This window comes from Lineus longissimus, chromosome 6, assembly GCF_910592395.1.
Source record: "Lineus longissimus chromosome 6, tnLinLong1.2, whole genome shotgun sequence".
In the NCBI taxonomy this organism is placed as follows: domain Eukaryota; kingdom Metazoa; phylum Nemertea; class Pilidiophora; order Heteronemertea; family Lineidae; genus Lineus; species Lineus longissimus.
Window position 1 is genome coordinate 1,428,932 of NC_088313.1, and position 69,351 is coordinate 1,498,282.

At 42.1% G+C, this 69,351-nt stretch overlaps 2 protein-coding genes and 8 non-coding genes across 10 annotated transcripts; 7 read left to right on the plus strand and 3 right to left on the minus strand.

Moving 5' to 3' along the window:
* Positions 1-14,774: 14,774 nt before the first annotated feature.
* On the minus strand, positions 14,775-19,990 carry LOC135489399 (homeobox protein slou-like). Its single transcript, XM_064774742.1, has 2 exons — positions 19,681-19,990; positions 14,775-15,307 (listed from the first exon to the last, which is right to left on the minus strand). Exons 1-2 carry the CDS (start codon positions 19,988-19,990, stop codon positions 14,775-14,777), a joined length of 843 nt encoding a protein of 280 aa, XP_064630812.1.
* Positions 19,991-20,940: 950 nt separating this feature from the next.
* Trnah-gug (transfer RNA histidin (anticodon GUG)) lies at positions 20,941-21,012 on the plus strand. The gene has a single exon. It is a non-coding gene; the product is annotated as a tRNA-His (tRNA).
* An 882-nt stretch (positions 21,013-21,894) lies between these two features.
* On the minus strand, positions 21,895-21,966 carry Trnah-gug (transfer RNA histidin (anticodon GUG)). The gene has a single exon. It is a non-coding gene; the product is annotated as a tRNA-His (tRNA).
* Positions 21,967-24,261: 2,295 nt separating this feature from the next.
* Trnah-gug (transfer RNA histidin (anticodon GUG)) lies at positions 24,262-24,333 on the plus strand. Its single transcript has one exon. It is a non-coding gene; the product is annotated as a tRNA-His (tRNA).
* Positions 24,334-24,977: 644 nt separating this feature from the next.
* Trnah-gug (transfer RNA histidin (anticodon GUG)) lies at positions 24,978-25,049 on the plus strand. The gene has a single exon. It is a non-coding gene; the product is annotated as a tRNA-His (tRNA).
* A 535-nt stretch (positions 25,050-25,584) lies between these two features.
* Positions 25,585-25,656, plus strand: Trnah-gug (transfer RNA histidin (anticodon GUG)). Its single transcript has one exon. It is a non-coding gene; the product is annotated as a tRNA-His (tRNA).
* Positions 25,657-26,189: 533 nt separating this feature from the next.
* Positions 26,190-26,261, plus strand: Trnah-gug (transfer RNA histidin (anticodon GUG)). The gene has a single exon. It is a non-coding gene; the product is annotated as a tRNA-His (tRNA).
* A 746-nt stretch (positions 26,262-27,007) lies between these two features.
* On the plus strand, positions 27,008-27,079 carry Trnah-gug (transfer RNA histidin (anticodon GUG)). Its single transcript has one exon. It is a non-coding gene; the product is annotated as a tRNA-His (tRNA).
* Positions 27,080-27,163: 84 nt separating this feature from the next.
* On the plus strand, positions 27,164-27,235 carry Trnah-gug (transfer RNA histidin (anticodon GUG)). Its single transcript has one exon. It is a non-coding gene; the product is annotated as a tRNA-His (tRNA).
* A 17,763-nt stretch (positions 27,236-44,998) lies between these two features.
* LOC135489215 (homeobox protein slou-like) lies at positions 44,999-53,797 on the minus strand. Its single transcript, XM_064774460.1, has 2 exons — positions 53,008-53,797; positions 44,999-46,567 (listed from the first exon to the last, which is right to left on the minus strand). Exons 1-2 carry the CDS (start codon positions 53,477-53,479, stop codon positions 46,008-46,010), a joined length of 1,032 nt encoding a protein of 343 aa, XP_064630530.1. The 5' UTR covers positions 53,480-53,797; the 3' UTR covers positions 44,999-46,007.
* Between the last annotated feature and the right edge of the window lie 15,554 nt (positions 53,798-69,351).

Sequence of the window (69,351 nt, forward strand, 5' to 3'; positions counted from 1 at the left end):
TTCCCAGTTTGGTATTTTGGGGCTGATATATCATAAACGAGTGATAAGGTTTGGCGGATTGATGACTATCATCGGACGATTCCCATCTTCGGAAATAATGATTGAGTGCGCTCAAGTCAAGAGCGCTGGCAATATGTGATGAATATTGTTTTGGGGGATTAGGGTCTGAAATGTTTATGGTGGTACGGGGGAGATGAGGTGATGAATCTGGTTTGATTTCACCCACGGGTACGGAAAATCTGGAGAATTATTAGCGCGGCAGTTACAGTGTAATAGTGGGTTATTAACAGGAGCTGTATGGTTATTGACACATTTTTACTTAATTAGTGGCACAGACATGACAGAGTCAGGGTCGTCATACCGAGAGCTGATAACAAAAACTTTCTGATGAACAAATAAAAGTTCCAATCGTAGAATCGTTCTTTTTCTGCGCTTCTCGTCCGATAAGGACCAGTGCTGCCCCCTAGAATTATATCAAGGAACCTTTATTTCAGACACGTGGTCTGCGAGCAAACATGACTGTTGAGGGAAAGATCACAGAGTTCGACTTCATAAGGCTGCTGACCTGTTTCTCCTTGACCACTGTGATACATGACCAATTAGCATTATTTGATTTGCTGACTGAATCAGCCTAATCATACCTCTCCTTCCAGTAACAGAACACCCCTCCAATCTCATAATTACACCTCCCATTCTGCCGACAATCCAGCGGCCATTCAGGACTAATTGCGCACGTTTGTTTCTCATGTTCGCGCCCGCGTTCTGGGCATGTCCGACAAGCTCGCAGTTTGTCACAAACGCCATTCGACTGGTTGCTACAGATATGCGCGGCCCAACATCGCCTGGCGACAAAACAAAACCCTTTCTCTCCCTGCAAAAACTATAATCAAATCTCATTAGTTCCCAACTGTGTCATTTTACTAATTACTCTTCCTGCCGACTGGTCGCCAGGAGCAACAGGACACCGGGCTCGCGATAATCGCTTGATTTGATTGGTCCATTCACCGCCGCCATCTTGAATTAAACTGATCAAAGCGCGGCGTAACTAATCGAGCGCAGGATCACCGTGTAATGGAAAAGATTTGTTTCCGGAACCTTTCGGCAAACGATGTAGTTTGTCTTCCGAGTTATTACCCTACTGTAGACAGGCGTCCCGCACGAGACCTCCACTCCCTTTGGCCACAAATCCCTCTCACATCCATCAACATTGGACTCCCTAACATCCCCGGAGGCCAAACACATCTTGCCCTTGTTCTTTGACCCCCGTCCCCTCTCCCGAACAAAAGATTTAATTACTAAGACTTTGAAACTCGATTCTTGATAGGATCGCTGCGATTTATTTTGGTCGGGTGAGTTTAGACGGCGCGCACGCGTGCTGTTTATGACGTGTCACGTTATGAGACTAAACCCGGATAAGAATCTAAAGATTAATTTTAATTACCGTCATAATCCGCGCATTGACAGAAGACATGTTTCCTTTTGGGATGAAAACTGATTACGGCGGATAAACGCGTATCTTGAGATGAAAGCGCCATTCCTCATGTCATCAGACGACAGCAGCTATTAGCCAAATATGGAGAATATCAATTAACGTAATGCATGTCAGTAATTATGTAACATATCAGAAACAGGGAGCCCCTTCAACCCAGAATGTGATAGAATATGAAGCGCCACCTCAATGAATCTTGTCAGAACTCGAGTTACAACCTTGATTAATATGCACTCTTAATGGTTTTTCGGCCAACACAAGTATGCAAGCCTTCTGTCAACTTTGTAGCGCAACGATTCTTCTGGTGAAGAGTCTATAAGGAATCCATGTTTGCAGTGCCAGTGTGTTCACTTGAAGCACATGGTGGGAAATATTAGGGATTTGGGAATTGGGCAATCCGCCCAGGCGGCGGTGATCCATGAGTCACAATCCAGTCAATACCGCAGTCCAGTGATCCAGCTTTTTCGATTACTCGATGGTGGCTGGGCTGGCCATCCTGAAAATATACATAACGTAATTTAGATTACAGTACAAAATATTTCTTGTGCAAAGAAAAGAAATTGACATAATCTCTTCACCCTCGTTTGATAAAAAAGAACTTTCAATCTTGTTCGAATTCGTTCCATAAACTTTTATTTGAAAATAGTCCACTGTAACGTAACGCCATAATGCCAAACTTAAAACAAGATCATTTAAAAACTCACTTATTTATTCTTTGAAACTGTATCCATAGGAAGTTACAGTGAACATTAGGTCACCATTATCCATAGCTTTTATTCACTTAGGCTTAGCCTGGACGCCGTTTTAAAGTACTGTTAGTGGCTCCTCCATATCAAAGCTTTCTTGAAATGCCGCCTAACCGAGTGCTCGGGTGTTACTTCAATAACACCTATTGAAGCTTTCAATAAAATTTGTCAATTTAGCGCAAGATATTGGTCGATTTTTTTTCAAGAGGTTATAAGTTATTCGCCACAGGCTTTGAAGTGAATGTTTTCTTAGCGAGAACAATTGTCAACTGCGCGGTTTTCATTTTAGGCGAGTACGTTCAAAGTGCGTTTTAAAACCTCATATGATACTTTACTCGCTTCTCAAGTAAACCAATCCTGTTTTAAAGGAAGTGAGTTCGCAGCCGAGATCAAAGCACGAGGCGCCTTTGTTTGTAAAATTTCCGCACTGAGTGTCAACGCAGAGGTAGGAGAACTTTAAAGGGCGTATCATGACTTTGAAAAATTGTTTCAAAATACGTCATAATACAATAAGAAAAACGATAGTCGAAGTTTAGGTGTTGGCGATGTGCGCGATCTTCATATAAGGCTTCCGGTCGTTTTGAAAGGATTACTTCGACTCCGTGCTAAGATTAATAAAAACGTTTTAGGCTATCAATTTTCAAAAGGTAACCGAAGAATGCCGATATTGAAAAGGAGAGTAGAGTAACTCCTGCCTAGATCGACCGAGCCAAGCCCTCTACAAGAGAGATGGGATTTGCCCTCGAAATGTGGCGTTTCATTCGCAAGGCCGAAGTAAAAACTCATCGCAATAATTGTTTCCACGTGACCTCTGACGTCACAAATCACCATACGCACGTCGATTCAAAAGTAACATAGGGCATGCACTTGGTCATCGTCAGTCTAAAAATAGCGCCAAGATAGCCTGGCCAGGGACCTGTGGACCAACAAACCTCGTCCGCAGACTATATTGCGATGGACTGCCAACACAGAGAAGACTCCGGTGCATGAAGATACCGAAATCTTAGCGACCAATAGCCCAGAAGTAACTGATACACAAAACTTTGAGTCCACTCACGCTGGAGCAGGTTTCATGTCTTTTTTCTGTAGGAATCCTGGTACATGTATCTGAATCAATCGCTTAATTAATCTGTTGATTCTGATATCATCACGCGCCTGTGTTAATATGGTACCCTATGGCGTAATTAATCTGTTGAGTCTGATATCATCACGCGCCTGTGTTAATATGGTACCGTATGGCGTAATGGAAATCACTACGCAGGCAGAGCGAAATGTTCTTTAAAAAGAATGAGAGAGGGAAAAGCGCTGCCAAATTTAGATGAGATTTTATGCCATTGATAGCTGTAGAGGAACTGATGTAGTTTCAATGACGATGTTGTCTGACCCTTCAGTAGTTCCTTATTCTACCGCTAGGTTCGTAAGCCTAATATGTGCTGCCTGGCGGTCGGTATGGGTACCACTACGCTATGACTCACAAAAATGCTCGTTAGGGCATATGTGCAATTGAAACCTCTTCGGGGATCTTGTACGGAATAATCATTTGAGACAGCTCCACCTTCCCCCGACTCTGAAATCCCGCCCCTAGCAAGACGCAAAACTAGCCGCTAGTTGTCATCTAAACGTAATAAGCGTCTAATTGTCGCCAACCCATTAACGTGCACTTAAGAGGCACGATTTAGTCGATTTGTAAAATTCAGTAAATTAGCTAACGAGCAGACGACACTTTGTGAGCTCGGCAAGCTAATGTGAAGTATTAAATAACACAAGAGCGTCTTTTTCCACTTGCTAAGATCGTCGCCACCAAAGGATGACGTGCATCTCCGGACTAATGCACCCTGACAGAAGAGTGAGACAACTTACACTGATTTGGCAGACCGGTTAATGGAAAGAGGTTCAGTTTTGAAAATCAACGCAATTTAATTTGCAGTTGATGGGGAGGAATTAGGAAAAGAACCGGGGGGTATTGGTAGCGGATGCGGTTCGCTTTGTGGAGGAGGCCAAGTAAATTCGTTTAGGGAGTAAGGGCAAGGGAACCACTGGATACTAATTGTCCATGATAGGCCAGGAGGTTGGGGTAGGTCGCCAATGAACGGGTTCTACATGATCTCATGACTTCGCGGCTTTTAATGTTAGGCTGTAGCAATTAGGTTCCAATGGGAGAAAAAGCGAGCACTCACCGCGTTTCTGTGTGTTACAGGGGCTCTGGGCGGTGGGTAAACTTTGTTATCCTGCTTGTCAGAAGGATGCTCAGCAATCTCTCTATGATATTTGGTTCACTTTGCGAGAGAGTCGCCAAAGGCTGATATTAACGTCTCGCGGTTTGTACAGCAATGTGATACAGTTTTTGTACTTGCATCATTTATTCGAAGTACAATGAATCGATCATTCTCTTCGGTATTGGTCATGTTACTAGTAGTGTACTGGACTCGTCCATATAGTCGTGCATGCCACATTTCTGTGGTAATGTTTACTACATTACTTGATTAAAGGTAAAAAGGGAAGTTGTCGGCTATAAGAAAGTGCAAAAAGCCACTTCGCAGGAATGGGGAAGAAGGTGGGCCAAATACCACTTTGCAGTAATCTGATTGAAAAGTTGATGTCGAGGATTGTCGGCAGGGGGCTTGCTCCAAAACCACATATTGACTGCAGCGCCCCTTTGGCAGAAATTTGCACCAAAAAATCCTCCGTCCGACCATCGGCGTCCAGCGGTCCCTGGACATTTGCTTTCGTAACACTCGGCATTAAGCGACTAAGTCAGCGATATAATGAACACTATTAGAGCGACTGGCATGAGCTATCGTGCCACTGGATAGCATCATATTCTTACACGGTTAATTATCTGAAGACGATTCCAGCAGATGTGGCGCTATTAAGTCCTCATTAGGAGGAATATTCGAAGCATCAAAGATCGGGCTGCCGCAGCACCAGCCTACACTCAAGAGGGCCGAAGCTTTCATCTCATGGACGCCAAACACGCCACCAGATGGGGGCCGTGTGCTTGCAAACACAAACCGGATGAGATAAGCGCAAAAACTTTATAATCGCTTACAGGAGGCGTCAGTAGCTGAGAAAAAATAAGCCGCGATGCCTTTAGGATGCCTCAGGTTAAAAGACCAAGGCAATTTGCAACTTCTAAAGGAATATCGTCACCTGCTAACTAAGGTTTGATGACAAGCCCTAGCTAGTTACCTAGCTTTCTTAATTGCACTATCTAAAACCTCCAACACAGTTTATTGATCAGCCGATATACCCATCTGCAGTGTTTGACATTGGCCAATTAGTGCCCCAAACATGTAGAGTTTCGCCTCTCATTTCGCTGATCGATTACCCTCGCTGAAGGTGATGTTTGCATTTTGTGACGATTGAGTTGGACACTAATTTGAAATATGACACCAGTCTCATCTGCAAAGACTTCTGATAATTGGTTATTAGAATCGAAAATAATTGACAGTTTCTTTGAATTAACTCTTGACGATCGCGAGTCATATACCAGTATGTCAAGCCACATACTACGACTCTTGGACAGAGATTTACCGGACACAGCAAAGACTGAACACATTTCTTGACCGCCAAGGTTTTGCATCAAATGCTGCCTTTCTTCTCTGCCTCTTCTCTCTCTTCCGTACGGAATTCTATAGGTATCATGAAAAACATTACATTGACCTGTGTCACTTTTTCGAACCCTTTTCAAGTGTAAGTTCTTAAATCGGAACAATAAGGTCACGAGTTTTATTGATTGACCGACCTTTAGAGTTGACCTTGCGTAAGCACGTGTTCTATTTCTGTTCCACTTTTCTATTTTGAGGTGTCATAATGCGCTTTGAGTAAATCCGCATTATTCGACCATACCTTGCCATTGTCAACAAACAAAACCTGGTCTTCAGGTAGAAGTGTAATAACATGTACATTGCTTGGTATGTTTAAATGTCACTTCCTACCTGGACACAAGGCTTTTTGAAATTGAGCTGGGCCTATAATAGTATCCAGGCCATGTGGGACATTGAGTCCATATCAAGCACTGTACATAAGATTGAATGTTTGCCTGGAGACAAGATTTTGTTCGTCAACAAGAGTATGGCAAACTTGAGGACTGCTCGTTGCCAGATTGGGAATATTCTACTGCAAACTCGGCTCTCTCCCAATCCTTCGGCGTCCATTCGTCCTGATGCAGTTGTCAGCGATCTGCCGGACTAATTTTCTTCGCCATCGGTTTGCCTGTAGAAAATGTTCTTCGCCGACAACTCACGTTTCTCTAACTTCAGACGTGACGGACGGGGCAGAGTCGATTTCACAGTAATAACATACAGGGTGTCTCATAATATTATAATTCCCAGGATATAATGAACTTGTATACATTCACTTGTATAAATTCACTTGTATACATTCACTTGTATAAATTCACTTGTATACATTCACTTGTATACATTCACTTGTATACATTCACTTGTGTACATTCACTTGTATACATTCACTTGTATACATTTACTTGTTCGACAGCTGTAAAATGTATTCTGTTGTCGTTATGGCAATTTAAACCGTTTCTTTTTAGCGTATAGTACCTGACAATGGCGTCCATATCCAAGAATCAGTCCTGCAGTCTTCGGCAGCTCTTCCTGATCCATTTCAATCTTTTGTCTGTAACTTCATTTCAACTGTATGATTTTTGAAATGTTTAGTAAAAATTTATGTTTGATGTACTAGCGTAGTGTCGACATCTTTGAACATTTGCTCCAACTGAAACCTACAGCACACTCTCAAAGGCGGAGCACAAAGACCCTATAATTCGGATTTTCATCACTCAGGAGTTGAAACCATTCGAGGCCTGATCTGTTGTCCACCGAAACACACCGAAACATTCACAGACACTACACCAGGTGGAAGACTAAGTCACATGATGATAGTTGGTTATTTCTTTGGGTGACTCTTCCAGTTTGAGAACGTTGATTTGACTCACTTCAAAACATAGATTCAGAATGTGACTTTGTCCTTCTCAGACCAAGTCGCTTGTCGACAAGAGTGAGACAAATAGTTTATCAGACAGTTCATAGATGGCGAGTGTGGTGTCAACATGTCCTCCTGTCCTCCTGCTGATTGTCCCTGGACAGACTGGAGACGACAGTGGTGACATTGTCTGCTCCAGTCATTCACTAGTTAATCAGACAGTTCATAGATGGCGACTGTGCTGAGTGCGGGCGAACACCACCTTTCATCCAAAATCTGCATAAAGACCACATGTTTTTTTTAGATGTCTGGGGACATTAACCCCTGACCCCCCTCCCCCATTGACATTTTCCCGCTATTTAAGTGTCGAGTTCTGATAAAATAGTTGCTACGGGTCGAATTTAAGTCGCTTCGAGGTGCCTCTTTCCGTGGTGCCATTTGATGTGACTCTTCCAGCTGGTTATCTTTCCACACCATGGATCCAGTCTATGATCCTGTTTCTTTTTGACCAAGTCGCATCATGATAGTTCGTTGTTGTTTGGGGTGTCTTTTAAAACATTGACGTGACTCTTCCAGCTGCTTATCCCTCCGAAACATAGATTCAGAATGTGACTTTGTCTTTCTGAGACCAAGGCGTTATTGGCTACGCATGTTGACGTATACATAGATTTCTCCAGAGCTTTCTCCACTTTGTCGACACGAGCTGGAAAAATTAGTGCTTTGAAAATTTCATAGATGGCTCTCTCCGCGTTGACAACATACTTTGACTCTTCCAGCTGGTTATAATTAGAATATGACTTTGTCTTTCTCAGACAAGGTCTGATGACGGTAATGTCAACCGCAAAGTTTTCGCGCCTCAATTAGTATTTTTGTGTTTGGGATAATTTCACGTCCTAGGGGAACTAGTGCACTCTTAAAATTCATTAGTATGACAATGTCAGTTGCACCATTTTGGACACAGTCAGGGGATGGATTGCCATCAAATGCATAGAACTTATCTGGTAGTGCCCACTGCACCGACTGTTAAATAGCATTCCGCGTAGATGGGGTCACTGCAGCTGCTGCCCTCTATTTCCCCATCGCTGAATTACAGGCAATGTCGGACAAACATGCGGTTTCGTAATGGATTCAGGCTTTCTAACTGGGGCAGTTAGATTCAATCTGGCACATGTCCGAGTGTTGGAAATACTACATAATTGTTCTAAATATTTCTCTCTCTGACTCTATGGTATCATTCATGCTAAAAACAATGCAGGGTCAAAGATAATTGACTTTGAAATAAGCTCAAATGCGTAGAAATAAGTGTCGATGTCCGACTGTCACGTGACTAAAACGTCATCAATATCTTATGCAAATGACCTTGTGAGCTATAAATAGTAACTTCGCGGAATGCTATAAGTAAAAACAAGGAGTGAATCTAACCATTCTAGTAAAAAATAACTATGAAAGTAGTGGAAAATTTCGATACTTAAAACGACTAATTAACAAACTATAAGTGAGAGAAGTAAAAAATTGCTATAAACATTGTATTTTTATTGATTAATTTTAAGAGTGTGTCGAGTCCTGACCCTTCGGCTATTAAAGTGTCGGTCGCCGGAGCGTGGTTGGGGATGGGATACACGGTCAGTTTAAGACATCTTTCATTTTCACCACACCACCACCACCACACTGCTGAACATAATCCCGGACCGCAGCACGATGCGGCGAGCTGTTAGTCAAATGTCCCCCTCATCAGCCATCACGGCTATCTCGTAACATTAATGTAGAACAAATTATGTTCTGATAATATCAAGTCTTCATGTCCTCTCGTGTCAAATGTGGCGTGAGATGTTCTGGCGTCTTGGGAGCGTTTGACGTTATGGCTCCGTCATTGATAACGGGCTGCTCCGCCCGGCCAAGCCACCGCATCACAAGCGCTCCTGACATAACATCATTAGGCCGGGCATAGAGAAGGCCGTGTTTCTCGGTGTAACAGTTTTAAATGTTCTAGGATAGAGTGTCCCGGGAACAAAGGATTCTTAGCATGCACGTTGTTACACCACCTTGTTCTTTTGTCTTCTAACTTAAGGAGGAATAAACAGATATACATGTATACATACTCCACAGTAACAGGAGAAAGTACCACTAAAATGTTATGACACAAACTTCTTTAAGTATCAATGCAATGTAAACGTCATGACTTGGCCGTTCCCGAGAGCGAATATGTCACAATATCTTTGCGTCTTTGCTTTTCTAAGAACCGGGCACGGCCTATGATGAGATCCAAGTTTGTCTGGCCTAACATCATTACAAGCCCATGATCCAGAGCCACTGCATTCTAATGTCTCCGATTGTCTATAACAAATGACGATGGCCGAGAGAAGTGACCGTAATTGCAACCTATTATGTCTTCGCTTTTGTCTCTCTGGTTCTCTTATCTCCTGATACGTTTCGCCTCCCTGAATCCTATTAAACCATTACGGAAAACAAAATTTAAAACCCATAATTCCTCGGATGTTTCCAGTTCATTTCACCGGAAGAAGCGACACTGAAAACCCGGATGGGCGGAGGAGGATCAGTATGAAGTTATATATTGGGTGCAATGGGGCGGAAGGAAGTGTAATAGAGTCGCAAGCGAGGGTGCCCGGGAACTGATTCGAATCGCGGAATAAACGTCCAATAAAGACACCGAAGATTGATACGTTGCCCCAGTAGATGCTCCGACGAGTAAGAATCATTCGATCGTGATGAGAAACGAGTTGTTCAAAAGCCAAGCTCCGCACATACCCTGGTATGGCACTATGGGGACCCTCCTAGAATCGCGTTGCGTAAATTCACACCGGGAGACGAGATCGACGCTTTGTGAAAGGGTGGTCATGACAAAAATATCAGGGGAAATATCTCGGGATCTCCTTGCTCTGAAGTATGGGGAAAGTTGTACACAATAGATTGGAGTATACGGCTCATTTAGTAAGGATATCATTACACTCAGTTTAACGGGTGGCCTCACTCAATTGTATCCGGACGATCCAAGTGGAAAGCGGCTCCTCCGGGGCCATCTGCCCGAGGTATGTCGAGGAGACCCTCTAACCATCTCTACGACTCTGGCGGAGTTAACTGGACGAGTTAACCGGTCCGGTAACGCCGCAGTGGCGGATTTAGGGGGAAAAGCGTCGGAGAACGGCCTCGTCTCAAATACTGAAGAAGCCAATGACTAGTTCAAGTTTAAGCCCTCAGATGCCCGGGAAACTCCTACTGGGTACCAAATTTAACACAGGAAACAGGGGAGGACCCCAAACTTGCTCATTTCCAAGATCACACCATCGGGGCTTGACAGCGCCCCCAACTTTTTCTCCAAAATTTCTTGACCCGCCACTGCTACGCCGAAGGGTGCGGAGGCTAGGGTGTACTGGCTGCCGGCCAGGTCATGCAAGAACAAGAGGGGGAAACAGAACAGGGCAGGGTTCGAGAGGTGTGTACGAGACCATATGCGTGGAGCTTAAGCATGCCGCGGAACAGCCAGGGCAGAGCTGATGAGCAGGCAAGGCCCGAGAGTGGTATGGCGGGAAATTGGGGGATTCACTCCATGTAGCACCGCAGTAAAGGGCGAGAACCAAGAGCAGTGCGCGAAGCCTATAGGGGCGACACTGGACTTGTTTTGCGGGACAGTTAGTGCTCTAAACTGAAGCTAGGGGGCCAAAATGGCGAAAACAATTGAATAACTTCGAGTTGGGAGTGATGAGCGACTCAAAAACATTATGTTATACGTGATAGACGTCTCTAGAGAAAGAAACGTACCGAAAGGAAACCAAGATTTCCTGTCAATTGCCTCATGATGTATTGAATACCCTCTAATGTAATTAGAAATCACAATTTATTAATTAATAAAGAATAAACAAACTCATCAACTTTCCATGTCAACACCATGGTTTCTCCCATGTCAATACTGATTCAGTCTGATTACAATAACCAGGACATTATAGTCAAGAGTCCTGCGAACCAGCCGTGCGATATCAAACAACACGCATGCGCATACAGCGAAAACAAGACGACGAATTGTTCGGCGGAGCGAGGAGTGTTTGTACAAACCCTCTCCATGATGGCTGCGCAAACAAAAATTGATATTTTCGTTTGAGTAGTTAATATGATACTGATGGTAATGGGAATTAAGGTCCATTTTCATGATTTAACAACCATTACCTCTGTGGGTTGAAGCAATCTCGAGTACCCTTCAATCTCATTTGGACACAATACCTCTGCAAATACCCCGTTATTGTCCCAGCGCTTGAGAGCCCCCTTGGAACCACTCAACATATTTATTCAAAAACACAGTGATTTGAAATCGTTTTGCTGAGCGCGCCCGCCATTAGATTTTCCGCCTCACTAGGGAAAACTGGCAATTACGGGAGATATGGTGAATAAGCGAAGTTAATGGAAAAGATACATTGGTATCTCTCCCCAACTATCACAGGGGATGCTGTGATTGCTGTCTACACGAGATAGTGCCAAAATAACAGCAAGGAGGACAATTTGTTTTCGTGGTTTATCAACAAGGACCCATTCGCTTCTGTCGTTACATGATTGGAGCAGAGTCGCAGACGACACTTTCGCTGATGATTCAAGATGGCCGCTAAATATCAAGATGGCGGATCGGTATCGTATAGTTATTTGTTATCTTCATCTTTCATCAGAAGGATTTGCTTCGTTCCTGCATCCGACAATGAGACCGGAGTCGACCGCAGGCGGCAGCACACTACCGGATGATTTATGGTGGCCGTGAAACAAGATGGTGGAGGTCTAAAATGGTCGCTGCAAAACTTGTTTGTCGTGCGCAGATTTTTGCCAAAATGCAGAAAGTTTATGATGTCTCGATTGATAGGGCATTTAGCCTATCACTAACTTCAGATCTGGGCTTTGAAACAAGACGGCGGATGAGTGAACTGGTGTTGAATGATGGTTGTTCTGAGAGAAAATATCAGGTTTGGTCCCGATGTAGGAGTTTGAAATGTCATAGGAAAGAATGTCCGGGATCTGTGATGCTCTTATCTAGTATAACTTAGCTTTTGATGGCGAGCAAACAGAGACCAAACGGGTAATAATCTCAATCGCACTAAAGTACGGTATGAAATGATCGCCTTGGCTCTAATCGCGACGCAAATCACGCCTCGGGTGTCACCTCTGCCGGCTCTACAGTCGCCATTACCATGCCTAATCACCAGGGGCCAACGCGGATCATATTAATTACATATCTAGCATATAAACGAGATTGCGCCTAATCTATCATGCTATAATGGATAATTATGGGAGTCAATTCTATCGCGACATGGAAATTGTGGATATCCCGATTCAATTAGATGGTACGAGTGTGGTACACAACTTATCACTTGGCATTGCTTCTTAGACTCGTCCGATTGAATCTTTAGTTAGTAATCCTGCAAAATTGCTTTCTCGGGGTTGGGGGGTTGGCGCGGGATGATGTTCACCGCCTAATAGGATCGTAATGATGTATTGAATGATTTGTCGGCCAGGCTGAGGATCTGAGTTAAGCCATTTGATTATGCAGATACTTAGTATAAAGGGTTCGATATTAGCCATTGACGTCACTGATGGAGTTGCGGCTGTTGGTAAAATGCGGAATGGAACGAAACGCAGTTATTTTGGTCCCATTGTTTGAGCTTTGCTTGTGGTACCCGGTAGTGATATTTTGGAGGAGATACATCAGGGGTCGGATCTAGGAATTTGTTAAGGAGGAGTTTACCATGCGATGACCGAAGGTCAACACTACATGTATGCGCGACGATAGGCGGTTTTTCGGGGTGCAAAACTTACATTTTCTACCAGATCAACCGTCATTCGACACGAAATCATTAATCCGCACAAGAAAAAACAAACTTTTGTAACTATCTAATGCGATTAATGAATTGGAAGACTAATCAACAGAAATAATTTCTTTTTCTAGAACAGCAATTAACTGTTTACTTTGGTGATTAAATTGGAAGATTTTGAATGGATATTGTTTTCTTTAAATTTGCGAAAAATTAGAGAGTAGAAAGACAAGTGCTCCATAACCATCTGTTTCGCTTTGTGCGACCTAACCAGACCAGATGGGCTGTATTTGTGTTGTGATCGAGTTCCCTTTCATTGCCCAACAAATAACATAGCCTCACCAGTAGTCGCTCAATGCAGCTCGTCTCATTCGCGGTAATTTCGTGTGCGAATCTCATTTTTTTACATGTCGTAGCTTGATTCATTTGACCCCAAATTTGTTGACAGAATCATGACCTTATCTACCCAGGTGTCGTCGAAATTAAGGAGAGAGAAAGTCGGACTTTGGTAATTCCCTTTGGGGGCAAGGCAGGGCTGCGGCCAGATTACTGGCAATCCCAACCACATGATGTCCAGGAAAGGAAAGCGAAAGCATCTGAATTATATGGAAGCTGGCCCTTCCCAGGGATGGACAGTGTCCACCCCTTGGTCAAAACGTGTCCGACCGTATCGGCTAATGTGGCGTAAACCATTCCAGTTTAACCGATCGTTCAATGCGGCCTTGGATTCGCAATTTATGATTAATAGCCTTCTCCGTATCAATACATATCGTAAATACTCTCTCAAAGTAATGGACTTATTATAGTCTTGTTACTGTGATAGTCTTCATTAGGTATGCTTATTCTTCAGCATCTGGCGGTAAGAAATAAATCCAGAGGGTTAGCCAGGCCCCAAGAGAGGGTCGTATTCAGAATGGGAGATCGCCGTGAAATGGGTTTGCACTTTCGAACAGTCGCAGGACAGGCACAACGAAGATTAAAACATGATGCATTGATTAATGGGGCCTCGGTGGATCTCATTAACTTATGCTAATTAGTGGCATTGCTGCTAATTAGGCGATTATTCTGACGTCTTGTGATTTCAATTTAATGCTTTCTAAGCGTTGGACAAGATAGTCCCAGTGCGACGACTTAAACAACTGGACAGGTCGGACAATGAAAAGTGTTCGGATGAGAATGGACCCGAGCTGTCTCGAAATAGTTGAGGTGGAATCTTTGATGTTTATGGATTAAGAATTTATTTTTTCATTTCAATTGTTAAATGCATTGTGATGCATTAAACACTTTTAACTTATCGAATACATGTAATTGTTGGAATGATTTTTTTCTTTTGCTGCGATGGAGGTGTATAGAATACGAGTAATTTAATGTGTGATTCTGTGTAATTTCCTTAGGCTTTGGGGTGTGTTAAGACTCTCAATATAAGCACAACGTGAGTGAGGAAATTATCTTCGCGGTGGTCAGATCACGATATGCAAAAAAGAAGAAAACAAAACGAAGTGTTACAAATACAGAATTATTTACATATGTTTACACTTCCTGTACAAGAAACAAAAGTTCATTCAGTAAGTAATCGCTTCTTAATTTCAGGAAAGAATCAAATATTTGTGTTTGAATCCAAAACTAGTGCGCGATCGTTTCAACCATTTTGAGAAAAAAAAGTGTGTTGAAATAACCTGGTGAAGCTTACAATCTAAGTTCTTTGGTCAATTCTAAGGATGTAAAAGCACTTTTTAGAATGATGCTGACCTAAAAAAGCACGTTTCGATATTAAACCCAATTCGTTGTGGCCAATCAGTGCAAGAAGGAATGCAACTTGAAATGCGCCGGCAGTGCCTGAGACTGTCCGAAGAAGTTTGCCGCGCTGATAGGTGAACTCGTCGCCGAGAGGTACGGCGACATCGTGTGTCCGTACATAAAGTCCGCAGGGGAAGGATAACTGGATCTGTGAGAGTTCGAAGTTGGAATCTGCGGCGTGTTAATGTCCAAGCCTGGGTTCTGCTTCTTCCATTTCGTTCTGCGATTCTGAAACCAGATTTTGACCTGTGTTTCCGTTAAACTCAGCGATAATGCTAAATTGAGTCGTTCACAAACTGAGAGGTATCGCGTCGTTTTGAATTTGTTCTCCAAAGCGACCAATTGTTCATACGTAAATGCTGTCCGTGCTCTTCTTGACTTTGCTCCCTTTTCGTTGTCGGTTGTTGCGTCGATATGTTCGTCTGCTGTGACGGATTCCCTCATGCCCGTGGTGATGCCTACTTCAATATCCTCTTCTGAGATACTCAGCGGTGACCTGCTCCTCTCCGGAATCATTCTAGCGTGAAAATCTGCAAATGGAGAATAGTAATCGGAATAATTACATGAATTACAATCACTTGGATCTCTCTTTACGCTGCTCTCAGATAATCAACTCAATTAACCGTCTAATCAGATTTCACAAACTCCAGATGAACACAAAAAGATGAAAATCAGTCTGCAAACGACTCAGTTAATTGGCTTAAACTGAGCAGCTCTTAAGACGCATTGTCAAGTAATAGGGTAATTGTGGCGGCGGCCATTGCGACCATGTATCTCGAAATAACAAGATTCAACGACGAGACCAGCAGTGGAATCAAGTTAATGAATTTTTAATGTGGCCACGAGCAGGCTGCGTCTTGTGACTTTCATGTCTCCAGCAATCCCGTTAAAGGAACGCTGAGAACATAAAACCCTTATCACGATACCGGATCGAAACGAGCAAGTTTAAGACGCCAAGCGAATGTCATTACGTGGTATTTTGTTCTTAATTGAGGCAGTTGCGACTCCGTAAGATCTAAACCATAAGGAGCTTACGCCTAACAAGACTGATGCGCTTTCCCTGAGTCAATCTCTCTCAGAGATATCGACTGCCCCGTACCCTGTGATAATCCCCTCCTTTTCAATTTATTCTCGATTTATACGCATCTTTACGGGGATATTACAGGAGCCGCGCGGTGCGGTTCGCTCCCCGGGAACGAGCGGCCTGGCATTGTCGTGATACGGGATAACTGTTACATTAAGAGGTTTAGTTGCGAACAAGTACATTAAGTAGCTCCTCTATTGCCTTGGGGACAATAAGACTTGATCGGGGACATTACAAGACTGAAGCTTAGGCTAGAAACAGATAGAACGAGTTGGTAGTTATAGCGAATAATGATCCATGATCACTCGATAGGGAAAATAATTCTGCTCATTGCTTCCAAAGAGAACTAATCAAAGTAATCAGCACCCAGGTTTGTTGACACCACGTGGGTGATCACGTGATTGCAATTCGACCAATCGAAGTCTTGGTTTCAACCAAATTGGCTACCCCCTTTTGTTTAGCGAAGAGGCAATTATACCGGGCTATCATCGTGCCACTTCACCTTACATCAACTTCCAAATGAAATCATCATATTTAAAAGAACTTGTACGGTTTTCAAACGCGTTAGGCGTTCACCAGTTTTAGACTGGTTTACGAAAGCTCGGTCATCATGTGCTAACCTGATGCCAGATCCCGATTCCGCTTTTTCTATAAACCCAAGGAACGGCAGCTAAAACAAACATGGCGTCCAGTACTTTTGCTGGACGCATACTAAGATCGTTTTCTGGTGATGATTATTCAAAAACTAGGTTTGCAAACTCCACCAAACTTCTAAATCTTGTTTATTGAAAGTGTTTTAGGAGCTTGAAAACATTTTTAACCATATACACCCTATTATTTCGCGTTGGCCGCCACTGGTCGCCACTGGTCGCCACTGGACGCAAAATAGGATGTGCCGTTTACGAAAGCTCGGTCATCCAGACATTACACCAGGGATTTTATTTTATGGAGAGAAAAGGACCAGAATCCAGTTATAAGCAGATTGTTTGATCTATCAGAAATATTGCCTCTCATTATATGAAAAGAATATTACCATTTCTATCTCCAGAAGTGATATCTAAGCCAAATTGAAATGTTTAACCGCTTGAATGGTTCTAACCGTTTTCTGTATTTTTGATTGAATGCAATGAGAAACTCTTTTAAAAAGTATTAAATGTTCAAAAATATTTCCGCCTTGGTTGACACTAATGAAATTTATCTTAGCAAAGGAGCGGCCGGGCGCAATTTTCAGATTTCACTGACATTAGCTTCTGCACTCTTAAAGAGAAATCAGGTTTTAAAGCTTATGAAACACGTTTAAAGGTTTTTCGGTAAGGGATAGAACTTCCTTGCATCGGGCAATTTTAATTGGCCACCGATGACGCAGGTGCCTGGTCACGTGTCCTTTCGCCGAGATTTCACGCCTTTTAAGATTATCACTCAAAGGTACGATTAAAGTCGATTATGACAAAATTGGTGCATCTGCCGCTGCGAGGTTGCCGAGAGGAGTCAATTAAAATAAGAAAGGTTAAGCTATAATTTTTTGTGAGCGTCAATCCCAAGTGTTCAAATCATTTCCGATTTCATGGTGAGTAGGCCAAACTCACGCCTTTCAAACTTGTGCATCGAATATGGAAGATGTACATGTATATACACACACAGTAAACGAGTGTTAGTTCTCGATGTGACTCACTAGATAGCACCGCATCCAAGGTTCGTCAGTTTGGTATGAAATAAACTGGAATGGGCTGATAGAGAAAATATATCTGCTGAAACTAAGTGTTCGTTCACACGCTGTACGCTTAGTTTGATTTTTTATATACGCTTAGTTTGTTCAATGCCCGTCAGAGGTCGCATGCAGATACCGTCAGCTCGCCATGTTCGTATAATCCACAGAATGATGGAACAGATTAGATTCCAAATCTATACTTGGTAAAGTAACATAAATGGATTGCTTGTATATATTTTTGGTACCATCACATGCACTTTTGCTGCAGTTAATGCACACTTTATATAGGTCAAGTCAAGATGCCGCGGAATACTGCGAGAAAGACCCCCACATCAATATCACCGGCTCAGTGTGGACAGATTTGTTAATTGAAATGTTGTGTCGATTCATCCCGAGGAATCCCCAACATTCCCCACTTAGACCCAGATTAAAGAATCATTTACAAGTTAATTGAATTCTCGATTTGATATGATGCTAGAATCCCCGACTATTAATTATCGGGCATCTGGGTAAAGCGGATATGACAGGTTGTAAGTTAGCGCTAAATACATCTTAATGACAATAGGTATCATCGAACATGATCGATGAAGTTGTTTATTTTTATCGACGCCAATGTTGGCTTTCTGTTAAGAAGAACTTTTTGCGAGAAATATGTTTGGCACATGACAGCATCATCACATTTTGATGATGCTGCAAAGAGCAGAGAGCCCATGTCGTGTACATCAAATCCATGATACAACCGAAATTACAATTTTTATTCATATCATTACATCCAAATGGGACTTCTCAATAAATTATCTTCAATTATGCTCGAAATTAGATATCTGATTAACAGTGTCAGTGTTAGCTGATTACTTCGTACATTGTATTAACACTAATTTATTTGTTGCAAGATAAGGTGATAAGCTGAAATATTTAAGTTTATACAGAGGTCTAATTCGTCCTTGAGGACATTTCTCGAGACATTGTATTAACACCAAAACTCGATGTATGAGATTGCAGATTTTAGGATGTATCATTCCTGACATCATCGTCATTGGTCTATGACGCTATGTCACGGTGGCTGGTAAGATGATTCAGTGGTCATCGTCCATTACGGCCCAAATGAGAAAGCAATCAACAGTTATTGAGACGGAAATCAGAAACCTGCAAGTTTATGAGTCAATTCTGTATGCGCACAGCGACGCCCTCCCCGCTTCTGGCAATTTTGTCAAATTATGATTGGTACGTATTCTCCGTATTTCTGACCACCTTCTTTTATTCGTTTAGTGAAAGTTCACTTCGTATCCACTCAGTTTGTATCAAATTTCATTGCAAATAAACTATCGGCAAACCAACGAAAACATTTTTCGGACTTAAGTGAAGAGAGATCCACTCAGTTTGTATCAAATTTCATTGCAAATAAACTATCGGCAAACCAACGAAAACATTTTTCGGTAAGTGAAGAGAGATCCACTCAGTTTGTATCAAATTTCATTGCAAATAAACTATCGGCAAACCAACGAAAACATTTTTCGGTAAGTGAAGAGAGATCCACTCAGTTTGTATCAAATTTCATTGCAAATAAACTATCGGCAAACCAACGAAAACATTCTTCGGTAAGTGAAGAGAGAGAGAGAGCAATGATAGCACAAAGTTACAAGTCTCGTTCTTATTCTGATACCCATCATTACCCGTTTCGCATTGGATCATTTATCACCTGACCTCGTGAGTCAAACGCTGACCCTTTGAATCAGCCAATTGACTCATTGAGATTCCAAGTGAATCTCGCGAGAACTGACGTGAAGCAACTCACTTTGATATTGATGAAAGGTCCGTCGTAATAAAGGATTTGCCCCCCACCCAAAAAAAACCCCCACAACATCCATGTTATTGCTCTCATGGTGTCGTTTTGAAAGTAGGTTTTTTGGCCAACACAAACCCTATTGAGGTTTTTCGATATTGAAATGCTGAAAAACCTTTGCAGACTTCTTTGCGTAGGCCGAAAAACCATCGGATTGAGGGGACCGAAAATAAGAGCACCGAACGATTTGATTCCAGTGCATACATCCGACAATCGAATGGATAAAAGATACGTTGATTTCAAATTATATCATGAGAAAGATTCTTACCTCTCAATCTGTCATCGTAGCCTCCAAGATGGCTGCCGTGGCTGCTAGTCTCGTCATGCCGCGGGCTTGGTGTTTTTCTCCCTTTGAATTTCTTGGGGTCAAGAATGTCCAACACAGAAAAGGATGTGCACTTCAGGCCATCGTCGTGCTCCGGGGAGGGGAGACGGGCCACGGGTGAGGGCGGCATGCTGTAGTCTGATTTCGAATCGTCCGAGTCGCTGCCGCCGCTTTTGAGTCTCTGTTTCGTGAGTAGCGCCATGTTTCTGTCACCCTGACTCTGCATGTTCTGTGGGCCAGGGGTATCAATCATTACTTTTAATTGATGCTGACTAATCTCTAACACTCAACGTGTCATAATCCACAGAAATGATGATGCTGAACTCTCAACAGCGCCAGCGTTTGAAAGAGTCGTCAATTCAAAAGTAAGACTGCGTTATTGGAAGCTGGATGTGCTCAAGTAACCAAGGCCTACTACAATTTCGTCCGAAGAAGTCATGCAATATCAGTCGCCGAAAGTACCAGTTGTAAAGAAGTCCGAGCTACATGTACCTGAAGTGCTACGCCTCCTTAAAATCGCAATCTTCAGTCTGTTGAAGTTATCTGAATCGATATTTTTGCACAAAGAGTATTCGGGTATACGTCAAAAAAGTCCCTTGACAGCGTATTTTAGCAGCACGTTGTCCTAATCCGAATCAAAGCTTCCACGCGTCAAAACGACCAGGCGGTAATCTCCGTGGTATCGTCCAGCTGTCGCGACCCCGGACTCAATCACGGCTTTCCTCTAAGATGCAGTCAAGTCTCAGCTTTAGTAGGCGGGGTGTCTCCCTGTCTTCCCGCGCTGTAGCTTCTCTCGTCTCGATCCAATGATCCTATTGTTCGCCGGACTATTAACTGGTTCCGCTGACACGTTTAGCAGCGGTCGGTCAACTTCTTCTCGGGGTTCCTGCGGCCGGTTGTAATGATGTACCATATGTCCAAAACTCTCTCCGTGTCACTTTCTCAGCGAGCTGCAGCCTGGAAAGTGACAAACGTGAAAGTGAAATAGTCAGCGACATGAACAACTTTTGACAGTAACAATAACTATAGACGCCGACAAAAACGTTCAGATTCAATAAAACCTAACATCTCAGAATGTCAGCATGTCAGAACTCGTTTCGATACATGTATCAGGAAACCAGAAAATATCCAAATGTTTACTATAGTCTTACTGTAGTCATGCATGACTATAAAATGAGTGGAGATATTCTATACACCTGATTAGCCGTGATCGTATAGTGGTTAGTACATTGCGTTGTGGCCGCAATAACCCAGGTTCGAATCCTGGTCACGGCAGGAATATTTTTCTTCAATTAATGCAATTTCCTTCCACTTCTTCGAACTGGTGAATTCTTTTTATATAGTTAGAAGTTTTCTGCATGTTTCAAGATGAATACATTAACTTCTGTTCTATACTACACCTTCAATCCCGATAGTACTCACCTGTAAATACTTTCAAATCGCGTGCTGCCTCCGACAAAAAAGATCCACTGTGAAATATAACGTGTAGAAGTTGAAAAACTGCCGTTACAATTCGCAAATAACTACAAAACGTGCTTTGACGACGTCTTCTTCACGGGGGCCTGGGCTCACAATCACTCCACTGACAGGGGACAAAGTTTAAATGGCAGTTTCTCCCATTATACCCTCCTCCTAATTTACATACCAATACCCCCCAGTACAATCACTTTACGATTAAATTGCTTTTACTTGACTAATCTAATTGGTGCATTAATTAAAACGAGCCACTGACGTTGAACCTCGTAATAGGCAGTTCGGTGGCAACGAGCAGAATGGCACTGCAAGCGGGGACTGAGAATCGACGTAACGGGTAATTAGACTCGGAATGAGCAAATGAGCCATTTACTGAAACGTTTGAAAACATTTTGTGCGTAAATTGGTAATAATTGCAGTCAATAGTATTATTATATATTTGGAGATTGTTGTTCGATACTTAAGCCTGTTTGAACGTGTCTTCATCTGATTTTTTTGTTCTATGGTGTAACAACTATAAAATGGTTTGGCCAGAGTGTTTCAATAAAATCGTTTACATTTTTATTGAAAGACTCTGCTTCTGCGAAAGGGAGAATTCGATATTAGGAAAAAATAACTATATAAAAATATTTCACCAGTTCGAAGAAGTGAAAGGAAATTGCATTAATTGAAGAAAAATATTCCTGCCGTGACCAGGATTCGAACCTGGGTTATTGCGGCCACAACGCAATGTACTAACCACTATACGATCACGGCTAATCAGGTTCATAGAATATACCTACTCCTTTTATAGTCATACAACGCATATAGCTCCCATGAATTTTAATCGCATTGTAAAGTGTCAACTTATGACACTTATTCGACAGCCGATGACTACACAGGTGTTTCAAATTCAAATTACTGATATTTTTCTGTTTATATGACTGTACATGAATATATGCATTATAACGTATTACACGTATATGTATGTTGGTATCGAAAAAAAATCAAAATACCTTAAAACCCGCCCGGTCAACTTCACAAAAGTATGTTCAGCCAGCATACCTTTTTACAATAATCGGAATGCTGGTCTATTACTTCGAATTTATAAATAAAATAATGACAATTAATTTAACCACCAAATAAAACATAATTTTGATCAAACACAAATACCAGTCGTGAAGGTTTCATAAAAATAAGTGACCACGGAATGTCTCGACCGATTAATGTAGTAAACGTTTTAGGATATGGAATTCAATTTTTTTTCATTTTCATTATTTGTGTCGGTAATCAGAAATATTCGAGCCTGGATTAACTTAAATGCAAGTTGGGATTGACGGCAAGTCAAGAATGTAAATCAAAATTTCCGGCCGGTGTAACGCTTCTGGCTGTTCCCGATATTTGTGTTCTCAGGCAATAAAAAGCTAAACAAGACCCGATATGTCTCTATTTCCAGGCTGGATACTTCTCCGATGACGCAACAACTCCGTGGCAATGCCCAAGTCCAATGGCTAATCTTTCATGGCGACCAAAAATGCCACGTTTGATGCTAAATGGGTTAGAAGGCAGATTCACCGCTTCCACACAATCAATCAATCCCATTCAACGAACAGGTGGGCCTCTTAATTTCAGCAATTTTACGACGGAGCGATTTGAAGTTTACTTTAATTAAAATCCAATCACTCCGCAAGACTTCAATAGGGCTATTTGTCAATACGCGTGTGTGGTAATTTCACGATGCACCGTTGACAAATTTCTGCCCCGTTCCCCTATTCTATGAGGCAATAAAGTGTTACCCAATCATTACAGCCTGCCCTTGTCTCCGCGGCTACCGACAACCCCGAGGTCAGCGACCGCGTGATTCGACCGAGGTCTTCATTATCGGCGCTCCACACATCGCCCGTACGTACAGTTGCCGCCCCGAATGAAAACAAGGCAATTATCACTATCCCATCGAAGGAATGTCAACACGTCACTTGAATAAAGCGCCGACAACAATAGCATAAATCGCTAATTCTTTCATTTTCTTTTTCAAAAGCTTCCGTCTTTTGAAAAGTGTGAAAGGGAATCGGCCGACGTGTTTAGAAAATTGGTAGAAAATTGCGCTATCTTTCACAGCAAATGAAAAATAAACTGTTTTGTTTTCTTCACAATGGAGGACAATTTTCCGATGTTGAAAATGTGTTCGGTGTTTTTTGTTGTTGGGTCGTGGCTTTAGTTAAATCTGTTTAAAATCATTGTTGTGTGTATGTCGAAGTTAAAGAAATCGACCATCAGGGCGAGAAGAGCTTGTCCTTCTCAACCCATCCGCAAACTCTGTGTAACCAGAGTTTCAAATACATTTAATTGAAAGACTCTGGTGTAACCATGAACATGAATTCTATGACCGGTCTAATACATTAATTACCCAACAACAAGTCATCAGCGATTGCTAAGTACTATTATTTGTTTTGACTTAATTTGTTTGTAAAACATTATGATCTAAAAAATTATAGAATCGTCCACACCCTGAAAAGAAAACTAGTCCCCGACGTCATTCTCCGAACATTTGAGCAGGTTTTGCCACCCTTACGAAGAGTTACGAACGTCAAAGCACGAAGTTTGAAAACGTACTTCAACAACATCAGAATCTTCCAATTTCCCTGATTCATCCTACAATTAGTTATTGAAGATTATTTACGAACGTCGCGAAAATGAATGAATCACATGTAGTACATTTCTTGATGACACCACAAACCGTCGTCCTTCAACATCGTCGGGTTGCGAAACGGCTCCTGTTAATGCCATCAGTTATGGAGTCCGTCTTGAATCGTAACACCAATTGACCAATATGGTTGAGTATTCTACCGAGAAAACACATCTGGAAGTTCAGAAAGATGAAAATTATGCAGGCAGTTATCAATACGAATTTGATTCCATCGATGTCGCTGGATTTGTGAATCAAGGGGCGCGTGGGCAGCTCATCAAGGCACCACACTACATGTATTTCAAGGGCTTTTTACAAATTCATTGAGGGTCTTGGAAAGGTTGATATTGAATGACATTAGTCAACTCAGGGGAATATCCTGATTAGCCGTGATCGTATGGTGGTTAGTACATTGCGTTGTGGCCGCAATAACCCAGGTTCGAATCCTGGTCACGGCAGGAATATTTTTCTTCAATTAATGCAATTTCCTTTCACTTCTTCGAACTGGTGAATTCTTTTTATATAATTAGAAGTTTTCTACATGTTTCAAGATGAATACATTAACTTCTGTTCTTCTGTTCTTTTTGCAATTCTAATACATGACTACAGAATCCTAGTGTTTTCATCACCTTTTCGTGTGTCATGCAAGGTTCTTCAACGTCAATAGGCTTGGCGATAAGCCCAGCTTGGCGACGCTTTTTTAGTTTTTCAGTTTGTTGACAAAATATGACTGATATTTTGGGGTCATAAACGTCCTTCGTCAGACACTTGGTCTAATGTCAATACTCAATACATACAGGCTCCTATTAATGCCATCAGTTATGGACTCCGTCTTGAATCGTAACACCAATTGACCAATATGGTTGAGTATTCTACCGAGAAAACACCTCTGGAAGTTCAGAAAGATGAACATTATGCAGGCAGTTATCAATACGAATTTGATTCCATCGATGTCGCTGGATTGGTGAATCAAGGGGCAAGTGGGCAACTCATCAAGGCACCACACTATTTCAAGGGCTTTTTACAAATTCATTGAGGCTCGTGGAAAGGTTGACTTTGAAAGACATAAGTCAACTCGGGGGACTCCCACATCTCCTGATTAGCCGTGATCGTATAGTGGTTAGTACATTGCGTTGTGGCCGCAATAACCCAGGTTCGAATCCTGGTCACGGCACATTTCTTTTTGCAATTGTAATACATGACTTTAGAACCCTGGTGTTTTCATCACCTTTTCGTGTGTCATGCAAAATTCTTCAACGTCAATAGGCTTGGGGATAAGCCTTGCTTGGCTATGCTTTTTTAGTGTGACCAGTTTGTTGACAAAATATGACCCGATATTTTGGGGTTATAAACGTGCTTCGTCAGACACTTGGTCTAATGTCAATACTTAATACATACAGGCTCCTATTAATGCCATCAGTTATGGACTCCGTCTTGAATCGTAACACCAATTGACCAATATGGTTGAGTATTCTACCGAGAAAACACCTCTGGAAGTTCAGAAAGATGAAAATTATGCAGGCAAATATCGATACGAATTTGATTCCATCGATGTCGCTGGATTTGTTAATCTAGGGACGAGTGGGCAACTCATCAAGGCACCACACTACATGTATTTCAAGGGCTTTTTACAAATTCATTGAGGCTCGTGGAAAGGTTGATTTTGAATGACATTAGTCAACCCCGGGGGACTCCACATCTCCTGATTAGCCGTGATCGTATAGTGGTTAGTACATTGCGTTGTGGCCGCAATAACCCAGGTTCGAATCCTGGTCACGGCACATTTCTTTTTTGCAATTGTAATACATGACTTTAGAACCCCAGTGTTATCATCACCTTTTCGTGTGTCATGCAAGGTTCTTCAACGCCAATAGGCTTGGGGATAAGCCTTGCTTGGCTATGCTTTTTTAGTGTGACCAGTTTGTTGACAAAATATGACCCGATATTTTGGGGTTATAAACGTGCTTCGTCAGACACTTGGTCTAACGTCAATACTCAATACATACAGGCTCCTATTAATGCCATCAGTTATGGACTCCGTCTTGAATCGTAACACCAATTGACCAATATGGTTGAGTATTCTACCGAGAAAACACCTCTGGAAGTTCAGAAAGATGGAAATGCAGGCAGTTATCGATACGAATTTGATTCCATCGATGTCGCTGGATTTGTTAATCTAGGGACGAGTGGGCAACTCATCAAAGCACCACACTACATGTATTTCAAGGGCTTTTTACAAATTCATTGAGGCTCTTGGAAAGGTTGATTTTGAATGACATTAGTCAACCCCGGGGGACTCCACATCTCCTGATTAGCCGTGATCGTATAGTGGTTAGTACATTGCGTTGTGGCCGCAATAACCCAGGTTCGAATCCTGGTCACGGCACATTTCTTTTTGCAATTGTAATACATGACTTTAGAACCCTGGTGTTTTCATCACCTTTTCGTGTGTCATGCAAAATTCTTCAACGTCAATAGGCTTGGGGATAAGCCTTGCTTGGCGATGCTTTTTTAGTTTGATCAGTTTGTTGACAAAATATGACCCGATATTTTGGGGTTGTAAACGTGCTTCGTCAGACACTTGGTCTAATGTCAGGACTGAATACATACAGGCGTCGATTCTGCAACTGTCGAACTGACGAACAGTTACGAACGTCAAAGCACGAAGTTTGAAAACGTACTACATCAGAATCTTTCAATTTCCCTGATTCATCGTACAATTAGTTATTGAAGATTATTTACGAACGTCGCGAAAATGAATGAATTACATGTAGTACATTTCTTGATGACACCACAAACCGTCGTCCTTCAAGCATCGTCGGGTTGCGAAACGGCTCCTATTAATGCCATCATGGACTCCGTCTAGAATCGTTACACAAATTGACCAATGTGGCTGAGTATTCTACCGAGAAAACACCTCTGTAAGTTCAGAAAGACGAAAATCATGCAGGCAGTTATCAATACGAATTTGATTCCATCGATGTCGCTGGATTGGTGAATCAAGAGGCAAGTGGGCAACTCATCAAGGCGCCACACTATTTCAAGGGCTTTTTACAAATTCATTGAGGCTCGTGGAAAGGTTGACTTTGAAAGACATAAGTCAACTCGGGGGACTCCCACATCTCCTGATTAGCCGTGATCGTATAGTGGTTAGTACATTGCGTTGTGGCCGCAATAACCCAGGTTCGAATCCTGGTCACGGCACATTTTTTTGGCAATTTTAATACATGGAAAGGTTGACTTTGAAAGACATCAGTCAACTCGGGGGACTTTCACATCTCCTGATTAGCCGTGATCGTATAGTGGTTAGTACATTGCGTTGTGGCCGCAATAACCCAGGTTCGAATCCTGGTCACGGCACATTTCTTTTTGCAATTGTAATACATGACTTTAGAACCCTGGTGTTTTTATCACCTTTTCGTGTGTCATGCAAGGTTCTTCGACGTGTGGAAAAGCCTTGCTTGGCGATGCTTTTTTAGTGTGACCAGTTTGTTGACAAAATATGACCCGATTATTTTGGGGTTATAAACGTGCTTCGTCAGACACTTGGTCGTATGTCAGGACTGAATACATACAGGCGACGATTCTGCAAGCCAGAAAATCTCGTCGTATAAACGTCTATTGGAAATGTTAGGATCTCAGGATGGTTGGCAATGATGGCGACAAATAGGTTGATACTTATCAGAAAAAAATGGCTGTAGTTCGCGGCATTGTGCCCTCCATCTCCATCATTGATCTAGAAAGAGGCTGCCACAAGTTTGATTTCTCTATTGCCCTAATCACATCACCAACACCGTGAAATCAACGTTACACCCAATTATCCGATTTACCGTTCCTAACTAGCACGTGTCTGCCTAATTAGGGTATAAACATCCCGTGGACGTTGTCAGACCGCGGACAGGCACCACTTAATGTGCGTTTGATATCGCTCCAATTGAAAGTGATTTTATGGCAATCTTTTCATCAAGAAAGCTAGCGTCCCCAAGAGTGTCAATTATCTAAGACAGGACCGTATTAGCCGGGATATTATCCACATTATTTTCCCTCTATCCTTCCTCTCTTTTCACCTATGTCTCGCGATATCTCATTATACCGTAACGCGCGCGCTACTCTGCGTCAAAATGTTACATTCTGAGGAAATAGCGCTCCAATTTGGTATAATTAACGAACAAAACGCCTGACAACCCGCTCTTCCTTGCAGAAAATTATAGTAATATCTCTTAATCGACTGCCTTCCTGAGTTCTCGGTCCGTTCCGGCTGGTAATTGCCCGTTCCGACAGGATCTATTAATTCGCTATCACGATCAGCGTCAGTCTATAAGCTAGCGCCTCATTCAGAGGGGGCCACCTCAAAATTAGGGAGGTGCGAAGCATGATTTTCCGTCATTGTTTCTCTAAGGTATTGACAATCATGGCCTCTTTAGAACCATATGCACGTACTATAATTCGATAGAATGCATTAGGATCGGACACGTTTTCCAGGGGGACATTTTCTACCTCTACACGGGCTCCAAACAAGCTTTGTACATCTGTGTCATTAAAAGTTTTCTGACTGAAAAATGACCCGGTGTAAAAGTAAAAAGTGTCCCGCCTAGAAAAAGTGTCCGGGCCTATTGTATTCTGACAGATTATGGCATATGGTTCTATGGAGGCAATGACCGTCAATAGCTCAGCGCATAATAGAATCCTTTGTTCCCGGACATTTTATCCTAGGACATTTTAAACTTCTACACCGGCACTAAAAGAGGACTCTTCAAAGTACACATCATCATCATCATCATCATCATCACAATCATCGTCATTATCATCATCACCATCATCATAATCATCATCATTATCAAGGCGTCTTGGGCCAGAACTGAGGCTTTCATTTTGGTCTAATGAAACTGTACAGTGCTCCGGCTCAGAAGTACCCATCTCAATTATGGGCACAATCTCAAAAAAAGAAGATTATTACATTATGTTGGCTTCAGTCGGACTTGAGAAGGTCCCTGAGATACAATGCCGGTTGTGGAAACCGAGAGGCCGCTAATATACAATCAGGAAGGGCGGGGAATAACATTCACACTCCAAATCATCTATTCCTGAATAGAATCTGTCGTTTCCGATACATTATTAAAGGTTTGTTATTAGGGGAGGGATACTCACTGTGTCTCTCTGGGGAGCTTAGCTCAAACTAAGGATCCGCTGCGATTTGCGCCGACGATAATGGACCATCCAAAATGTGGAATCGGCAATCAGGGTCTATCAAAAATGCAAAATCGACAATTATGACCCAGCGATTGGCATCCGGAATAAAGGAATCTTTATTCCCGGGACTATAGGAGTCTGTTGGGAGTGATTGTTCAGGGAGTGATTGATACACACGATTACGTATCGGTTGATCGCACAATAGGCCGGTTTCGCGAACCTTGCGCATTAATTAGTGGCAGAACTATCCACGCCATGATAGCCGCTGCTCGCGCCATTTTAACTATGGTCGGCCATGTTGAAAGCTAAGCGCGCCAATTGAGATTAGATCAACACATTTCCTCCAAAATGGAGAAGTTGCCAAGTTAAATTCTGCGGCTTATTTTCACCTTTGAGAAGAATTATTACTTCCTTTCTAAATGGTATCTTTTTAGTCAGGTGCTAATTAGCTGCAGTTCGTTGTCTTGGTATTACGTATCGACATCCTGGCGACGCTGGTGTACGAAGTGAACTCGTCTGCCCGAGGCAGATGCCAGCCAGGAGAAGTACGTGGGGACGGGAGGGCACAGCCAGTAACATGGGAATGCGGTGCCGACCAGGACTCATCTCGTCCAGTTATCTTGATCGCCGTGTTGAAGAAAAAAAAGTGATGTCCTTTCCCAGCCACCGTAGATCGCTGAGGGACTATCGTGGTGTAATTGTCCTCATTATTATTCCTATCGAGATAACCATTCAGCCATGTTTGATTGATGTCACGAGGTAATTGAAACAAATGGTGGGGTACTGCTAAAAGATGGAAGCGGACTCAGCTGGTTGGTTGGTCCGAAGTTCATTAGCCGGGCGATTAGCGGAGCCTTGTGAGGAGGGGTCAGTCTCTTTGTTGGTGAATTATCTTGTTAAGGAACGGCTCCTGGAATTGCTTGCCCTTTTTTGATGAATTAACCCATCATGTGGAGGCCACTGCCGGCGAAATAAAGGAAGCCTGGGAACCTTCCTTTGCTTCGGGTAATCAAACAGACAACGCTTTTGGAGAAAGACAACAACTCAAAGACCATATGCATGGAAATGGGAAAAATCCAGGGAAAAGTTAGAGAACCTTTCTCAGGGATACGTATGACTGCCTGCCCTCCCTCACCTCGTTAGAAGAAAATGATGCACCCATGACAGCTTTGATAATGAATCGTTTATTATGAAACGGCTGAACAAGCTAAGTCCCATCATTATCTTAGTCTCCAGAGGTCATTCCATTTTGACCAAGGTCATGCGGCGATTGTGGATCTATGTAAATCAGGCAGTGACCTTCAGTTGATGCAAAACAGTGACTTCAAGTTATCAGATTAGAAATTAATTGAAAGAATGAAATTATGTGGAACAAAGGTGAACCTCACCTTGATGTAAAGATGAGGAATACAGGAGCCTATTACAAGATGGACACAGTTACAATGTTAAACTATACCGGCTCGAAATAAATCGTTGGTCGTAATTCAGCTCCTTTTTATTGCATGTTTACGCCGGGACTAATTTGCTAAAGGTGTTAGTATTGTGACATTAACTGACTGAATCATTACAGTTTTTGATAAGGCCAGCTCCCGTATCACCAAACCGTCTCCCCTTGCAATAAAAAGGAAGATATGATACCGGCCCGTGTACGTTAATGTACCATGACCTGCCTCTTCCATGTGAGCAATTAAATGGTGCAAGGTAAGCCCAATTTATTGCCTTTATCTCTAGCTAAGATTTGAAGGTTTTCCAGCTGGGGAAAGCAATGAATTGGTGGCTAGGGCTAAATACTGTGTTTCATTATGGCAGCTAGAATTTGGAGCTTGCTTCATATTGAATTCTGACAGTATGCAATTTGTGTAGTTTATTGAATGATGACGTCTTAATTGCATAGCAAATCTGGAAGAAGTGACTAAATGCCGCTGTAACACGTGGTCCCGCTTAAGCACGCAATTAGGAGACGCAAAACTGATTGAAGACATTTTCTTGGTACATGTACTTCCTCAATGGTTTTGTATTCGTTTGAACTAAGATAACCGCCGGACTGGAATGGTCCAGCCTCAACTTGCCTTGCTTATGTACCACTATGTACAAGCGTCCAGGACTATTCCACCCAAGGAGGAGAGTCCATAGGTCATCTTCGTTGTTATGCAGGGTATGTCAAGAGCACGTTTTCCCTTCGCTCTTTGAAGGTAACTGGCAGGTTTCGCAATCCGTTCGAACGACGAAATACAATGTCTAATTCTATACCTCGTAAACCCGATTCTCATCCAGAAAGCGATGCTACATCCGTTGAGAAAATGTGAGAGTTTTGGTTGGTTCATCGAGGTCAACGTTGTTGATCTTGCCTACAGTTCGTACTAAAGAGAAAACATTAATCACCCAAACCATAGCTATTTAAACCGTCTGTCATCACCTCCAATTTACACCATTTGCGAACAGGTGAAACAATTTATACCAAAAACAAACCTTTCCTCTTAATTGCTTACGTTTTTTAACTGCGCTTGCGCAGGTCAAAGATTACCGCGTGACAGGTCATAAATTGGGTATTGCTGATGGAACGAATATGATAAACGAACGTCGGGCGAGGCCATGCCGTTATTTCGTTCTACAAATCATTTGCCGAAACTCACGCCTAAAGTAGCCCACAGTAATGTTATTTTTTCGAATGTGATTTCTGTCTAGAAATTATGTTTCAGCTACCGGAATAGTAATCTTGGCTCAGCCCCTTTTTGGGGGGAAAATTTCCCGATGAGAGATGAATCTCGTTCAGTGCCACACTGGGTTGTTATGAGGATGTCCTTGGCCATAATCGACTGGAACAGGGAGTAGAAGGCAGCCCTTAAGACCATTAAAAAAAGATCTTTAGAAAGATCGAACGAAGTACCACAGCCGAGACAGGACCTTCGTACGACGCTGTTCCGGCGGACAGACTGTGAAACCTGTCTGTCATTAGATATTACCCGCGCCGGGCAAGTAACGTCTAGTTTACTTTGCTGGATGTTTTCATAAGTTCCCTTGACAATCACACAACATATTTTGACAAACCATTTCAAGTAATTAGCAAGGCATTAGGGAGATTGTTTCGCACACGACAACCAGCCTGTGATGAAAACTGAATTTATTTGTCAGATCCTCATGGGACAGAGCCTGCTGAGTGCGTTATTCCAAGGTGCTCAAAAAGCTTAGTGACTTAGAGGATTGGGGCAGGCTGTATTACTATGGTTGTATGCTGGTCTATACCTTTTGTCGCTAATTGATTTCAATCTCGACGGCACTGCATCAGGAGATGAACATCGACTACGTCCCGAGCCAGCCTGTTTCGTCCCCAAGTACGTGAGGGATGCCGCGGCATCGAGGCCATCACAAGGCCGCCATAACCAATCGATGGAGACCCGACCGACCAACTGAAAATATGCGATATTTTAGCCCGTATCCAGCTATGTAGGTCACCGAAATCCTTAATAGAAAGTAGGAGCTTCTTGCTCTCAGTTCGACAGCGGCAGATTCTGTCACATTGTTCATTGTTATAAGACGTTTGAGTTAATAGATTTAGAGTTAACTAATTTAGATAAGAGAAAAGGGAACTAATTTCTTTAGAAATTTGCGTACGTAAATGGGCAATAAACTGTTTGAGAGCGAAACTGCACCACATGTTAATAAACTCTTACGGCCACTAACGGCCACCCCCTCAAAAGATTTAATCAACCCTTAAGTATCACCCCCGCCAAGTATTTAACCACGTGGCCCATGCTCCCTCGATCAGCGCCCTTAAGGGTCCGCGCGAGCCAATTTATACCCTGGCTTTATCAAGTAAATGATGTTCGCACCATAATGCTGGCCAAGGGCCATAAATACATCATATTTCAAAGCAGTTAGGATTTTCTCAAATACCTTATCATCTGGTCGCTTATCAAGAAGAAATTAAAATACACATAGCTTAACAATAAATCCTGCTGCTCAGTCTATCAGACATTTCATCATCAAATCAGAAATGCATTTATTTACTCCAATTAGTAACTCGTAATGATGTGTTTATACTGGAAGCCATTGTGTCCAAACTTTCAATGGTAATTTAGAAATACATTCATTTTGCATTAATAGCACTTTGCGGATATTTGCCCAGTAATAAAGCACTTGTGGTGTCTAAGTGAATTAGAAACACATTATAAATGTCCTTTGTGTTAGCTTTAATTAATGCGTCAGTTTGCAGTTTTGCTGATCCTTGCCGTCCTGCAGAGTTAAAGGGTAAATTAAAGATGTACGCTGTTCGTATTTATGGGTGGGTAAAGAAAACAGAAATGCACAATGCCGTAGTGCGGTTTTCACGCATGCAAAATTTGCTAAAACTTTGACATTGAGCGGATGACTGAGAAATCGGGGGCCGTGATCACCCGCGTTCATGTCTACTCTAAATCATTCCCCATAATAGGGTACAGCGTGCTACACTCGCAAACTGTGAGCTATTGACCCACAAGGCTCCGACCTCATCAGCTTTCCAGTATTCTGACTCGTGTCACACAACACCGGGACTACGCGGTCTCGTGCGCCGTCACTAATCAAATTGGTTAACGTCCTCTTTAATTTCATACCATAACTGAAGTGTTTAATCAAAACCGCCATTTGTTAATATTTGCCTGGGAAATATCGCCACATCACCATCGATCAAAACATTAATGCAATTATGAAATTACAAAATCGTCCAATGACGCGGAAAATATTCGCGAGACTAAACATGGCGGCAAAGTGAGAAAAACACCGGGCTAATTTTCCCGACCCTGCTAAGCAGGCTGTATTAGACTGCGATGGTGATTTAGATTGCACGGTAGGTTGATCAGGGAGTCGGGAATTGATGTCAGAATGATAATTACAAGACATCTAGTTCATTCCTGTTCGCTGAACGCATCATTAAGCGAAATGTCTGCGATGGCCGCTAGGCGGCGTTGAATTCAACTCTGTATTCTTCAGCACGCAGTTTGATGTTATGTCTCGCCAATCCAGAAGTATTAAGGTAGCAGGAAGGGTTGGGCGTTTGTGGTTTCTGAGTCTGAGGGGGTTGGTGTCTGTTGACTGTGCTTTAAGAGAGACTAGGCATGCCGCCAGTCTCTCTTAAAGCACAGTCAACAGGCATTTGGTCTCAGTATTTGTGGACAAGTCCAATAATAAGTGACGGTGACCCGTTATAAATGTTTCGCCAGCTTCGTTTTTTTGCCGCTACGCGGCGCTTTGGGCCCTTGCGTCAAGCAATCGGGCGACTCATATTTAGAATCGAGTAGTCAGCATGAATTACGAAATTCGCACGGAACCTTCTAAGCTAAAAGTGCGCGTTCTCTATCAAAATTACTCATACTTCAGCAAAGAAACGGCTGCAGACTCGATTCACGGCAAAGATGGTAGTTGCATTGACTGGACCATCAAGACGATGTGGGACGAATAGTTGCCCCCCCCCCCCCACCCCTTGTATTTGTCAGAAATAAGAATATCACAGACGAATTTCTGGATTTTTGCAATAAATATCAAAACAGTCACAGGCAGACAGCGAAGTAGGCCTACATGTAAACGTTGCACGAAATGGCCGACGTCGAGGTTGTAAATGGCTAGGGTACAACACACGGTTACCGACTAAACGAAAATGTTGGAAAATGCAACAAAAAACAAAAAAAGGAAGATGCCATCTATTCGCATTAAAAGACACGATGTTTCAAAGGTGTGATCTGACAAAATTTGACATCATCTATTGACTTATACCGATGATCCTCCCCGCCCGTTCCTTACAGATAAGGCACAATCAGTGCAGAATGACACTACTTAAGATCGTGTAACAGAATCCCACGCGCTCCAAGGTGCGACTGTGACAAACTCGCGACAACACCATTATCCGCCCTCCCGTTCCTCACAAGATAAGCCAATCCGCTCCACCAAATGTGTCCAAAACTGACACTGTTATTAGCTATTAACATCTTAACCTCTTCCCTCTACCATAACGACCCATCCGCGTCATAATCCGACAATATTTCCCAATATGTAAACATCTGACTCTACTAATACGGGCCTCTGTTTTAGCGCGATATTGTCTTTTTACTGTCTTATTACTTCGCGACTTTCCTGACAAATCACCAATTTCGCATTGTCTGGTGTAAAAGAGGCTTTGTGTGATCATAATTTACCAATGAGCTAGAGTTTATCTTAATATTCTACTCTGAATAAATCATCCTTTTCGGCTCAGGACAGACAAGATTCTGGGCAAACATGGCGCATTCTGTCCCTCAAGATTGAGATACTGAAAGTAAACACACGGATGAACCGGAATCATTCGGGGTTCATCGAAACCATGCGGGATCACTCGTAGTGTCGTTGAGGAACCTTAACATTATCGCCATGTGAAACACACAATTTAGAGAGAAAAAAACGTAAATCCAGAGATGAGGACATCAGAATAAAGGGTCAAGAAAATACGCTTTGATGGCAAGTGTATAGTGGTGGCATCATTCCTACTGGCCCAGGCTAGAGGGAAATTCCCTTTAGCTCAGTCGGTAGAGTGATGGCCTTATAAGCTAGAGGTCCCGGGTTCAATCCCCGGTTGGACCTTGATGTTTTTTCTCTGTTACACAAGCAATACGGTGTGACTCGAGAATCAGCTTTTTGGCGAGCAACAAAAACAGCGCGGTAATTTGTTTCAAAGCATCCAACCAGATTAAACTCAAAGCAAGACGAACATAAAAGGATACCACAAAGTCGTCTTAAATGGCCACACAACCTCAGGCAATCAGCACTTTTAGAGAAAGTAAAATAATCAGATTCGAGTTTGAATGATTCAATAAATTATTTCAAAAGTTTAAAACCGGTTATTTTCGACCAACAACAATAGATAATGATTGGCCTCCCGTAAACGAGCTTATTGAAACATAATCTCGAAACCGCGATTTCCAGATTTAATTTTCAAATGAAGATTCGTTCAATTATGAAATTCAAGGTGCATAAACGAAATCGTCAGATGTGTCTGGATCCTCTTATAATCTATTTATTTGTCTTAACTTTGCGATGATTTAGCCAATCTGGTTTCAAGATTTTCAATCGTCGCTTTCGACGTGGGGTTCGAGAGTAATCAGTTTAAATGACACCCGGATTACTGCGCTGGAGGACTGTTTGCCCGAGGCAGCGCAGAACAAGCTGCACTGCCGGCCCAGTCTGCTGGCTCTCATGGCACTTTCTCCTAATGTTCTCCAACAGTCCCCTCCCCAAGGCGCTTAAAGATGAGCTACCGGGAGCAGAAAACAATTCCAGCTCCGGGCGACCAAAATGTCCCCCGGAGCGCTGAGACATTGACTTGCGCTTAACTCGTTTGACGCTCCGAGCTATTATGTATCACTGAAGGGGGCGCTTTCCAAGATGGCTGCCAGTCTCTCCGCTGACCATCAGCAACCAGATGGTCTCTAAGAATAATAGTTTGGTCTGCTGAGTCATTATTTCCAAGTCGCGAAAGATATCCAAGCGTATAATTATCAGCAGCGCAGCTTTAAGCAGATTCTACGATTTCTCTTTTTTAAGCCACACCTTCGGGATGTGACCTGTTACCACCTCAAGTTCTGCGAAAAATGCTGTTATTAATGGTGCCACTGGGAGATTAAAAACCCAGGTTCATTTTCAAGATTTTTCAATTTTCTTTACTTTGATGCCTTGCCCTCGGCAATACCAAATTTAGTTCTTTGGGATTTTCAAGGGCAGTCATAACCATCTTCAAGGTCGCGAGCCAACAATGTTCTGTTTGAACAATGCCGATGTGTTGTTTCTTCCGATTCAAGAAGCAAAGACAATGGTATCAGAATGACCCTGGTAGTCAATTTATTACTTTTGCAACCTTTAAACTTATGACATGTTTGACGGACCTTGTCATTTCTTGCTGCTGAGTATCTCCCAAATTCCTTTTCTCACGATCGACTCGGCAAAACAGATGCAATTGACCTTATCATGCCATTACACCTAAACCGGCAGATGTACATTCATGTACTAGCAAGTATAGATTAATCCATGCTTGGTACTCGTTACTACTTCCAAAAGCTGATGGTGTCCATAACGAGTTAGTGACATAAAAGCAATTAAAGTGATTGATTGGTTAATATAGATATAAATCAGATTTTACGATCTTCATTTCATTAAATCTTCGATAGACTCCGCACAATTCAACACTGTTACAATCACTTATATATATAGCAATAGAAATTTCGTTTAAAAGTATTTCAGGGGCGACCCCAAACACATTTACTAATATTCGAAGCGTGAGGAGGCATAATCCGGTAAGATCAATATCATCATTATTTATATATAAATCTAATAAAATCTTACTTCATTCTCTGCTAAATATCAGATAGATTGTAAACATTAGTTAAAATGCGTTGGTTCCACCTTTTGATGGATGAAACATAGGCAAATCGATGTACTGTGAATGTACGTGATCTGCAGCCCAAGTATGTATGAACAGGGCAATATGTTCGCGTACAAGAACAAATGTGATACACTGATCCAGTGTAATTTGTACACATATCGTTTTCTAGTTATGATGACATACCCGTTAACGTCGCACAATGACGATTCGCTTACAAGCGCTCGGACAATGCCCACCACGTAGCCGCCCCGGTCCGAGACACCTTTTCATTCGAGATTGATAGAAGAAGATGTATGGCCACTTTTCTTTTTCTTTTGTAATTGCGGGAAGATTTAGAAACTATTTGGCCGTCATTTTGCGCTGGCACGGCCTGGTCACGGTAGCTGGGCTCCTAATTCTCAAAGAGCAAATAAGATATCACAATTTAGGCACGCACAATCGCAACACAATCGGCGAAGCGTTTAGGGTCCTGGCCTGACACCTGGGTTTCTCAAGCACCGGCTTGAAAAAAAGAAAATTTATGATACCGTTAAATAGCGTTCTTGGACAAGATAATTCGCAGGTTTTGACAATAATCACGATTTTACCCAAATAGCTGTTGCAAAGTTTACCTTCGCCTCGGTTGTAAGGTTTAACAAATGACCAGTTGTCGGGCCGTGTAGTGGCAAAAAGTTACTTTCTTTGGCAATTTGGCGGTGAAGAGTGGAGCAGTGATGCAAAAATGTACCAATCTTTTCATTTTAGACTGGAGTTGTGTTTCGATTTGTATCCCTCGTGGGGCTATTCATACCAGAACTGTTCGGGGACCGAACGCAGAAAGCCTAGTTGCGTCCGTGGAATTTCCCTGTTTCGAATGTCAATATTGGAGTTGCATTCAAAACGTATTTTACAATGTGTAGGTTTATATTATATTCTTGTGAATTTCAGAAGATGTCTTATACTGATACTCTCATACCATAGAATTTCCTAGACATGTCTAAAACCTCAACGAATTCAACATCATGGCGATCTGAAGCTTGTGTGAAATAAAAATGTCGGTCTAATTCACACAAGGTTCATATCGCCATATAGCCTGGCTATAAGAAGCGAAGAAAATCTCCAGCCTTACGTAAGAACCACTGTGGTTTAACGGTTAGAATGCTGGACTTACGAGCTGGTGGTCACGGGTTCGACTCCCCGTGTATCCACAACATTTTCTTCTCTTCATTTTTCTGTACTTTTTTATTCATTTGTGAAAAACACCAAGTTGAACATCTTAAATTGTATAGTGCCCGGGGTAAGACTTAATCGCTTTTATACGACACTCTCATCGCATTTAATACAAACTTTCACACTCTACTAATCGCGTTCAAATTTTCCGTGTCGTTCAGAAGCGACTAAAACCTTTTGGAATAAAGCCCTGTCACGGTGCGTCGCTTCCTCCAGTAATAATCATATTAGTTTACGAGATGGAAATTTGCTCGTCCCATCACCCGCATTTCGTAAACGGATCGAGAGCAGACACCTTATTAAAGGCATCCCAAGCCTATTATTCGACGTATAGCCCCTGGCTCAAGATTCACTTGTCCCATCTTGGGGATCAGAGACAGAGCAGATACCAATAACAGGTTCGGCGGCGTACCAACCTCTGCTACGATACTAATTCAAGCTCATAGGCTTCTAACCAAAATCGCGAAGTTTTCAAATGAGTATTGCGCAGTTTACTTGTTGATTACCTGGTCAGTTGAACGTGGCGTTTCCGGGCGTGGTCGGGACGCCTGAGAAATGATGTTCTGCGTGAAGGGAAACTTCTCTTGACGGGCAATATGATTTCCGACAGAAATTTCACGTGGTCAAGGTTAAACTTTCCGAAAAGAACAGTGCGTTTTAATGGATAGGAATAGAAACTAGACAGTTTCCCTGTCCAGCATTGGCCGCCACAGGTGCCAAGTCGTGCTGTCATTTGCGTCAAAGTCCAAATTTCTATTGAGATTCTCATGATAAAGGAGATCGGTTAAACTAAGTCAACATGTCCATTCTTTATTTAATAAGTCTATTCACGGTCCGAGTCCCCCTCAGGCAGAGTCCTAACACTATTTCGCCTTTAATGGCCTGCAGGCCACCACTGGCATAATATTTGCAGATTAGACCAAACTCGGTTTATTTTGCCGCGCTGATATTGGCCTTTTTCTCATTTTCACACAAAGACTTCAAAATGACCGAAAGTTTGATAAGAAAACAAGGGGTGGTTTTCTCAAAATTGCTCCGGAATTTGTTACAATAATTTGTAACAGATCTTCGGATTTTCTTGTTTGGAATCGTGTCCATGATGTTGTCTCGCCCGGGGGTCGGGCTTGTGTGTTTGGCACTGTGAGACGGGCTAACAAAATACGCCATGTTTAATAAAACGCGCCGACACAACAAAGTTAGGCTCAGGGTCACAGGCGAAATTCTCCCTCTCCTTTTCCCAATAAAGAGTCAATTTGAGATATTGTGTTTTACTTCGATTTTCTTACACGAAGGAAATTGGATAATAGTTGATCAATTGCTTGTGAAGATTACTACCGATGTATTAACAAAGGAGAAAATGCACACTTAATTTGATCTATTAAACGAGGTATGCCCGATAAAACACCGATTGCTACTGGCCAATCATTGTTTAATAAAACTGCCACGTAAGTGCGTGGAGAAATCTAGCGAAAATTTGGCTTAACCAGAACAAAATTCTACTCATTATGAAATTACAATTTGAATATGAATTTACACAAATCTGACGACTGGAAATATGCCCGGTTAAAAGCCATCCTGTGGCAACATTCTGAGCAAAGCAAAAATTTGTACGTGCACGATAGGCCAAAGTTTGGCTGCACTTGGTGCCAACTAAATGGCCCAATAGGTACCCTTCATCTTACCCCGATAGGCCCGATCCCGCCTTTATAACATATACAGTTCACATGTAGATGCTACATTTAATAATCAAGTAAGAGTCAAATCAAGCGTCTACATATTTATGGTTAAAGTCACCTGATTTAACAGAACTGATGACAATCATCACTGTAACCAGCTTCTTAGTCGGGAGTAAGGTTAAACACAATTTTATGAGGCAAAACCTTTCTCCGTGACTGTTGGTGAGCATACATCCCCTATAACTCTCTCCTCAAGCCATGGCCCTGACCCCTCTTTGCTAGTCCAATTATCTATTTTGGTAAGGACTCGACTAACCTTTCCCTGGCGACATTCCTGTCCCTAATTGTCCAATTTCGACAAATTAAAAAAAAATCGCATCTTTAAAACGACATCGTTTTGCTTTCATTAAAAATGAGACGTCACGAAATGACACCTGCAAAACACGAAATGAATGGCCAACAATTTGAATTCAATTTTGGAATCAAACAGCAACATTGAGCAGAGATCTAAACAAAGTATTCAAATTACTGCGGTTTATCCCAATGTCTTCCGAAAACCACATCAAAGGGTAAACTATTTCAATGTTGTTTCGCTAAATCGAGGCAAATATATAAATTTGCTTTCAAGTCATTCAAGAGCATAGATCAATTAATTAAATTTGTTTGTAAACATGGTTTTATTTGTTTAGGTAATTGAAAGGTAACATAGTAGATGTTTTCAGTTGACTTGCCAATTCAAGAGTCTCACACCGCCGGCATTTACCGTTATTTACTTTCTAATTCCGTTAATTTTAAGCCCTGAAGGCATTTTGAGAAAAATGTCGATGCTTCTAGCGCCGCCCTACCAAGTTTATTGTACCCAGATTAAACTTTTTCGGGTGTCTCGTGAAGGTTAGTCATGATATTAAAGGCAACATGTAGTTACTGATCAGACTCCTATCTAAAGATATGCGGTTATCTTTTCAGGTTGTGTAACTAATAGCATCCCGCGAAGTTACTATTTATAGCTCACAAGGTCATTTGCATAAGATATTGATGACGTTTTAGTCACGTGACAGTCGGACATCGACACTGATTTCTACGCATATGAGCTTATTTCAAAGTCAATTATCTTTGACCCTGCATTGTTTTTAGCATGAATGATACCATAGAGTCAGAGAGAGAAATATTCAGAACAATTATGTAGTATTTCGAACACTCGGACATGTGCCAGATGGAATCTAACTGCCCTAATTAGAAAGCCTGAATCCATTACGAAACCGCATGTTTGTCCGACATTGCCTGTAATTCAGCGATGGGGAAATGGAGGGCAGCAGCTGCAGTGACGTCATCTTCGCGGAATGCTATTGGAGAACACCCCGACAAAAAGTAATCCGTGGAAACACAAGTGTAGCATAAACAAGAGCTTGGTCCGGGAGTGCAGATGCATAATATTTAAATAAATGCATATAAATTTCAATCAGCGTGATACCATTTGTATCCTCTGATCTCACTTGATCACTAAATTCTGCCAATGGGTCGACCGCAAATGCCTTGCATTAAAGGTTCATAATGAAAAAGTAATTAGAATTCTAAAATATCCTCGTGGCCATATGGGCATCTTTATACGATATCCACATCATCAGATCATTAGGGTTGATTGATTTCATCCCATAATCACTATCAAATGCATGGATCAACTTCTCCCCCATACATCATAACGCCCTTCCGTTCCGCACTGTCCTGGTAAGTGTACCTTAAACCCTTTCTTATGAGGTCAGTTTTTGGATCGGTCAGTGATATGATTGCAAGCAAGCTGTAAGGGTACCGATGGCGAGCTACCTGGTTCTGACGTTTCAGTAATAGGGCCAAATAAAACGCAAACAGTCTCACTCATAGTCACATGTATTTTCTTGTCGCGGCATGCATGGAGTTGGCTGTATGCGCGCGCATACACAACGAGAGAGAACTTCACAAGAGCAGATCGTGAAAATCACAAGAATATCGAGGTATTAGTCTTGTTCCAGTATATGACACATGAGACTGACTTGGACATGTTGGAAGAGAGCGCACACGTACAAAGGAGCGTCACGTCGATTTCAACTGCACTTTTAGTTAGAGCTACATGTAGTAAGGACAAGTTTCACATCGATCCATTGTGCGCCAACTACATGAGACTCCTGCAGGCGTTCGATCTGCCCTTGATCGTGTCTAACATCTAACACCGCTTAATTCGCCCAGGATTTGTTTTTAATGAATCCTATTATAGCGAGATTATCGTAATTGATTCTACGCGGCGTTGTCTTCATTGAGGTCGCCATAATGAGAACGGGGAAGTGAACCAGTGATGGAGTCTGTTCGACAATGGAACAGAATGTGGCGCGGTGACAGTCAGGGTAGTTCAAGAGAACGAGAAGAGAGCCGGTGATCGAGTCTGCTCAACTGGCGAGGTGACAGTCAGGGTAGTTCAAGAGAACGAGAAGAGAGCCGGTGATGGAGTCTGCTCAACTGGCGTGGTGACAGTCAGGGTAGTTCAGGAGAACGGGAAGAGAGCCGGTGATGGAGTCTGCTCAACTGGCGAGGTGACAGTCAGGGTAGTTCAAGAGAACGAGAAGAGAGCCGGTGATGGAGTCTGCTCAACTGGCGTGGTGACAGTCAGGGCAGTTCAGGAGAACGGGAAGAGAGCCGGTGATGGAGTCTGCTCAACTGGCGTGGTGACAGTCAGGGTAGTTCAAGAGAACGGAAAGAGAGCCGGTGATGGAGTCTGCTCAACTGGCGTGGTGACAGTCAGGGTAGTTCAAGAGAACGAGAAGAGAGCCGGTGATGGAGTCTGCTCAACTGGCGTGGTGGCAGTCAGGGCAGTTCAAGAGATCGGGAAGAGAGCCGGTGATGGAGTCTGCTCAACTGGCGTGGTGGCAGTCAGGGCAGCTAAAAAGAACGAGAAGAGAGCCGGTGATGGAGTCTGCTCAGCTGGCGTGGTGACAGTCAGGGTAGTTCAAGAGAACGGGAAGAGAGCCGGTGATGGAGTCTGCTCAACTGGCGAGGTGACAGTCAGGGTAGTTCAAGAGAACGGGAAGAGAGCCGGTGATGGAGTCTGCTCAACTGGTGAGGTGACAGTCAGGGTAGTTCAAGAGAACGGGAAGAGAGCCGGTGATGGAGTCTGCTCAACTGGCGAGGTGACAGTCAGGGTAGTTCAAGAGAACGGGAAGAGAGCCGGTGATGGAGTCTGCTCAACTGGCGTGGAATCATCTACATCATCATCATCACTACCGGTATCGGCATATTTGGCTTCGAGACCCAGCCTCACCAGAGATTGGCACCACTGATGCTCTCTGTTGGCCCAGACACAGGCCTATGCCTCATCATAATCGGTCATAATCGCACAGAGTGTCTCTGAGATACTGACGCGATCGTCTCTATAGGACCATAAACCTGAATTCATTACCATTCAAAATTGACCGAAAAAAACTTTCAGGGGTGAAATCCTACGTTACCGTACTACAATGTACACCGGCTCTCTGCAGCCAAACCCTGTCAACGAATTTCTCATGTGCTTGAGATTAAGAACAAAGGGCACCTGGTCCAAGAGAGTTTTTATGGAAAAAGTCCTTCAAGCTAATTAGGGGAGTATCTTCCCTAAGATGAGGCGCGTGTTCCTTTGAATACACCAAGAGTTCACCCTTTCATTTATTTTCAAGTGTCGTGGTTTGAATTAATTAAGCCCTTGTTTAGGACCGATCACAACGTCCTCTCGGCACGTCCGCGTGAGATTAAGCAACCAGCTCCTTGACACCCTGCACCTGTGACCACGAATCCCCTATTAAACTTTAATCAATTCAATAAATTTAGCTACTCTTCGTGTAACCAATTCAATAGAATGAGCTACAGCCCTTATCATCGAAACAGAATCAGTTAAGGACCTATTTTTACCCCCTTTTCCCCCTCCGTGTTACCGCTGTCCTCTGTTTGCGCTCCGTTCAAAGCGGCTTGGTTTCATGTCAGATTGAGATAAGTTGGTTTACCCTTAGGTCCATAAAGATCCTTCGGACAATTGACTGGCCTGTATCACCTTATAATAATGGATTATTAATCCTAAATGATTCTGTGGGAAGTCTTCATCATCGTGAATTGTCACAAGGATTGGCAGTTTCGCCGGTAACTTGTTATCAAATAATTGCAACTTGTCATAGAATTCAATTGGGTTTGTCCGTGACTGCTGGGACAGGTCAGTTTTAGTGTTGGACACCTGTGTTGACCATCCTAAAGATAACCGACGATAACGGTGAAAGCCACCGCCATTGCTCTTAAGGAACGGTGAATCATTCGTAAATTCGGCTCGATTGAAATTGAATCGACGACGTCAAGAGAATTGATGACTTCATTGGCGCCGAAGCCAAAAACTTTTTCGAAAAAGGCCACTCAAACGTTAACATTACATGAAAACATACTTTATCAAATAACTAAGCTATATCATTACGACAAATGGAGAAATGGATTTTGGGAAACGGATCTTGTAGAGTCCGCCGGGTTTTTTCATTGTTCCTAGGAATCCTAGCGACCAAGACTCTGTCATTGGCACAGCTTCATGGCATAACAAGGGTACCATTCGGGCTGCAGTGGCCATAGTACAACTGAAATAAACAGATGGGGTCCCACGTTAGAAAACAAGGAAATAAACAAGTACCGTTTCAAAAATAACACACTTTAATTTATTAATCATAAATGCAATCATTTAATATTTACATCATTCTCTATAAGTAATCAGAGTATACATTTGCCAGTGTGTTGAGCACAATGATATTTGCTACGATACGCGCCCTTCTGCATCACTGAATTGAAACGTGTAGAATGCTTATCATATACATGTATCTTCAATATCGGATACTGAGTACAATGTAGTTCAATGATTATGAATGTTTCAAGACATGTTTTACTCGCAAATATTATTGCATTTTGCAACACATTCATCAAATGTTTACTCTCCTTACCCTAATGAATCGTCATGAGGAAGTCTCTCAAATCAAAAAGACACCGATCGTTGTTAAATAATAATATGTACAACACAAATGCATTCATTCGAGATCGAACTGTTTATGATACTAGAGATGTTTCGCAACTGTTCGAACAACGAAATACGTATTGCGAACGAAGAATTACGAAGTTCGTACGAATTCAAACAGTGAAGAACGAGCGAAAGATCGATTTAAAAGTCGAGTGGTAAAGTCAGAGATTTCTGCAAACCACTAATGGAAGTTGACGAATCGTGTCGCTAGCTGTATTTCTTTTTTCGTAAAGTCGCGAAACCTCTCTATCTAACCAGGATTCCTCGACCTTCTTCTCTGTACACGATGAGGTATAAAGAAATCGATTTTGCGATAGATTAAAAAACATATGTCCCGGTATGTTAACGCTGATACGCCGTTAACGCCCATCATCCTCATTATTGTCATAAGAACATGAAATATATAGAGAAATTCAGATGCTTGGATGGGGTCTGTACCACAATTGTTCTTATGATTACGGTCACCCTGATCAACTGCATTAGTACAGGGCATTTTGGACTTATAACTGATTCCATGGCTGGCGAATCCGAACTGAGTCAAAATCATCCCAAAAAACATGTGTATTTGCATCTCGAAGTTTACATCAATGACATGTAGAATTTAAAGTATTGCTTTCTTATGCTAACCAGACGCTACACAGCATGGTTCAAATATGGAAAATATATCTGCGAGTGTCCATTCAGCGATTTTGGCGGTCTGTAAAGTCCGAAAGCCCCCACTGGTGTGGTTGCGTGCAGGTAGGGATTTAACGCTTGTCCGTAGAGTAAGCTAGATGGGTAACCAGCACCGTAACTCACGCTGGACAACGGCGAGGACGTCAGAGTTGGGCTGTTTACGTCTAATCCGGGGTTCTGTTTCTTCCATTTCGTCCGGCGATTCTGAAACCAGATTTTCACCTGAGTTTCCGTGAGGTTCAAACTCAGCGCCAAATTGAGTCTCTCGCACACGCTCAAGTATCGCGTGGTTTTGAATTTATTCTCCAGCGCCACTAATTGTTCGTACGTAAAAGCAGTCCTGGCCCGCCTCGGTTTTCCCGCCTTGCTTGCTTCTGACGCGGCCTGTTTTGATTTTTTCTTCGATTTTTCCGAATCGCCATTATTGTCCTTACTCGTAACTTCGGCCGCAGCTTTTTCGATCAGTTCATTCGTTTTCTGGTCGACCATAAGTGGGCTTTCGTCGTCGTCGTCATCTTCTGAAAAACACAAGATAAGCAAGAACATAAGAAACAGTTTCGAAATGTTTCGTGTGTTGTCATTGGCGAAGCTGCCAATTCTTCGTCAGACATGTCAGAATGCTCCGTGCATCCGTCCCGTGCGCAAACTTGCTCTGTCTGCTGAAAGTAATGTATGAGCAGCAGCCAGTGCCGACAAGCGAACTAGCTAAGGCTACGCTCCATATGAAGAAAAACCCCGAGAAAACCACATTTTGAGTGTCATATCTACTTCAAGGTATAGGCCTGATATCAATACTGCGAGACCATGGTGATCGTACCATCTCTCTCTGATCCAGTATATTTGCCTTTTACGATGAAAGTTGCTGTATTAGCGCGGGCTACGAACATGGAAAAATGAATTGTTGACCAATAAATGAGAACGGGTTACAGCAATACCTTGCAGAGGAATGATGTTCGGTGCAGGAGGTCCGGCCCCGTATCCATCACCCCGTCATTCAGTTGCAACCAGAGTACACGCAACCCAATGCGACCACTATCTCGTGCACAAATTGAGCAGAACGGAAAACCTTCAACACCAAGTGGAAATAGTTTGGAAATGATTCAAGACAAGTGCTCCCGTTTCTAAGGTGGTGTCGGGTGACTTCAACAAGTCGGGTCCATGTTACAGAAAACAAAGTGGATAATTCCTTCCCACTTTGTGTTATAGGCAATGTAACAGATACAAATGGACCGGGAAATGATAAACCAGGTTTTGGTGCACAGTCATTGATGGCAACTGGTATACTGGCTGTGAAGCTCACAGAGTGCACCAAATTTGGTGTTGCTTCGCTAACTGAGGTGCACAGAGAGTGCTTCCAACTTGATAGCCCAGAAGAAACAAGGTGTCGTCTGTTATGCCCAAAGAATGGAATGATAATTTTCTGATGAGCTGAAGACCAGAGAGGGGCAATTCTATAACGAGTCGATGTTTCTATCTTATATATATAATGATATTGCCTAGGTAACACCTTCATATTTTCGGAAGCTCTACGGACATTTAGGCCACAAACAACACCGGAAATGATACTGAGGATCTCAAATATCATAAGTCTGTTGAAATGTGAAGCTGTTTTCAGTGGTTCGCCGCCATCAAAAACCTATTAGAAACGCAACCCTAGCGCCGATATGTCAACTGTCCGGAAGTGATCCGGGAAGATATGAAATATGAACTCTAAGGTACGAATAATGGTGGAACGATTAGACTTAATGATCATACAGAATGGCCGCAAGTGACATAACTAATTATGTTGATAATTAGTACTAATTGGCTAAACTGTGGTGTGAAATATGGTAGCAGGTTGAGGTGGAGTGGTTTCCCTTCAAGTAACATCTGCCTTCGATGTGTTAAGTACATTTCATCCGAGCTTGACCAGAGATAATGAGCGATTACTCGAGGTTTAACGCGCAAGAATTCGGTCTTGTTACGAATAGCGCGTTACGCAGTTCACTGACAAGGAACAACTGCACCAGACTTGCTTCACCTGCCTTGAGCAATGCTGAATTCTAAAACACGGTAAACGATGAAACAAACAAAAAATTAGCAATTACATATAGGTGTATATGAAATATCATCTCGAAGCGCGAGAGGAAATACAGAATGATCACATCTGGCGAACAGATGCGAACAACATCCAGCACATTTGTTCGCAAGATTCTTCAAGACGCGAAGAGAAAAACATGTGTTTATTTTTCAACAGTTTCCCTCTCTCATTAACCAGATGGCTAATCACTTACTTTACGATATAGCATCCCGAGTTCAGACTTCTGAAGACTTTCCACATTAGTGTGCCATTAGTGGGCAATTTTTTCCTCCCAAACGCAACCCAATATTTCCGCTCAATTTTGAAGTATCGGATCATGGCATGCGGTGCGGTGCAATGCTATAGGCCTATACATTGCAGCAACAGTTTCATGAATAAACTGCTGGTTGTATTTAGTATTCTCTGGGACGGAAATGCTCATCAGGCCGGGGAATCTCACTCACAAGGGATTGAATTAGAACAGTATAAGTCACGACATCTCGTCGTTCTGCGGGCCCCTTACTCAGCGTCCGCAGGATATTCGATACGGAATTGTTCGAGGACGAATGACAAAGTTCTTTACGACCCCGATTGTTTATAGGGGCGTTTAAACCGACACGTTTGCCCCATGATCATTTCCTTCTTTTCCAGCCTGTTCATTCCCATCAGTACTGTTTCCGGGAAGCTGGAAATATGGTGACCGGAAGTAGGAGACTGCAGCAGACGACACTGCCTGTTACGCAGTCCACTTGCATCCACTATACGAGAGACACTGAAGAGACAAGGACACTTCGCCAGCACGGGAAAGTCCTCAAGCAGCACGAGGAAGCGCTAAAGAGTTTGACCAGAAATGACAAGATAAACACTTCGGTCTGCAGAGTACCGGTGAGGACACTTTGGTCTGTAGAGTACCGGTAAAGACTGATGAAGTGCCAATCAAATCAATTAGATTAGCGAAGAGGGAAATCTTCATGTCACTTTTGAGTAGATGCTGTGCCTTGGTGCGGACAGGATGGCATTGGACTCAAGGGGTGTCAAATTGACGTGGCTTTACAAAATAAACAGCTCATGCTCGTTTGTTCAAAATTAGAAATTTCATTTTGAGGTAATTACGTATTGAATACTGTAACCGATACAGAAACACTTTTCATAAAGTAAAAGCCTATTTTACCGTGAACGAACTACAACACAAATTTCGAAGCAATTTTGGTCATGTAAAAAAAGAATGATTCATGAAATTGTTTCATTTCGTTCCTTATTTTGGAAATACCCCATCAGCCTTGTTACCATGGCAGAAGAATTAGCAATGACATGTCACTGCTGTCGTTCATTAGAACAAGAAGACACCTTGGCCTGTTTTTTTAAGTGATGAAATGATGTCTTATTAGGTGCTGATAGCCTTCAAGGTTTGGCTCTAAACACTATGGACCCGGTGACTGAAGAAATGAGAGTACGCCTATATTGTCAGAGTGTATTCCCTACGTAAGCATAAATCTTGATCATCAACCCTTTGAAGCTTTAAGATGCTTTAGTGGGATGTGGAGATGATCCATTGATGATGAAAAGACCTCGTCCGATTCATATTTTGAGACCCAGTTTTGTGCAAGACTTAATCGCTCATTTGCTCACGCTTGATGTGCATTTCGTGATGTCGCTACCGGCCAACCAACACAGGAGCTCTTTTTACTTATCTATTGATCCCCCCCCCCCAAATAGTTAGCTTGGCAATAAAATTCCACCCAAACTGTACCTCAGGATTACCATGCGCGTGTGTGTAGAGGAATATCCTTTTTCCAATTTCACAGAGTTGAAATGGACACCATAATATCTGGAAACCATTCATAAACCGTTTAGTGGTTGCCGTGTCAGTAGTGTAGAACCACCACATGTGCGAGAAAGTACGCCAAAAGATCTGTCACCCCAATTATGCCGAAGGTGACAATTTGAGACAAGTTCCTTGTCGCATGTGTTTTTGTTTAGGTGACACGTTGACACCAGGAGAGGCACAATTTTTCTTTCATCAGCTAATTGTTCCGCCGTGATATGGCCTGCTTTTTTACAACTGTCACAAGTCGTAAATTAGTGTGCCATAAAAAAGCGCCAATTATATGATTTGCATTCTTACATGAAACAGCGCGGACTTCTTATCGGTAATGCTGCTATAGGACTACTATGAACGTGCATTTTGGTACGACCGTGATGGAGGAAATAAAAATACATTATGTAAAGAAATATGCTCCTCCTTTCTCAATGTAAAGCCTCTGAAATCATCTGATTTTTTACAAAATGACACGTGCAAGTCATCTTTTTCCAGATCTGTAGGTGGCCCGCCATCCATGATCCACTTTTATATCCAAAGAATAAACAAACGGATATCAAAATAGAGCTACAGACATGTCGAAGTTCGCAATACACTAATGAGCGATGCTATTTACTGTCGAAAGTGGATACAAGGGGACCATTTTTCATTTAGTCTGTGTCACCCAATACATGCCCCAACACAGTGTACATCAACGTGTGTGAATTATTCATTTCTATAGTAGAGATCGGGTGTAATAGTAAATGTGGACCATCCAATCTGAAGTAAACTTCCCACGCATGAGTTTGATCCCACTCCGAAAACCACCCAAATCGTCCTTAAAATTAGCCTGTTTCAATTTCATTTTTAAATCTTAACCAGTCCGCTTTACACTGAGGAACAGGTAAAATTTCACCTGCAAGATAACGTTTTTTTCAAATAAATATAGAAGCTTTCTTATACTGGTGCCGTAATATTTGCGTGGAAAGAAAAAAAAAGGCAATTTATAGCCGGACTTTATGCTGGTTGACACGATAGAAACTTTTTCCCTCATCTTTTTTACGACGGTTTCGGGTATTCACAAAAAGATAAAGCATTTTATTGCCGTAAAACGGTTTTTATTCATCACGGTTTAGAAGTGTCACTGCTTCGACGCAGTTTCATTCTTCTATGGTTTCGGATGGTACCTCCCCCTGGCACGGCAACGGTGATGTTATGGAGGCATTCATTGCCACAATCTGGTCAAGTGGGGCTAGAATAATGTCACTTTATAATGCAGGCAGAACGAGCTAAGAATCGTTTTTTAGGAATATTTTGGTGCTCACTAGATGAATATGCGTGGGAATTAAACACTGACGAAAGACAACCCTGGTCGTACAAGTACATGTGCATTCGTTTTAAGATTCTTGTACGATTTACATGTAAGACTCTTGGAACGATGTACATGCACATGCACAGGGAAATCATACTTACGTATCTTATAAAAAATCTTATCTCGAAAAATAGACTATTGACCATGATTAATGGTCGGGCATGAACTTATTTAATTTTGGGCCTGACTAAAATATTCAGAAACGGTGTTAGATCAGTGTAACTAGTCTATTGATGAACGCAAATCCACTCGAAATTAAAATAAAATCAGAGTATATCGTCGGCTTACCCTGATGGGCATCAAGCCCATTGACTTCTGTCATTCTAAAATACAACATAACACCCAACAAGACATACATGTGTAGGCCAATGTTGTGTCAACTTACATATCGATATCAGGTCGCAAAAGAAATCCCACATAAATTAATTCAGAAACGAAATGTGAGAACGGGGATCTTAATGTCCCGCAACTATTGACTTTAAGACCGAAATTTAAATGAAACAGCAATTACAACATGATAACTCGTGGGAACCTTCGATAATTCTGCGTTATGAAAACACGAAACGATTGATTTACATTGAAATAAAAACGTTGTGCTGTAGTTGTATTGACGTGATAGATAACTTGAAATAACAAAATAATGTCTATAGTCGATTGTTTTGGGAGGACGTTATGGTGTAAATATGACACTATTAGATGACAATGCCATCAAAAAAGTGGCAAGATGACACCGGCTTGCACCAAAATTTAGCTTTTTATTGTTTAAGTGTTGGGGTAACATTTCGGGTCATTCCTTGTAAAGGATGGACCTTGACAGGGCTATGATGGATGCTAATTTTCCGATATAAAATGTTGGAGATTTTTATTTTGACTCCGGTATTCAATGATAGCAATCTTGATAGGCTACATGTAATCTATACTTGATGATTAGGAAAGGTCATTTTGACGGAGGCAAGAGAAGATAATATCGAGAGCGATTGAGCCGAAGGATCCAAAAATCTGCCAAACCAAAACCAGTAGAGCTACTATGCTTGAGTTGCCAACAGGCATTGACAACAATTGACATGACTGATCTTTAAGAGGTTGTTACTATTAGGACTGTCATTTGGTCTAATCAAATCGTTATAGGGCCTATTCCGGCCAGAGGATTAGGATAAAATATCATCATATCATACCAACACATGGGAAATGATGAGATAGAATTTGTCGGTGATATCATCAGCAGTTTTTACTGACATGTACATGTGATGATGACCCATGCACCCGCTTACATGGCTTAGTTCGTTTTTCGATCAAGCACGTCAGTGTAATTTGCAACCTGATAAATCGTCAAAGCATAGATATGATAGCAGTGGAATATTTCAATGCACTATAAAAGACCAAATGAGGGTCATACCGATGTCAACCATGGAAATAACGTGATGTTCCCCAGCTCATATCACCGGGTAAATTGTCATATCATATGAACATGATTGAGGTCAAGCTCACAACAAATTTACACTGCTTTACCCTTTTTAGGGAGGCCTTTTTACAAGAAGTAGGTCCCTTCTCACTGTCACTAACCCCTATTTTTCAAGTGAATAATATGATATATAATATGACATGTCAGAGGAGTATACTTTTTCCCAATTAGTACCGTACTTAATTTTCGCGATTTAAGTGATGTAACGTGATGTAGCTTAATGTAATTTTACTGCAAAATCAACACTGAAAAATCAAAGTTTTATACCTTTTGCACTGTCAGACTCCATGCTACATGACATCTCGTCATCCTCTCTGTCCCCCGTATCCATCCAAGGATGCCACACTGAACTGCCACATCGTTCAACCAGTGTGCTCCCAGTAAACTTCCCAGGGTCCAAAATATCAACCACAGAAAAAGATGTGATTTTTTGTCTATTTTGTTCGTCTTGTTGTACTTCTGGCGACGGCGGTGGGGAAATTCTATCCGTATTTACAGAATGTCCGGAGTTAGAATTTGAATTCGAATCTTTGAAGTCCGATAAATGCTCTTCACACTGGTTACAACTTTCACTATTTTCGTGATTTTGTGTCGCTGTCGTCCGATTATTGCTTGTGTCATTTTCCACACTTTCTGTCGGTTTTGAGAAGTCCAGCGGAGACATTTTGCCTCTGTCTTCGTAGTCCGCGTTCTGCTCCATATTTTTTCGGCGGTAGTCCCTAAAAGTGCTTAGTGTCATGGGTGTGGTTGTCTCAAAACTGCTTATGTCCAAATTTCTTGCCACGGGTTCGGGTGTTGAAACTTTCTGTAAGTAGGGTCGATAACTCCTCTATGAGACACACTCTAACAATGGTGCTCTAACTTGTTCTGAGTGAAACGCAAGACTGAAAACTTTTGCTCCAACGAACAGATTTCTATGAGAACCGCATGCGAGTCATGCGCACTGGCCTCCTGTCAGGCACTTGTACATGCCTAATGCCAATTCAATTTAATTGATATTATGGAGCTATTAATTTCATAGGGCGCCTCTAATTGGCCACAGCGCAACAACAGACCATCTCAAATGTTTCAACACTCTCGATTAGAGCTCCGAGTCGATTCCCGATATCTCGACGCTGATTGGCCGCGAGCGATGACGGCGAACAATGGATGTCAAGTTTGATTGGACGCTCAAGTGCGGCTCGATCTCTTCTCATTGTGTATGTTGATCGACCATCTGTGTCTGTCTATCGCGGGGTATGATATCTCTCTCGTGATATCGCTTGAGTAGCGGAGCTAGCGGCACTAGTGAAGTCTTCAATGATCCAGAGTGTCACACGCATGGTTTATGGGATTATGACAATTAATTAACTTTAAACTTGGAACGACAATGTCCCAATGCCCCCGATGGAGATGTTCTGTCCAAAAATTATCTTGTACTCTAGTTTCTCCGATCGAAGACCGGTCCAGAATATTCAATGCATAGCACATGGTCATTCAATGCAATTCAACAATAGAGCATTTTGTCTAATGGTCATGACGTCATGGTATAGCGTGGCCATTTTCTATTTCACAGTTAATGAATAAGTCGTATGCGATATCGTACACTGATTTATCAACTTTTTACCGTTAGGTCAATGACCGTGAATTCATCCGATGTGTTATATTTAAAGTAACAACGGCTTGTTATCAGAAACCACGCCGCTGCACGTTGCATACCAAATATTCAGGGCATGAAAGATGCCAATAGATACCCCAGTAGATATAGCTGTGGACTCAACAATTTTGGGTCGGATCTGTCGATCACTTTTCATTCGGAATGGATTGCATTTGGCTTAGATTGCTGTTATTAGGCCGTAGAATTAAAAGAATTTAGAAAACATTGAATCCTAGGGAACACAAATGGGTTAGCGTCAGAGTAATAATAATAATAATAATAATAATAATAATAATAAATACCGGATATTATAGTGCCTTGTACAAGCTAAGCATGCTCCAAGGCACTTTACAATTGAGTTAGAAGCAAATATTTGGATTTAAAACAGTTTGATAGTGGTAAAACAGATTGATTACAAAATTGAGTCTCTAAAACATAGATATAAGGTTATAGAGTAAGGTTATATCGATGTTCAGAAGGCCAGATGCTAGTCGAGTAAACAATTGAAATACATATAGGGGCATGTTGACGCATCATTTTTTAAGTGTGTATTTAAGAGTCCTCCTTTGGATATCTTTCACAGACATGCTTCCCGAAATTGTTGGCTTGCATTGGAACTAACTTTTTCCCACTTGTCCGTCATTAAAGGCATTCAAGTGTGTTGGTCAACCATGACTATCTCCTTTGTCCCTCCACCATAAGGCCTTGTTTCCCCTTATGACATCACTATTTCGGACACTCAGCGCCCCATTTCTGGAAAGGTGCATAGCCCTGTTTTTTGTCCGTGAACTCGTCATCCTGTTGTTCGCCAGCCGAGGACGGTTCAGACCAGTGCAAGTAAATTACAGCAGTATCTTCATATCGCGGGGGCTTAATTCCGGGCGCATGTGTTCAATTAATGTACAAATTGCATCACCAAGAGGTGCAGATTCCGGCAGCTGTATCCATCAATCTTGAAAAGATCTTAAGAAATATAAACCACATTACAGCACAGATAATTACTCCACCTAATTATCACGCGACCTAATGGTAATTCATTAACTAAAACGGCATCAGTATTTCATATATTCAGCCCATTTCGTGTCTGTTGATTATACTTTTTGCCTTCCAATTGGTTTTCAATTATGATAAAGGGACGCACCTGTAGCGTGTTGCGTAACGTTTCGCTCCCTGATCTCAGAACTAAGGAAATCGCCACCATTGGTAATTAAGTATTAATTAACCGTCCGGCTTCTGATCAGAAGCCGATAAGGTTTGATTGGCCAGCAAGCGTGTGATTGATAATTGAGTGCATTTATGGCTAGCATTCAACAGGAAATTACATTACGGGCCTCGGAGTCATGGTTGAAGGGGCCTAACGGCCTAAAAGTTCGGTGTCCACGGTATATTTTCAGAATTTTTTCGAGTTTGGTTCGGTCTGATTCCAATCTCGAAAGCAGGTGTGCGCGCAACCCCCAGGCCTGATTGCAGTAAGAGTCTTGACTTGTGACACCAATAGCATATGATAAATATAGCAAGACAAAGTTTACTAGATACACGGTATCAAAACAATGTAAAGATTCTGATTAAGAATTTGAAAATGTACGTAAAGAGAGAAACGCCAGCCGTTCCACACACACACTTGGATGTCTTCTTTCCCGAACCAGAGGAAGTTTTGGTGAAGATATAGCTTGGGTATACATTCGATACTTCATTTTTGCGTTGTTGGGGGAGGGGGGGGGGGGGGGGGGGGTGCACATTAACGTTCGGGGGGTAATTACGACAGTTCAATGCAAACAGGTGATGTTCACATTATCAAACTTTGATTCACTTTGCTCTGGCACGACTGGTGTTCAACATGAAAGAACTGAAAAGCGGGGAATTTTAACACAAGTCCAAATAACGGTATCAACTTACAAGTTTCCACAAGATAAAATGTTTTAAACTTCAGTAATCGTCTGTTTTGTGCGATTTTCTGTGTCATTTCTATAGAGAGGGTGTGCCTTTGTTGGAGGATGGCTGCTCAAAACACCCCGCAACAATCGAATCACAAGAGAATGGTGTCTAGTCCTAACACCTGCGAAGGAAATGAGGACAAGATGCTTATGAGTGACAGTCCGCATAATCTCAAGTACCTTTCGCATTTCTCAGAGCTTTTCTCAACGGAAAAGGAATCTATTTTTCTATAGCAAACCCGACTTGATCATCTCTGCGCGATATGACGCGAACTTGGAAGAATTCAATCACTAAATACTCGTCAACACTTCACGCTGTTCGCCGAATTAAGCTTTTTCATATCATAAAAGAACTTCGAACAAGACAGGAGCGGCCTATCTACTCGCTACACGATATTAAATTCTCATACATCGTAAGTCAATTGAAATAAACTTCTCGAGTCATGCTTTCGGTGTTTTCAATAGAGGAGAATGCTTATAAAAGTCCCGCACGGCCGGCCCAATTACCCGCTGATCTTTACCACTTTTTTTCTGCTCAAAATGAAGAAGCATCATATCATAGCCCCAAAAACATTTTGGCTTTGAAAATATTTCACTGAGAATTTTGAACTTATTAAAAAACTCAACTCTGAAAGAACATATTTCTAAGTCCAAATATTTTTTTCACTTCTGCTCAAATGGTGGGGTGGGGGGTGAAGGCAATATACAGAAAAGCTAGTTACATGAAGCTTTCAACTTCTTTACAGGATATTTGGCGAAAAATATCATTCACAAATCGAACAAATTAACTGCTTATTGTCGCACGGTGTTTACTTTTCATCGTCGCGAGTGTGACAAAGACACACCTGCAGTAAGTCAACCATAGCGGATATAATGTATTCACACATCTTAAATACATTAGTAAGATTCTCACAAAGCCCACGATGTTTTCAAGTCAAAATTTTGAGTTGATACTGCTATTAGAAAGATGGGTAGGCCTCATAATTCTAAGAATTTATTGTTCCTTGTCAGATATATTGTCTGCAGGTGCGAATCCGACCGATATGGACAAAGATTTAAAACAGTTTTTCAGAAAGGGATTTAATTAGATGTCCGGTGCTATGACGTCATTTGAATGGGCCAATTATACGACTTTTAGACGTTTCAAACCACAGCGTTATTCAAAAGCTGAAAGAAATCGAACCATGCTATTAATAGATATGCGGAGATAACGGTGGATTGTGCCGTTTTAATACCGAACAAGCATGTTGGCGACCTGGTTCACTAGGCTTTGGCGGATGGATAACCCAGAAAATAATTTACTAAGTTTTGAAGCGACCTGTCTCCAAATCTCATGATCGCCAACATTTGACATTAAAAAGAAGTGTCTTGCCAATCCAAATAAGTTGAGCAGCCAGGTCAATATGCAACCCACATTCACATTCATACATCGTTATTTTTTTCCATTTTGTATCTTATGAGGGGCTCTTTGTGTATTTATATGTATTATGTTGACCTGTCATTGCGTCACATTTAAAATAGGAATTTGAATCCAAGTTTAAACTATCAAGTCTACCGCGTGAACCGCTCATGCCATGCCTGCTTTGCGTCACAATTGAAATAAAAATAGGAATTTGCATCAAGCCCAAGGATCAAGTTTAAAGTGAACAATTCCCGCCACCAGGCTTGTATTTTATACTTTGACCTTAGAATATAATTTGTTCCCATCATGTATTCTATGAGTTGCTGTTTAGGTATTTACATGTATCATGTTAAACTGTCATGCCATTTCTATTTAGTTGGCATGTGAGGAAAATATACGACTGAGGTTCAGAAAATGTATACCCCTACTCGCTATTGTAAAAACGCTTAGGGTGTTTTTTAGCATTTAGGAATACAGGATACATGTATGTTGATTGAAAGACTATTTGCTAAACGTTATCAAGTTACAAACAAAATACATAGGTATCTGCTGCCAAACAAGGATGGGTGAAATATGAACCGTATTCTGTTAGGTTTGCAATATGGAGAACCTTTCCTGTACCGCTGATATCGGCAGCTGGAAAGCAATTTATGACTAAAATGTTGAGATTACATCATTTTATGACCATACAAATTAGCAATCGTGTTAAGCCTGTCCTTTGTAGCAAAATCCTACATACAACAAAATGGAAAAACTGACTTTGACCATTTTGGCCATGGCAATATAAAGCAATCACTTTGGAAAACAGCAGGCGAAACGTCGACCATGCAACCTCGTACACGTCCTTGCTCTGCGTCTAATAAAGACATCATCGCCAAACTGATAACAACTTTGACCCGGAGAAACAACAATGCATTCAACATGTTCATGACTGGGTACAGTGCAAACTGACCTTTGCAATTCACGAACGGATACTTCGTGAAGTCATTTTTTACGGAGGTGTTAAAGTTACCCGGTGGCTTGAGACACCGTAATCCGGTGACAAAATGGACGGCCACGTCTTAGGGCCCGGGGTCAGCAAACCTACTGTCGCTAAAATATCTGTGTGCGTGTTCTAAAATCAAATTTCCCCAAATTAATAGCTCCTATCATAAATATAATTGCCAGTGTCATAAAGAGGGTATAGTATTCATTGACAAGCGGGGTTCCTTTGCGTTTTAAGTCTAAAGAATGCATGATGTATCTCCTCTGAACCAAATCCTATAGGGTGGGTCGGACTATTTACTTAGTGTGCGAGTATTCGTTCAGACTTTCAGGGGACTTTCAGAGGCAGCAAACCGTAAACAAATCTGCTTACAGTTGACCTGTTTTCACGACAATAAATGAACTATAATATACATCATCATTTGTCAGCGGATATTAAGGCATTAAGTTAAACTGCCCAACAATTTTCTTATTTGTGGCCACGTTACTTATGCGTTTGATTAATGCTTGCACGATGGAAAAATAAATACGTAAACGTGTGTTCTTCATTTAAAATGGCCCCAGGCCCGATTCGCGCAACAGGGATCTTGATTTTCGGTGATAAAGGCATTTATGCTTATTTTACGGGACATTAACCACGAGCGCTTCTCATTCATGCCACATCATTATGCTATAGGCCTACAAACCGATGAATGAAACACCGTTATGGGCAAATTTTGCAAAGCTTTCCTCGATGAAAAGTCCCCTGTCAACACAAACACTATTAGCGAACGACAAAGAGATAGCTATATCGTAAAGATATCAAAACTCTATTGGAATTTCAGATGGGATTTTTAAAGGAAAATATTGAAGTACCTTTTAATGAGCGGTTTCTATAGCGAATGGCTAATATTTTGATGAGATATCACTGCACCTGCAAACCTATGTATGGTGAATTTTGTTGCAATTAATTATTTGAAATCATAGTACATGTACTTTTTTTCAAAGTACATACTAGTATTACATGTTTGTACCACATTCAATTTTGATAACGGGTGAGACGGGTCAAGAACTCGTGTGTTTGTTTAAACGTTACCATAACATTCACCAGTACCGTGTACTAAAGGTTTTTACAGCCACAACAAATATGCACCCATCGGAGATATTTCGGTAGAGTGATCTCCCTGAAGGTTTTGGAGATTCTGAAAAACTTCGAAAGTTTTTTTGTTTCGTTAAAAACACCTCAGTCTATGAGGTGCATATTCGTATCCGCCGAAAAATCGTTCAGGTTTTTCAAAAGCTGAAGGACCTAATATCTATTTTAGTGTACATGACCCATGTACGATTTATCACAGCATGCGGAGTATGAAGAGGACATATACATAGACTGCTTACTAAATAATCATGAATTGCACTCAGTCTACTTCAAATCCCGAAAATCCTTTTCGCACACCTCGCGAAAGGAGTATCCCTGAACTCAATTCCCGTGGAGTCCTATATTGAAATTCAGATGAAATGAGTTCAATTTTCAATTTTACAGTAATCCTAAGGCATACTCACGGTACTTATGTCACCATTGGAGGTGTTCGTATGGCAAAATCTAAACGAAATTTACGATTTAAATACTGAAAATACTCACCTCTTCATGATATATATCCAGACATCAGCAACATCCGTTTGCTATCCAGCTTTTATGGAGTCAGGATATACTTGTATCATAACCATGTAGAGCAAAACTCGGGTGGAAATTCTGGTCAAAATACTCAGCTGAAATTAGATTTTTTGAGATCTTGGATCAGCTGGCGAAAATGATCTGATTTTTCCGCCATGAAGAAATACTTCGCCTAAAAGCCTGCAGGATGTTTCAATAGATCTCAACTGTTACTTTTTAAAATTTAAATTGAATGTTGCAAAACTCCTGCTGCTGGTTCAACCAGAATGTATCACATATCATTTACTGCTTATTTTGAGTTGATACTCATAATAGGTCACGCCAATGCTACCGCGTACTGATCTTTGATGTGCTGCAAATCTACAAAAAAACACTCAGTTCATGTTCATCATAGACCTCTCATTCTGTTCTACAAGACATCGTCACAAGGGGTGACTTCGAACAATGGGCCACGGATAGCGCCCCCTTGGAAAGAATTGTTGTGATGCGAAACACCTGTAGCCGCGTGTTCAAAGTTACCATGACCTTGGCATATGACTTTTAGTTACTCAACGGACTTCTCTAAATGATAGGGACGACACCATCTCCGCCTTGGAACACTTTTCAATGTTTCCCCTCCGTTCCCTGACGCCCGCTAGTGCCTCTACCCCTCCCAAACAACCTCATCGTTTCCTCATCAACAGCAGATTACCTAATGGCCAACTACAGACCGTAATCCGCGACAGAGCCTGCACTATCCGTGGCCAACCCTGGGGACCACTCTCAAACATCTGACACATCTTCCCCCAACAAATTTGCAAGCTGCTTTCTCCGTGACGATTAAGCAAAATCCTCTTCTCATTCTCGACTTATAAAGACCCCATTTGTCGTTGATACGTCTTCATTAAGTCAGTAATTCATTACCCTCCCGATGGTGATCCCTTGAGCACTGGCAACAATGAACATGATGAATAGAACGATCTCATTTAGTCGATACATTAGATTACAGAAGAGCTTCTGAAATATTGCATTTGGTTTAAGATGCGTGGATTCTTTACCATCAAACTTCCAGTTAACGCGTTATCCGTATTAGCCGATGTGATGACAGACCTCTCCTGACCGGGACCAAATTGGATCACCCCCGCTTCAGTTACCGCTACCGATTCGATTACCGAAGTGAATCTCGGCTTTGTTGGATAAAATATCAAATTTAAAATCAATTTCCCACTCCAATCACCAATTGCTTCCATTGGAAACAACTTAGCCAGATCGCTATACGATTGCTTCATCTATTTGCCAAGTAATGTAATTGTCCGGGCCTCACTGATGGGGCTAAATTCTCAGCTGGTTCTTCGTTCTGCAATACCATAGCTCAAGGAGAGGGGCAGTGGAAAGCAGTCAGCAGCTCGACGGGTCTTTGACTTTTCTTTAATATTTTGATTTGTCAAGGCTTCCCAACTGGCCAAGGAAACGATATCAGTAACACATTTGCGCCTGCTTTTGAAGACAAGGGTTGACTCTCTGAACGCCCCGGCGAATCAGTGTCGTATTGAGCCACGGATACGCCTCCCCTCCGCGATGTTACATGTAAGGATCTGATTTGCGCGGGAAAAGCAACAAGGCCCAGAAAAAGTGAGGAAAAAAGGCCTCCAATGTCCGATGTACAGACGCTGCGCGTTTGGGCCACGAAGGCGAACGAGAACTGGCCACGAAGGCGAACGAGACGTGGGAACTCCTTGACGAGTTCCCCGGCCTTGTCTCCTAACATATTGTCATTGATTACAAGTTATCGGTGCCCCCCCCCCCCCCCATGGTGGATTCCCAGCCCGCTACATGCCATGCCCTCTACCCATACCCCCTCCTTCACCTTTGAGGGTCTTCCCGCCAGCTCCGGATGCAATTGCAGAGCCACTCCCCCAAGCAGGCAAGACCGTAGACGTTCAATGGCCGACAAGTCCCCTGGTAAGTGCGGCATCACACCCCAATCTTAACACCTTCTCCCGAGACCAGAACGCTTGAAATATTCATCATTTAGTTAATGCTATCCTGTCATTATATAGAGTAAGAGAAAATTTGCCTTGTGAAACATTAATGAACTATTCGGTGGAAATAACAGGGGCGAGGATATTGTACCTCTGGGCCTTGTTTACTGCGTAGACCGGCCGTTTCATTTAAACGCCAAATCCCGTGACGCCGATCGAGAATCAGACTTCTCATAACAAATGATGAAAATTAAAAGCCGTGAATTTATCGGTGATTTGGGTATAAGGAATCGCGATTCTGAGGAAGTCATTTATTAGGGTTAGAGTGGATAGAGTGATTGCGCGGAGACTGGGCTAAGCGTATAAGGAGACAGAGTCAGAAGACGTTATGGAAACAAATGCGCTGCTTACTCCCATTTGTCGAGATTGCCGGCAACAATTTATAAATGATGAAGAATTTATTGCACAACTTTGTCTTCATAAATACTAAATTAGTTTCTCTCAGTTGGTAATATTTGCTAGTTATGGAGATAATATGCCAACACCGCATTAGGGAGCCATCCCGTCTAATTATGGCCGTCATATTGCTAGAGGAGACGTGATTTTTGTTGATGATCTAGCCGGAATTCTGAGGAGGGAAAATTGGGTGATAACTTAGCCTGTTTACTGGGATCGGGGAGGCAATTTGACACATTAGGCGGGTCTGATGTGAGCGCTGTCGAGAGGGCAATACGGGTTGTTTGCAGGGAGATATCACGAAGACGGGTTTGTGTGATGATGGTATATTGAACAACAGATTTGTCTATGATTAGTCAATGAATATCGCTTTCTGATGGATGAATCATTAAATCTGTTGTTCATATCAGCATGATAGAGGGTGGCCAGCAAAACGAAACCAATCAATACATACCAACCAAGGTCTTGATTTCTTTGATGTCCGGATAGTTTCCGGATTTCGGGAAGTTGAAATATGTCAATGGACGTCGTAAGGCCTGATTTGACTGAAATCGTGGGCCATTGCACTCTTTTATCAGTTTATCACATGCAAACTCGAGTTCATTTGATGTTTAAGATAGCACTGCATGCAAAGAAAGCCCAAAATGCTTGGAAAGGTTGTCAGTCATGTTAGTAGGTGTATTTCACGACAAAGCTTTCATGCTTGTATGTCAAAGTAAGTATTTTAAGACATTTTAGATTTTCCGATGAAATATAAGATTTTGTTCGAATGCTGCAATTGTTGGGTGAAATCACCAAGAATCCGGGTGTCATTTTCAAGAAATGGTCTTATGTGGCTTTGAACGTCCGGTTTTGTGACGATGGCGGCTGCCCATGCCAATGCATGTACGTCACGGTTTATCAGTACCTGGAGGGCAGCATCGTCCCTTCTGTAAATCATCGGCCGCAGCATCAATCGAGTGCCATTAAATTCATCTAGGCGTCAACCATTGGCAAAATGCCGGGCAAGCCTGACCATTTCGAGAGGCTTACAAGTACTTTATACAAGGCTTAGACTTCAACAGTCGCCGATGCCGGGCGAAGACAATCGCGTGACATTTTCTTCTCTGATGATAAACCGCAGGGTAACACGGTGCTGTTGAAGAGACGTCCAAACAAGTTGATGTATAGCGCGAATTTCGGTACACTTCCGTCATACCGGATTAGTACCGGAGATATCATTATAAAAACCCCGCTCATAATGACGTAGTTTGGAAAATAATGTCTTAAAAGAGATCAAATTATTCCAGACCGAACTTCAATTTGTAATCGATTCCAATCATTATGGGGAAAGAGAGAAACAATTTGTCAGATCCCTAACATTTAATGAGCCTATTTGCGGCTTAATAACGGGTGTTGACTTCTTGAACAGTTCCGCCTCTCAGTGGAGTGCTACGCGTTTAAGGCCACGCCAAATAAAATTGCTATTTCATCATTACACCCGCAGCAAATTATAGAAGATGAGACGCGATTTTATGAAAAATGGACTCGGTTTCTTTCCGGCAGGAATCAGTCATCCGATGATGCTGCTGGTAATGGCGACAAGATGTCGACGACGGCGTTGGTGTCGATGAAAAAACTCGAGGGTGTCATCATATTCCTTTGAGCCAGTATTTGAGAAAATTCGCTATAGCCATGACAATTTTTTAGGTAATTCATATAACTATCCAACCCTTTAAAACACGCAATATGTTGACTACATTGCTATAACTGATACGTTATGTAGAGCGGCAAGGTAAAAGGTTTCAAGAAAAGAAGCGACCCAGAAAAGATTAGCAGTTCGCCAAGATTTCACTTGGCAGATCGTAAGACTATCCCTGGGTTGCTGTAGCTCCTGATTCTGTCAAACTATAAGGAACAGAGCTACAAAAGTGTGGCCTTGCTGCGATTAATTTCCGAGCGATACCGGGGCGTTTTACTTTTAGTACCGGCGGATCCGGTCAGACCAGGCGATAGATTCGAAACAAATCTCACGCGGTCCCCGGGGAGGGTTCGCTAGAAAGGTGCTGATGACATCTCGGCTTAATGATCGGCCTAACAGCTAATGAGTTGCCGTAATTGCCACTCTAATGAGGAACGATGAAGGGAAGATTGTCGTAATAAGGAACGCGGTCATATATTATGGCAAAAAATGTTTCCCGGTATGGCCGATTATTGGATCGGAAACGGGCTTTGATTTGAAGAGCAATTTTCGTTTGGTAGGTTGAGTTTGCGATGATGATAGTATGCTGATTACATATTAATTAACACCACTTAAGACCTCAGGCATCCATTGTTTTTCTATGATTGATGCAGTGTTTTTTCTCAAATAGTGTGACGCAATCAGAGACGTTGATATTCTTGAAGACGGGTCCCCGCCCCGGGGCACCGTGCCAATGATTCCAAGCATTCAAATCATACCCGTACATGTATTTTGGACCAGAAATTATTCTAGTTACTTATCCGGCATCAGTGTTATCATGTACGAATGGATTCACCTCTCTTCTTATCCTTGACAACACTATCCTACATTTTGTAAACCACCAGCATAGATTTCATGCAAATTTGACAGCGAATAGATTTCAATTAGAAAGTGGAATTGAAGAAAATTGCGGGGAGAAGATCCCAAGTAATCCACAATCAATTGAAATGCAATCGGAAGAGTTTCCCCACGCCCACTTCACACCCACATATATCCCTCAATAATACAGTAATTGACTCCGGACTTTCGAAAAATCATTATGATTCTATAACCACCACCACATTGAGATTATCTTCGCAGATGGCCAGGAGACAAAAGATTTAACGATGCACATATTTTCAAGATGCTTCTTTACATTGTTCTGATAGATACGTCCATCCATCCAGACTCTGGATTAGGGGCAGCGGTAGCGCAGTGGAAGAGAGTCGGCCTCATGATCACTGAGGAGGTCGTGGGCTCGACTCCCGGCCGAGTCACTCCTTGGTTCCCCGACTGGTCAAGTTCAAGTGAGCGCCTTCTGGTTGCTCCTTGAAACCCCCGATTGATTTCTGTGGGGTAATAGTTTGATATCCCACAGCGCTTTAACAGTTCCATTACTGAGGAGCGCTATATAAATGCGTCAAATTATTATTATAGGGATGACCGAGAGAACGCTTCCTAATGTTGTTGGATAACAGATCAAATGTAGCAGGGCCGTCTCTGAGATTATGTTGGCTATTAGAGTGAGGAAGTCCAAGTTTCGACGAGAGGGCTGCCGACTTAACAGTCAGAACGGGAGTGATTTTCCATACTTTGTTTATGTTCCGCCTGGACACCTATACAGAAGCCAACAGTAATGAGTTTGTACTGGGAAGTCACCATATTTTGCTTATTTTACTTACGAAAGGAATAACACGCCAGGGACGCGCTTTTGGTGGCATTTATTCAACGCCTCTTGTCCAACTAGGGAAAATAGCGAGGGACAAATTACCCAATGATTTTTCTTCAGGAAAATTGTCTTCAGGAGACTGCCACAACTACCGCGGGTATCAAACCAAAGAGATGGACTTGGATGAACATATATCTAGTTATTTTTGGGTGCATTGAACTGTCTTAGATTCTGCCCGGTGACGGCGTAAATAAGAACTCACTTCATCCACATCTCAAGATGTCTTAAAACATGTTTTACATTTTGTAGATTAGCCGCTCAAAAAGAACGAAAACCTTATATACCTTGATCGCCTAGGGAACATGCAAACGATAGGAAAACGTGTTACAAACTGTCAATAAATTGAGAGAGAGCTTATCATGACGAGTTAATACTTAGCCATCAATTTGCACTTGGCCTTCGGTTCTCCTGGAATCGGAGGAAGGAAAAAGATGTAGCTGTCAGCGCTGTGCAGATTGGAATCTCATTATTAGCTTGTTTCTAACACCCTGCTTGCTACGGCAGGTTGGAATATCTTCAAGATGTGAAAATCACGTTGCTAACGTCCTGACCCTGGTTCGTGGCCACTGAATTCCGACTGTTTATACACAAGAGGATAAGAGTCGGGGTCGATAGTAATGGTGGGTGAAAACCAAGAGGCGAGACTGCTCTGACGAAAACTCTGATCGGGTATTTTTGGTTAATAAGCCATATTATCATTCCAAAGAAAGTTGGAACAAATGAAGTCTAGCAAGAGTTAACAATGTTCTTCCTGATACCAATGAACAAATTGTTCATCCTTTAATTATGAAATCTCGTTTCCTCCGTTCGCACGACACACACGGGGCATGTTTTTAAGGAGGTTGCTGCGTGAGGGATTAAACTCTGCCTTGAACGATGGGGCCAGACATCATTATTTATAACCCAGCTGATCAAGGCCACCGAAGAAGTTCCCGAAGTAAATTGGCAAAGCTAGACTTGAGTCAGATCAACGCTGCGAAAGTGCGATTTTAAGTATGTTCCGTTCAAAGTCATTATACTAGGCTATTATAGATTGGCAAGAAAAAACCTCAACCAGGAAGTGAATAATGGTGATCAAATTGCTTCGGAGGCTTCGGATGTCAGTTTTCTAAAGTAAAATATTAACCTGAAAGTTCAGTTCACTTCACCGCATGAGATCAAGATACTCGTATCAATTGTGTTCATTTCCGTGTTTAGAATGCGTGTTATTACTGTACGTTTAACCTGGAGCACAATGTATCTTCAGATTCTTAGCAGACAATAACTTCGTCCCCACGCGACGCCTGTAATGCAACTACAAATGATACAGTCTGCATTCCACTTCCAGGACTAGGTACGCGGTTTGATGGGTTTAAAAGTGTTGGGTCTAACTTTGATGAGGGAGCATTTTGGCAGAGTTTTACCTCATTACCTCAACATTTGGCATTGATCGACATCCGTGCCCAGGTTCAGCAACATTCCGCGCTCTCTCAATTAGCAAGAGAAGAAAGATGTTGCGGGATAATTACGGGAATAGCTTCCAACTGGTTGTGCCCCTCATTATTTTAAGTGCAGTCAAGTTTTAAAGTCTTCAAAGAGGTTTAAAATTGCATTTTAAAAATTGGTTCGATTTCCGAGTACTTCAGGTTATTTGGTTCATTTCAAGGTGATAATGTTAAAATAACATTTCAAGATTTTAAAAAATTAAAAGTATTTTTTAACACCCTGTACAAGGAAACAATTTGACCTAACTGGATGGGGCCAGTTGGAATGGTGCTTGATTTACGGCTCCTGCTGTCCCAAAAATGCTGAAAACATTGGTAATGACGGAGCTTGTATCATCAGTGTCGTCCAAGATGGGCTGCAGTGATGTATTGAGTAACGAAACCATGAGAAAGTTTAACCAGTCAAACACGGGGAGGAAGACCAGGCCTTCTGAGGCCATGGTATTTCAGTAATTTGTCTATCCTCAGCAAGATGTTAGGAAAGGGCATGTGTGTTTCACCGGCCCAGGCTTACCGCGATAGATACTCTTCATAGAGGTGTAACGAAACATGAATCACTCAGAATCTGGTGAAAGGAAACAAGTAACTGGATGGAGAACACATGACACGATGTTTAGCCCGCTTCAAAGGTAACGAGATAATTACTTCACCTGTCTTAATCTCGGGCTAGCAATGACAGATATGCCGAGGAAACTAATGTAAGATACTAGTATATACATGTTGACTCGCGAAACAGTCGAATTTATTGGCACTCTATCCAATTTCTGTTGGTCAAGTCAATGGATACGCGACTCCACCTAACAAAACAATGCAATGTATTCAGTGAAAAATGAAGGATAACGAAGTTCTTGGCCGGGTTGTGACCATACAGTGTCAGTATCACACTGTTGCATACCCGAGTAACTCAGGTAAACAGAGAGCACTTGCCGACTGGTGACAATTCTCAAAGCTTTCCAAGCAATCATCAGCAAATTAAGTGATTGCACGGGAGGCTTATGGCTAATGGGGTGCAGTGGGACCGGGTAGCAGCGGCCCGGAATGACCCAAGATACACCTGTATTCTAATGGGTGGCGATGGCTTGATGGACAGACCCTAAGGAGAAACAGTTGAAACTTTCGATCATTCAGTTCATCAACTTCGGAGCTATCTTCGTTTAGCATAGGCGTGATATTTTGAAAGCCACCAGAAAAGGTGATCTACATTGTAATATAAAACCTCGGGCAGGATTTTCGGTGAAACACACCGAAAACCCCCGGCTAAAACCATAGGGCAATTTAACCCTGCAAGATAGTTTTACGTCTTGCGACAAAATGATTCGACCCTTTACATAAAGATATAGGGTCAATTTCAATCCCAAAAGAAAAAACTATGTCTTTTCTTTCGCCTTACAAAAAAACCTTATTCAATTACATCGTTGAGGCCATGGACCGATGCCAATCAATTTCCCAAGACACCAACCATCCCTTTCTTGATTTCAAATTATCTTAAAACCGCGGCAATCAATTAAGTCAACGACTAAGACTTATCTTCAATCAGCCGTTTTGCCCCAATAAATATTTACTGAGAAAATAGCTTGGGTTCTTTGTTGAGTCCTCAACTCCGTCTTGAACAACCGGGTCTTAAATTTCCCGATTTGGCCACGTGGACTGAAATATTCGTTTTCAGGAAAATTTC

Coding starts and splice junctions, on each gene's coding strand:
- LOC135489399 (XM_064774742.1), bottom strand. CDS start 19,990: ATGATTGATACCCCTGGCCCACAGAACATGCAGAGTCAGGGTGACAGA. Junction 15,308..19,680: donor CTACGATGACAGATTGAGAG/GTAAGAATCTTT, acceptor CTCCATTTGCAG/ATTTTCACGCTAGAATGATT.
- LOC135489215 (XM_064774460.1), bottom strand. CDS start 53,479: ATGACACTAAGCACTTTTAGGGACTACCGCCGAAAAAATATGGAGCAG. Junction 46,568..53,007: donor GGAGTCTGACAGTGCAAAAG/GTATAAAACTTT, acceptor TGTGTTTTTCAG/AAGATGACGACGACGACGAA.